We start from the raw sequence: 72,089 nt of genomic DNA, 5'->3' as shown, positions 1-72,089 counted from the left end.
CAGCAGCGAAATTCACGCCCAGTAGATGAGCTCTGACTCTCACCGTCTTCAGGAATAATTGGGACTATCGCTTGTGGCCTTCGCGTGTTATACGACCGGACCGTTCAATAGGAATTGTAGCAAACGATGCCAGATGAGTTGTTTTCCCACCTTTTATTCCCACTTTATTTGGTTCCAATGGTAGAATCCGTTCAAAATAGACAATGCCCAGAATGTAATTAGCACGGCTGAATTCTGCACCGATTGGTAAATGAAACATTAAACGTCGAAGTAGCATTTCAGAGTTATCGGACTCATTTCAAAGTATTGAACTGACATAAACAGTTATTTGTTTGCTGATGTCAATCTAGAATTCAAAAAGAAGTTCTAGAATTCAAAAAACAACCCCATGAATGAGCAGACAAAAAAAAAATGTATAGATGAAATTCAAAAAAAAATAGAAGGAAACAAAAGTGTATTTTAGGGAACGAGAGGAGAAATGGCTTCTAACAGAGGGAGTTGACCTGACCCAAAACAAGCAGGACCCCAGGCAGAGGGAGCGAGGACCATCCCAGCAGCTTCGTGAGTGAAAACCAGCCCGTGCTGCTGCATGCTGGGCGGGGAGCGGGGGCCGCTGGGCGGGCAGCGGGGGCCGTGGAGCCAGAGTGGGATGCCGCCTCGAGTCGCGGGAACGCCAGGACCAGCCCTGCCACTCCCCGTGTGACCCAAAGAGAGTCGGTCAGCTTCATTCGTCTTAGTTTCCACGTGCCTACGATGAGGACCTGGCACTTGGTTTGCACGACCGTTGTGAAAATTCCAGACAGCGACTACTGAAGGCCTAGGACGCAGGACGCCCTCCAAAAAGCACAGCCGACAGGGCCGCTTTGCCCGCAGAACAGGTTTGTCTGGCCTCTGGGCGCTGGAGCGAGGCTCACTGAGATGTGGCCTTTGCTGACTCCAGCAGGCCAAGGTGGCCGACGTGGGGGGCACACGCCCCAACAGTGTTCCTGTGGGTGCTGGCTTCACTCGCTGCAGCCCTGTGACCAAAAGCCAAAGTGGGAGGACCTTCGAGAGCAGAAGCCAGGCGGCTTCGCTCTGTCCTGTGACCACAGACTGCAGAAGCAGCTTCGAGGCAAAAATGGGGGTTAGATGGGAGTGTGGCATTATCTGAGGGCAGGCCCAGCCCACGGTCAGGGAACCCCTCAGAGCGACGGTCCAGTTGATGGCAGGTCAGTGGTACCACCCTCACCCACGAAAACGCACAGGCGTTCCATCAGGAGGCACCCTGCAGACCTTAGCGCGGTGCCTGAACGTCCCGGGTGGGCGCGGGGACCTCAGGGCTCAGTCACACGCCATGCTCACCCTCCGCGAGCGCATCGGTCTAGGAAGAAGAAGGGCGAACGGACCGGCGAGTTATGGTCCGGTGACGCCGCTCAAGTCCGCGCGGGATGCAGAGAGCATGTGAGGGAGGAGCGGCCGGTGTTCCCTGGGGCACGGGGTGAGTCTTCGGGGTGGAGGTGAGGGAGCAGCCTGCGCGAAGTCCCCTGGGAGGGCAGCGCCTGGGGCTGAGGCAGCCGTTCAGGGCTCTGCGGCCACCTGCTGCCTGGGTGGTCCTCAGAGGCCACCGCTCAGCGTCCTAGCCACGACCCGCTCCTCACCCTGTCTTCTCTGGCCCTGTTCACAGTGACACCATCCTGCAACAACCCCCCGAGCCAGGAACCCGGAAGTCCTGTCCTCACCCCTCACGTCCAAACAGCCACCACGTCCTGCTGAGTTTTTCGACCACGACATGTTTCTCAAATCACTCTTTGCCTTTAATCCCCACTATCCACCACCATTGAGACCGGAAGTGCCCGGACCTGAAGGAAAGAAGAAAGGAGGCCAATTTCCCAAAAGAAAAGAGGCGGTTGTCACCATTAAGAAGAAAGAAGGGGACACCTGAAATCCGAAATCAGCAGATGTCCACGGCACTGACAATAGTTAGAGTACTAAGTTTTAAAATGTTACTTTTTTCATACATTAGAGCCTATTAAAGGTTACCCTCGGCATAACGTCACCCTCGTTCCCACGCGAATGTGTTCTAAGGCAAGAGAGGACCTGTGGACAGCAGCTGGGAGAGGCGCCCAGCCGACGCTCCCCGAGCCCAAGGTCCGGGCACCGTGCCGGGCACCTGGGAAGAAACGGGGAGCGAGACCCCTGCTCTGCACCTGCCGGGGCCACCGCCAATGGCGGGAGTGAAAACCGCCGAACCGGGCGGGCGCCCCGGGCACCGAGGCCGCAGACCGTCCAGAAATGAGACCTCCTAACTCCATTCCGGAAAACTGCTGCTCGATTTTGCTTTCATCTTTGCTGACTTTCAGGTCAGAAAAAGACCTTTTACTCGGCTGAACTGCGGTGCGAGCGTCTGTGTCTATGGCTTTCTCGCGACTATAATAAGGACCCATCCCAAACCCGCTCCGGGGATGCTGGGATGTTCAGGTTCTGCCTGGGGCGCTCGCGAATTTTTTTCTTTTTAATTTTGTGATCTCGATGAAAAAAAAAAAAAAGGAATTAAATAAGTAAATCGGTGGCATTGCAACTGCTGTTGTTTTGAAATGTTTCGGTTTTATTTTCAGGCTTGTATTTTATGAGTATCTGTTTCTACATTTGGAGGCTCATGCAATATGCATGGCTTCTTTATGAGATGCGATATGCATTTGTGGAGACGGGATTGTCTGCCAGGCTTTGTTGAGAAGATACACTTCAGTTACACCTGACCGGAAAACCATCTGCCTCTGCCCCTGCCTCACGGACGCGTGGTCCATGCCGACCCTAGGGTGAGAAGCCCCAGCTGCTGCTCGAAGCCCTCTCAGCTAGAGGATGTCCAAATGGTAGATTGATGGCAGTCGACAAGTGCTTATCATTTGAAATAAATAATTATTCTAATGATTTTTTTTTTTTCTTGGAAAAGTGACAAGCAACTCGAGGTCTTGAGAGAGAGCACACGTAACCAGTTTCTGACCGGGAGGTCATCCTTTCCGAGTTACGTGAGCTGTAAACACAAGCGGAACTATGAGTATCCGCCCAAAGCAGAACCAAAAACACGGCACAAATGATCATCACTGTTGTTCCTCACTCATACTCTTATTGCCTGGCACACACTGGGTCCTCGAAACACGGCAGCCATGTCATTACTATCTTTGTTAACACTATATTAGCACCTGGGATACAGTAGGCGCTTAATAAATGTCCGTTGATGAATGAATACCAGACAGAGGAGGCTTTTGGCTGCTAACTCGTTGACAGATTCCGATACTCATACTCTTTCTTTTGACTCAACCGCAAAGCATGCAGGGAAGGAGAACCCCTCCCTGGAGAACGCGGGCCCTCTGACCCCGGAGGATTCCAGAACGGAGGCTAAACCCGAAGCTGTGGACGTTTCGTGTCACGCCAGCACGGGAGTAACGTTTTCCACCAAGTCCCCTCGAGCCCTTGCGTTCCCTCTCTGCCAGAGACCGGGCCAGCTCGTCAGGAGGCCGGAGGCTGCTTCTCAATGTGTATGAGACGCTGACTGAAGATCTCAGTTGAAAACACCCTTCGTTTACGCAGAGCGCATCCCTCGGCTCTAATGACTGACGGTCCAAGGGAAGGGAACTTGCTCTGCTTCGTTGCCCGGGGCCGGGTCCCACGTCCTCTGCGGGCCGGGCCGGCAGCAGAGCCAAGCTGGGGGCGGTGGAAACCCTCTGGGCAGTGGAAACGAGGAGAGAGAATCGATTCCTCTTCCCTCCCCTCTGTCCCTCTCGTCTGCTCTGTCCTGTTCCTTCGCCACCTCTCTCTTCCCCTTTCGAGGTCTGAGGTGAACGTAACTTCTGAGATAATAGCGTCCTAAGGGGGACCTAATTTGTAGACATGTCAACTACCCTTGCGAGGACCCGAAAAAGAGCGAAGGGATCTCTTTACCTTACCCCACTCGACAAGCAGTGACGCTGCAGAGTAGACTTTACCATCTCTATTTTAGATTAAAAACAAAACAAAACAAAACAAAACAAAACAGAGTCTAGAGAGGTTATAAATAGTGGAATTTCCGTTTTGAAACCGAATTTATCGGGCTCCCAAGATCGATCCTCTCTAAACTTCATTGCTTCTCCTAGGGAGGGATGAAGGCCCAGACAGTCCATGTTTTACCATCAAGAACTAGACAGGCCTCTTCCTGTAAATCGCTTGGGGATCCTTCGGGAAAAGTGTTGGTCTTCCCTGCCTTTTCACCGTTCCATCCAACAATCCACTCGCCTAACTCTGTCCAAGGGACGCCCTGACCATCCTCCCCACCCTGACCATCCTCCCTGACAGGCCCTTGGTCTCCTCTGGAAATGGGCGGACGACTCGAGCAGAAAAAGCAAAGATCGTTGGTGCAAACCCTTGCCCCAGCACTGAGGAGTGACATGGCCTCGGGAAAACAGACCACTTCCCCCATCCTCAGTTTTCCTTTCTCGTCAACCCAGAACTAAGTGGCTCTGCCACGTTGCAGAGTTTCTGTGTGAATCACATGAACTGCCCCTGCCCCTTAGAGCTCCAGGGTCTGAAGACATTGCCCGTGAGCTTAGCCCTGGCAAACTCCTAAGGAGACCCTGAGGACGAAAGCTGGTGTTCAGTGGCTAAGAGATGGAACTTTGGCATTCGTCTCTTTGCTCAAACCACAGACCACACCTTTCCCCCAAACACGGTTCAGCGTACGCTGTTCTTTTGAGCGGAGTTTACTCCAAGGCTGCTTGGGGCTGGGAGCCCTGAAAACAAGCGAGCTTCTCCAAGGTGCTGAGTCCCTGGCATCCCGATCTTTTCACGTGCCTGTCATGACGTCGATTCTGCCTTCGGGGATCTGCCCTCACACCTCAGGTCCAGCGAAGGCCGCCGGCAGCCTGACTCAAGCCCAGCTCTACTCCATCCCTCAGACACCGCGCTCCGTCCTGTCGACCCTGACTTCGGGGCCGGACGCCGAAGCCTGCTCCCTTCTCTCATCACCCCTCCTTGGCCTCGTGGCAGAAAATGAAAGAGCATGAACTTTGAGAACAGAACAACCTGGGCTGAAAGCCTGGCTCTGTGCTCCTCTCTGGCTTTGGGATTCGGGTAAATCATTCGTGATCGCTGGTTTTACACATGTGTGAAACAGCTGACACACGGTAAGTATTCGAAGGCGGCTTGTTTTTCATCATGTCCCCTCAGCTTTCCAAAATCCTCTACTTCTGAATTCATTCCCATTAAGACATTCGATAAGAAACATTACATCGGGCATCTAATAGGACCTCAATAAACGTCAATTGTTGCTACCATCATTACGTCATCATCATCGTGATCATCGGAGTCATCATCATTTTCTGTTTGTGAAGCCTCTTACGTGCGCTAAAAGCTGAACCAGGCACTTAAGAAAACACGACTTCTACTTTGTATCCAAGCAATTTTAATTCTCCTCTAAGACCCAGGCAAAAGAGAAACAGAGTAAATATAAGCAGACAGGGTGATCCTCTTTCCCATGACAGCGCTCGGAGAAACGGGGTGAAGCACATCAAATACGGGCCGTCGCGTCAAGACATTAAAACTTGAGAACTGAGCTGTACGGGAGAGTGCATGCGGGGGTTCCCAGGGCCCGTGCCAGGGTCATGGTCAGGGTCAGGGTGGGCTGGGGCTAGACATGAAGGAATAGAGAACAAGTAACGAGCGGAGGAGAACGCCCAGATGGGAACGGGCTGGGCGCATCGGGGAAATGGTCCCCCCTCACCGGGGAATATGTCTTTACCAGGACTGATGATGGAGGACGGACCAAGTCACCCTTGCCCCAAATGTGTAATGTCATTTCAGGATCTCGTCTTCTTCTCATGTGTCCGCTCAGCCTGGGAGGGCGGCTTCACGCATGGGATGGAGGTACTCACTCATTCCCAAAGCGGTCGGGTGGATCGTTAGGTAAGTTCATTCGTTCCCTCCATTAACCCATCCCCAGACCTACCGGGTGGCCGCTGTCATGCATGCTGGTAAGATCCATCACTCCAGAAACCCAGCTCTCGAAATTGCTCTCGCGCGGCTCCTGAATTCATGATAAACGCTGTGCTATCGGCCAATGAGTGCAACAAAGAGTGCAGCGAATCTTAATTATAACATGGACTAAATTCAGCTAAACTAGGCTCATTGTCTACTTCCCTCGGTTGTCCAATCCGTAACCCACTGACCAGCTATAAATACTTATAATTATTTTCTTTCATCATGCTCAAAACCACTAATTAGAGTAATTACTGCAAAGTATAGTTAACATGAATCAAGCTGGCATGAAGCAAATCATACCCTTTTCCCCCACTTTGGCTTCCCTCTGAATGCCCGAGTCTTCTCTTGGTTGGTTTCCCGCGCTAGACCCACCCCGTTTGCAGAAACGTTTGAATTCTCTGACGAGGCCACGCCCTCCCATCCTCTCTGACGTCAGCCCTGCCCTGGTAAACATGGAAGTGAGTCTTTCTGTAGATTCGTAGCTGGCCCGTTGGATCTCTGATCCTTTCCCCTGCAACAAGCTGTGCTCCTTCTGCCCTTCTAGGTCCATTCTATGGCCCGCATCCCAGGCCCGAAGGCTTCAGTGTCGGTGGTCATGAAAGTCCCATTAGCATGAAGATGTGTATTTTAAAGATGTGGCCCCTGGCACACAGAGAGGACCTGCTTCGGCGTAGTAACGGTTGCTCGGCTGAACGGTGCATCCCTGACCCTCGCTCACTGTGGAGCGAGGGCAGGCCCCCGCCCCCTGCTGGCCTGGGGCTTCCCGGGGGGCACAGGGGAATGCCAGCACCCGTCCTGTGGTGCGAACACGGGCGTCAAGCTCATTGGGGTTTGGGTGTTGCTGTTGCTGTCGTGTTGAGTGTTTTCGATGGTCTTATTCTTTCGAGAAGTCGACCTGTCTTCTCAATCATCTTTCACTTATGTTTCGGCGCTGAGCGGGTCCACCCAGTGCAGGCTCGCAGCAGCCCCTCCGCACCCTCATGCTGACCGTACTCCGTGCATGACTCTCATCTGGGGACCAGCTCCCTGTCCTGCCACCAGCTCCTTCCAAGCGGGGCCAACCTGCTTCTCCTCTGCCCCCTGCTGCACAGAGATAGTTCCCAGGGAGCTGCAAACTCAGAGGCAGGTTTGCCATGCAGCTAACGAAGCCAAAGCTTCGGGGTCCCTCACTTGCACAGGCTCCTTCCAAAGCCTTGAACCTTGTTTTGTATCCGTAAGTTTGCATTCTGTTATGGACTGGATTGTGTCCTCCCAAATTCACACGTTGAGGCTCTAACCCCAAGAGTGTCGGAATGTGACTATATGCGACTTTCAAAGAGATAATGAAGTTAAAATGAGGGCCCTAGGGTGGGCACTAATCTAACACGACCGAGGGCCTTCTAAGAAGAGAAGCTGAGGACACGGAGGAGCGGGCGCGCATACCGAAGGCCATGGGGGGACACAGGGAGAGGCCGCCGTCTGCCAGAGGAGGAGAGAGGCCTCGGAAGAGACCAGCCCTGCCGGCACCGTGGCCTCGAACTTCCAGCCTCCAGAGCTGTGAGGAGCTAAATTACTGTTGTTTCAGGCAACCAGGCCATGGTGTTTTCAGTGGCGGCCCTAGCAAACCAATGAGGATTCTTTCTCAAATGGTCACCCCGAATGTAAAAGCACCAAGCCCCACAAAACCTGCCCCGCCCCGGCCGCATTGCACACGCACGACCAGCTCGCACCTGAGTGACGAGTCAGTGCATCATCGGGATGGGACAGCGAGAGCCAGAGGAGAGCCGTGGGGACACAAAGAACAGGAGCTCCACGGAGACCGAGGGACTGGGAGAAGATTCCAGAAACCGGGGGCCACGTGTCGGTTTGACCCGGGTTCCCCCTGTGGCCGACTTTGATCTTGAGCCCTGGGTCGTGCACTTCTATTCGGGCGCCTCGCATGCGGAGCCCCTCGCATGACGGCATTTCACAGCTGCCACTCGGAGCCGCCGTGAGCTCTCCTCCCCCGAAACGCAAGGACGGGCGGAGCGAGAAATGGGCTCGCGCTGGAGTGACGACTGCGGAGACTCAAAGCCGCTTCTGGAAGACCGTCTACAACGCCCAGCTCGCGGGGCAAAGGGCGACCCAGAAAACGCTGATTCAAGGACGTTACAGGCCTTTTAGCTGCTTGAGATATCACATAATTGTTGCAATGAGAGAAAAGCCGATGGCGGTATCTATCCGTGAACTTTAAAAGGCAAAGCAGCGAGTAGGGGTTAAAAACATGAATTAGTTATCTCTCAGAAGGGAAAGTACCTTTAAAAGCCAGACAGTTAACATTGGACAGCACAGTGGGCGAAGTCGCTTCCCTCGTCTCATACGACGGTCGTGACGACCCAACGAAACGACGATCTTATTATTAAGTAGATGAGGAAACCAAGACCCTGGTTTACAAAGACAGCAGCGCCCTTTAAATCCAACCTCCTTAGCACGTTGTCGTAGCAACGCGGGTGTTTACGAGGCCCCTCCCCTGGGCGATTATGACGTGCTGTGTGCTCACTATGTTTAACGAGGAACGATGGTGTGTTCAAAAGCATGTCGAGGAGTCTGTGTAGCCTCGTGTTCAGGCCAGGGCTGACTCCTTTCGCCCACACTCAGCGCTGGGGTCCTCCCAGAGAGAGAGACTGTGTCCTCCTCCATGCCCATGCCCGCGTGGCACCAGGCCCTCCACTGCCGCCGGAACTATTCTCTGAGCCCTGCTCCCCTGGCCTGACGCTGCCCAGACCCCCCAGCCCCAGGGCCCTGCTCCTGGAAGGCCACCGCCTTCCCAGGTCTGGCGTCTGGCTTGGTCCCCAATACAAGGCTTACAGCCCTGCAGCCTCCGATCCAAGCATGCAGGCGACAGCCTCTCCCAACCTCCCTCACGCAGCATCCGACCCACCCGGTCAGGACCTGCCTTCTCTTTGTCAGCTCTGGTGGCTCTGTCACGACTAAGCTGACCAACCACCTTGGAACCTCCCAAAGCAGCTGACCACTCCCTACTAATGAGAATAAAAACAACTCACATTGACTGAGCCCCTGCTGTGAGACAGGCACTATAAAAGGAGCTTCCGGTCTGTAATCTCAGTTAACCGCCCCCACTGTATCTCTGTTATTGTAAATGTTGCTTATTTTGGCCCCTGGGTGAAGTTCTGTGCCCCTCATCTCATTAATAAATAAACTGAGGCACAGGGCAATTAAGGAACATGACTTGGGGACAGGCAGCCAGGAGCTGAAAGTCACTCTTTATGCTCCCTGCTGTTTGCGCCCCTCTGCGTTTACAGACATGCAGACAAGAGTATGCGGTCCCTTCATGCAGACCCCATGCCTGGTCTCGCGCTGGCCCAGGGCTCGGAGCCCAGGCTCTCCGGCCCCAGCGGGATGTGACACACCGCATGCTCTCTGTCAGTCTTGGGCAAAGTGAGTGTGACAAGGGTAAACCGAGTCTGGGGCTCCACTAAGACCACTCAGCAGGGTGGGGTCCATGAGGCCAGCCACAGGGACTTGTCCAGGGAGAAGTCCTGTGTCTCGGGAAGGAAGGAGGGAGAGGCGAGCTGGGGACACAGGCCTGAGCAGGGACCAGGCACAGCATGCCTCTGGTGACTTTCTCCAGGGCTCACATGTTGCTTTTGGTTTAATGACTCAGTTAGGCACGGAATGACCCTGCCTGAGCCTCATCTGAAAAAAACAGAAGTTCCAAGATTCCTTTGCCCCAAATACCTGGGATCACCTCAGGATCCGACAGACTTCACTCCCAGGTGCCGAGACGATCATCAAACCCACTTAATTGGCCATAGACCTGAATGGGAAATTTGGCTGAATATACATACATCCTCTTCCCCCGCACCTGCGCCCACTGAAACCTGGAAATGACATCGCAAAGGCCCAGCTTGGCTCCGAAGGAAAGCCTGGCCTCCACTTGCAAACATGGGCAAAATAATGATGAATCATACCTTTCTTCCCAGATGCGAACCTTGGGACTCTGCCAAGGTCTGTTTCGGTTTTTTTTTATTGATGGAGTAACATGGCCACACCCCAAGAGCTTGGCTCACTCACTCATGGAGCTAAGTCTCGGTGAATGTTTTAGGTTGGCAAACCTGTGAGCTTGATGAGCTGTGATGAAACTTGCCCATCGCAGCCCTTTCTGTGTTCTCGGGGTTCGAGTGCTGCTCACACACGGGTACTTCAGCAGATAGCATCTGCCCTGAAGGGTTCAAGGCTTTGTTATGGTTGTTAACGTGGCAAGTTGCGGTTTTCTATTGTTTTATAAAGCCCACGAAATTGCTGTGCTTTTCTGAAAACAATACTAGCAATTCGAAAATTTTGAGCTGGGATTCAGAAGGCCTGGGTACAAGACCCAGCTCTGCCTTATACCAGCTTCGAAACCAGGAGGAAGTCAAGAAACTTCTCTGAGTCTCAGTTTTCTCATCTGTAAAATGGGATAATACTCATTCCCATGGGTTGAATGAATGCCTCTCTAGGATGATATAAAGCCCAAAGTCAAAACATTCATGAGAGTACAAAGCAAATTGTTATTCTATTAATGTAGTATATACCATTTTTCTCAAATTTGAACCCAATAAGGGTGTATACAGTAAGCCAGGCGATGTGTGCCTAAGAGAAAGTGTCAGCCATGTGGATAAACTGGGTATGTCAAAGACACATCTCTAACCAGTGGGCCAACCTACAAGGCTGTAAGAACCTGAAGTATTGACCCCCCTTCTGTGCACCAGATACCTCCAAGCACCCAGAACACGCTACTAGGTAGTGTATTTCTACTCTACGGAGACACTCACGGTCCACACTTAGGCGGACAACACCCGGAATGCCAAAGTGCAGAAGCTGCCGCGGAGAAATGGGTCGCGTGCCGTGCGAAATGGGAGACGCTCCCCAAAAGAGAGGACCGCGGAGCTGGGCGTCGGAAGGGAAGGAGAGATTTGCTCACGGAGCGAGCACGTCGCTGTGGAGATGCGAAGATGGAAGACGGTCAAGGCCTTTCGGAGGAGGCGCGCGCTGTGAGACGCACGGACTCTCGCGCCCGGTGCTGGGCCGGTGGGGAGAGAGAAGAGACGAGGACGCCCGCTGGGCCGCGAGCCCTCCCGAGATGCAGAGGGGCGCAGACGGGAGGTGGCGCGGGGCGAAGGCCGAGCGCGAAACGGGGGCGTTAAGACCCGGGCAGGCCGTGAGGGGAAGAGTCGCCGCCCCTTCCACTTCCGTGTGCCCCACGTTGGCTTAACTCCTGGACAACTGGCACGTCCCTAAGCTTCTGGACGTCTATTTTCTCAAATGACGAAGGAGAAACCAACTGTCAAGAACTATTGACACATCGCCATGACCGTGACCATGACCATTACAGGTGGTAGGTCCTGAGCAGACTCGTGACCGACTGTGTGGTCGGGAGGCCTCAGTGTTCCCAACGTGACATAATCTCGAGAAAAGTTCAGGTTTCAGTGTTGCGGAGTATTTTTATCATTAAATCTTTGTGTCCTAATTGGCGGCATTAGAACCATCTCCTCCTAGTTCTCATTTTCTCCGGCTCCGAAATATACTTTGGCACGAGAAGGGGCAGTTCAGACGCAGTAACTGGGCCTCGTTCCTTCTGGTGGATCAAGTGTCTCATCCTTAAACCAGAACCATCTGTGTTAAACAACTGGGAGGCACAAAAATTGCCAGAACCGCAAAATTCCAGCCTGGGTTTTGGCTTTCTGGCAACAAAAGAATAAAAACGCAGCTCTTATCTCTCCAAGTATTTCCTTCTGCACAGTCCACTCCGGCCTGACTTCAGTTCTCGGTTAGGAAGCCCTGACGGTTTTGTGGCTCGCTCTTTCGACGGCTTTCGGAGACATGGCTGGAATGCACGGTTAAGGTCACGGTATTGGCCAGGAATAAAATGATTTCTAAAAAGACAAACTTCATGAATCCTGGCTCATTCCGACACAGGTGAATAGAAGAAACAGAAGAAATTTTGGGGGTTTACATTTTGCCAAGGCCCAAATATGAAAAGCGTTTAAGACCCAAACGTGATTTTTTTTTTCCCCACAAAGATGTCTATTAAGACCCTCGAAATGAGTCTAAGAGAGATGCAAGCCCTCGGCTGTGAAAATATCATGCCCGATATCTGCCAAGAATGACCAACGAGCTTCCTCACACAGCATCCGCCCACGTTATTAGAATCAGGGGCCACCACGAGCATCGCCTGACAAAGACCACACTTTGGACTGACTAGATGCAGTGAAACCAAGATATTTACACAGAGATGAGTGAAGGGTGTTGGAAAATTCGCTCTCCTCCACGCCACAGGAAAGCGTAAAGATCCAGCTCAAACCAGAGCTCGTCCAAGTGTCGGAAGATGAAAATAATGTGGCTTGAGAGCACAAACGCTTCTAGCTATAAATACCCCGTAGATGGTTCCAGCACGTTGAGCCAAAACCTAAAGGCTGTGAGGTTTCACCCAACTGCATGGTTCCTTAAATAAACACAATCCAAGGACAAAAATCACCAGGATGAAACCGAAAGACCTGAGGCTGGATCAAAATGGATGACCTGACTGAGGAGAGCAAACACATCCAGGCCCGTAGGAACAAGGGTAGCTGCAACCTACCGTGAGCTGGGAGGGGCCTTGGCCGAGCTCATGCAAATCCATCGACCTATTAACCTTCCGCCAGAAATCGCATGAGAAAAATGTGAGTATCCCGTACTATAAAGATGAGGAAACCAAAGCTCCAGACAGATTACAAAGCCGCCCAGGACCAGAAGTCAAGTCCATCTAATGACAAAGATCACTGTTTTCCATAGGATCCACTCTTCCCATCATGCATGTCTGTTTCTCAGCAGTGTGTGTGACCTCTCCAAGGACAGGGACACTGTCCTGTTCACCTGGGACCGCAGAACCCAGGCAGATCTGCTCCTGCTGGCTGGGAACCTGTCCTCGTGGAGTAAGAAAAGTTCTTCTCCCACCAGGAATTGCATCCCTTTGCCTCCAAAAATCCCACAGCAGGTCCTGCAACTACATGACAAAGACAGGAAGCTCTGGACGTTATTAAATAGTAAGAACGTGAATCTAAGAGCCACTTCTTGACCCACGAGTCAGAGCACCAGAAAGAATACTTATTATCACGAAAAAAAAAAAAAAAAACTAGTTTTCCCTCGTGAAATTTTTAAATGCACCCAATTACTTGTGTGTTGTTTAGTAACCAACAATACCATAAAATACCAGCTTATGCTTCTGAGTACTCTGACAATAAACTCTTTTGTTTTGTTTGAATAATTGATTTTTCAAGAATTTGGTCATATTTACAAACACATGTACATTTTATGTCTTATCTCCAGGATAGCTATAAATGATACTGTCACTATCCGAGAAGATAATATTGACAAAAATGTATAAAAAGTAGCTAACACAGCCTAAAACAATGAAACTGTAGAAAGTAACTCAGAAAATGTAAAACCGTTCAGGCAATAAGCATTTGCATACACGGTTGAATGTGATTCCCACCAGGTACATGAACACATGAGTAATGATAGATTTAAGAACGTAACTGATAACCTTTGCCCAGCATGCACACCACTTCCTCGGGTTGTATGGCAGGGCTTCGAAGAGTTAAATGCCACCTACGATGACCCGGTGGCGATATTATTATTGCTTTCACTTTTCCTCTCACAGCCGAGGCTGCACGGGAGGCAGTTACATGGGAGAGAGTGTTTTGCTCTCTGTTTTCGCTCATCTCCCTGGACATACATGGTTCGTTTAAGCTGGTGGTGCTCAAAGCACGGTCCATGGAACCCCAGAGTTCTAACACTAAAACCAAAGAATGCTCATCTTTTCCCAGTCTGCAGGGAGAAGAATGAGCAAATGAATAGGAATTTCTCAGTGTTAAGTTCTATTCTGTAAACTTCCTTGTAACTATTTGGCTCTCAGTACCTGCAGCATGTACTGAGAGCCAAATACCAGAAATGACAGTGCAAATGAGCAGACGCATCTCCGCACTGTTCTGGTGGCACCTTGCTCATCGCCAACCCCCTGCTGCTAACAGGAGGTAACGCCCATTTGCATTTGCATATCTATCCTCCCACCACACCCCATGTCTCTGACAGCTGGGGCCCTGCAGCTCTGCAACCGTGCACATTAGCCCGGGGCTTGGCCCCTGTGAGATCTGAGTTCATAGTAAATGTCTGCTGTAAGAATGAGCCAACAGAAACGCACATCCAAGCCATAGCGAGATACCACATCACACCCGCTAGGATGGCAACGATCAAAAAACAGAAAGTAACAAGCTTTGACAAGGATGTGGAGAAATTAGAACCTGCGTACTTTGCTGGTGGGAATGTAAATGGTGTGGCCACTATGGAAATAGTGTGGCACTTCCTCAAAAAAGTAAATGCGGACTGGCCATACGATCCAGAAAAGCTCTACTTCTGCATATGTGCTCAAAAGAACAGAAAGCAGAAACTCAGTCACTTGTGCATTCATGTTCATAGCAGCATTATCCACATCATTCCATCAGTGGATGAATGGGTAAAAAACGTCACACACACACACACACACACACACACACACACACACACACACACACACACACACCCCGGGCTAATACTCAAGCTTAAAAAGAAGGAAATTCTGAATCATGCTACAACATGCATGAACCTTGAGAATGTTACGTAGAGTGAAACATGTCAAACACGAAATGACAAATACTGCATGATTTCACTGACATGGTGTACCTAAAAGTAGTAAAATTCACAGAGTTAGAAAGCAGAATGGAGTTCACCGAGGCCTGAGGGAAAGGAAATGCTGTTATAATTTAATAAGTACAAAGTTTCACTCTGGAATGATGAGACGTTCTGGAGAGGGTTAGCAATAATGGTTTCACAACAGCGTGCATGTACTTCAGGCGACTGAACTGCACACTTAAAAAATAGTTAAAATAAGAGAGAGTGAAGTGGGTAAAGGGGATTAAATGTATGGTGGCCGAAGGAAACTGGACTCTGGGTGGTAACCGCACAATAGAATAGATAGATGTCAAATTATAACGTACACCTGAAAATTATATAATTTTATTAACCAATGTTGCCCCAATAAACTTAAAAATAAAAAAGTAAATAAATAAATAAATAAATAGTAAACTTCATGCTATGAATATTTTAGCACAAGTTCAAGAAGAATAAGCAGATGAATGTCAACGTTTACCAGCTTTGTCCAGTAAGCACCTGGCTCCCAGGAATCCCATCACCGAACGAACTTTAGAAACTTGAGAGCTAAGTTATGAGAGTATAACTTATAGATATTTTAAGGATGTTCAAAAAAAAAAAAAGGACTATAACTTTTTTAAACGCAGAGATATAGAGAGAGGGAAAACGTTAGCTCTTAATTTTACCGTCCAAGTAATCTCAATCGATCACATTTTTAAAAGTAAAAATGTTAACACGCAGGCTATTTAGCTGTGAATAGTGCTATAAAATGAAAGGTACGGGCATTCTTTCCTTCCTAACTCCTCTGTCAAAAGGTATTAGCAGTTGCTTACTGTATCCTTTCAAAGACAACAGCAAATGGTATGCTTAGACTTCTGTTATGCTCGCCCATATGTACGTGCATATATTTTACACTTTCACTTAGCATGTTTATATTTACATTTTATTTTTATACGTTTTATTTTATATTTACGATCTTAGTGTTTATACAACTTGGTTCATACGCCGTACACTTTTCACTGTTTCATGTTTTCCCCCTGAAAATATTCTTAGGGATTTTTCCATATCGGGATGGACGGACTGTTTAAGATTCCTGGTAAAACCTTAGAGCTGCTTCGCTTGTTTTTGGTGTTGTGACTTGTTTTGTTTTGTTTTGTTTTTGACTCTAGCGAATGTATTGATAGCAATGAAATTGGTAGGTCAAAATAAGAACAGTTTGTCATTTCATGCGCTTTGGCAACATGCGAACCCTAATAGTAGCTACGGGCTCAGCTCTCAGAATGTGTGGGAATACCTGTCCCCCACCATCACCCCAGACATTAGCAGCACCTGGCAGAAATCAGTGTGTCATGTGGCCTTTTCGATGAAGTGGCATAGTATCTCATAGCGTTTGTTTGAATTTCCTTAACTAAGAGATATATTGAGCATCTTTTAACATGTTTCTTTTCCTTTAAATTACGTGTTCATGTTCTTTAATGCCTTCTTATTACTTTGTCTCGTTTCGTATGAGCTCTTTAAAGATTTAGGGGATTCGCCTTTCATTTGCCCTATGTGTTACAGATATGTCCCCCAGGTTTGTTTGTTTTACCGTCTTTTGATTTCCTGTGCCAAACTAATTTGAACTTTTTATTTAGTCCTATGTATCAGTCTTTTCCTTACAGCTTCTGGATGTTCTATCTTACTCAGAAAGGCTTTCCCTCCTCCAAGCTTAAAAACAAACTCGTTCAAACTTTTGGATGGACTATCTTTGCTCCGTTTACGCAGTTACGTGCCGCTGCTGTTGTATTGAATGGAATAAAATATTAAAATAGTGACTGAGAATGTTAAGTCCAGCCATTAAAGTAAAGGTGAATACCATTACATGAATTGATTCCAACAAACATGCCAAAACAATGCAAAGGAAAAAAAGTATTTTAAACCAATGGAGCCGAGATAACTAGATATTCACATGTGAAAAAGTAAAGTCGGACCCCTACCTCACATCATACCTCCCAAAATTCAACTTGAAATAGATCATAGGCTACATATAATAGCTAAAACAATAACACACCTGGAGGAAAACGGAAGAGTAAACCTTGCACTAGGCAATGGTCGTTTAGGTATGACGTCAAAAGCACAAGCGACAGAGAAAAGATAGATCAGCTGGAATTCATAAAAATTTAAAACTTGTGTGTTTCAAAGAATACCACCATTAAAGTGAAAATACCACGCACGGACGGGGGTAAATTATTTGCGAGTCACATACTGATAAGGGACTTGTATCCTCACATAATGAAACAACAAAAAGACATTTAAAAAAAAAAAAGCAAAGGATCTGAATAGACATTCTTCAAAGAAGATATACAGATAGTCAGGAAGCACATGAAAGGATGCTCCTCGGTCCACGGGGAAATGCAAATGGAAAGCATGAGGCGGTGCTTCACACCGACTGGGATGGCTAAAATTAAAGAAGACAGACAGACACCAGTCCCCGAAAGCCTTCAAAAGCAAAATGAAAAATAACAGGTTCTGGCAAGGATGTGACGAAAGTGGGACCGTCGTTCATTGTCGGTGAGATTGTTAAATGGTACAGCCGCTCTGAAAAATGCCACGTGACCCAAAATTCCACACCTAGGTATCTGCCCACAATAAACGAGAAAAACATTATGTCCGCATAGAAACGCGTGCGTGAACGTGCTTCATCACGGAAAGCTGTGGCGTGGGCCGGTGATACAGCACCGTGCAGGTGTCTGATTTTGCTTCTATTATTTCCTGATGACGAGCCCAGAGCCGAGTCATTTGGCCATTGTGGGCATCTGGCTCCTTCTCTCTGAAAGGGTAGCGATATCTATCTTCACAAGCATAAAGTCGAACACTTTAAAATCTCCACATGTTATAAAATGTGAATATTATTAGCAGAAAACTGATGTATCTCTGTCGAGGTGGCATGAACCAAGGTTTCTTTTGTTAGAATTTCTACTACTTAATGAAAGTAAATATGTCCAGAGCAGAACAAAAAATTAATATCCATTTTCCCCATAAAACCTGGTTATAATTCAATCTAGTGGACGGAAGTTCCGGCCTAACCTTTGTAACTCTCGGCCAGTTATAAACGTTATCCGGGCCACCGTGTTCTCATCTGTTGAACGAAGGGGCAGAATCAGGTCAGCTCTTTGGTGCCGTCCAACTCTGCACTTGGAAGGAGTCAAAACACCGCTTACAAGTCGGAGCCGGAGCATTCTCCGAGCGGCCGGCACGTGCGTAAAGAAAGCATGAAGTCCTCGTTTTCCTGAGAGCGAAGAGCTGATTCCCAACGAAAAGGCGAACTTTTACAGAACATAAACGCGCCTATGACGCTGCGATTCTCAGAACAACTGGACCGATGCTCCTGTCCTTGCTCGTCGTGTTTTATTGTGGCTAAACATGACTTTCGGTAAGATCGTAAATACGCACCCGAAAAACGAGTGGGAGAGCAGAGCTACGGAGAAGCCTCACCTCAGCGCTGAACCAGCTTCTGAGGCCAGGGGACTGTGAGTGCGTCCTTCACGCGTTTCCCTCCTTTTTCTCAGACTTTCCTTCTTTTGGTCCTTCTACCAGCCTCTGGTCTCCGATTGTCCCCTAAATGCCACTGTTGTCAGATCTGTCCCCTCCGTCGTCAACACTCAGCGCCTGGTGCCGGCTCATCCCTGGCTCTCTCGCTGTCCTTCCTCTTACCCGTCCCCGGCGGGGGCCACGCCTTCAGGTGCGGGCCCCCCCATTACCATTAGCACCAAAAGCACAGCGTCACCAGCTAATGCGCACCGCCGCTTGCCCCCGAGCACTGCCTGCGAGGTCTGCGCTGCCTCGTGCACACTTAGGTGTGCACGACCGTTAGATAAGGAAAGTTTCAGGGCCACCCAGGCTGGGTCGTCACCCGCATCGATCCGGGCGGCACCATGGCCAGCCTCTGCGAATACAGCAACAAGAGAACTATCCATCCGAAAAAGCACCGAACGCAGAACAAACGTTCACTGCGGTCCCCAGAAGCGAGAGGTCCCTGGCGGAGCATAAAACACGCATCCGAAAGACGCCCGGACCACTTATCTTCTCAACGTCCTCCCTGAGGGAACCAGGGAAGGCTCTGGGGTAAGACAGGCTGAGACACCTGCGCCCACCTGTCTTCATCCCATTTAAGCCTGCCCGCCAGTAAACCCCGCATGGACCTTCACGAAGGGACGTGTTTCTTCTGTGACAAGGAAAGAATGATGAGGCGTCTCTAAGCCCTTCCCCTTCTGGGTGCTATCAGCCACTAGGTGTCCTGTTTGTCCTTTTTTGTCACCAGCAGAGCAATGCGAAGATGTCTCCGCGCACTGAAGCCCTGGGCGGGGGAGGGTTGTCCGCCAACGCGAGCCCCCCACCCCGAGCCGGTCCTGTGAGCACTGGGGGCAGGGCTGCCATGAAAACTCTGCTTGGAACCAGCCCTGTCAAACTAGAAGCAAAGGAAGGCTGGGGTCTCTTATTTCCAGGGGTCCCCCAACCGGGGCTCAGCCACCTATCTAACCCTGCCTCCAGGCCCTTCAAGAAGCCGCATGGATCGGCATCCCTCTGGCTGCCTGAGTCCACCCCGATGCCACAGGCGCAAGCTCGATCCGGTGGCCTGTTCTCCAAGAGCGGCCCCCACACCTTCTTTCTCCTCCTTCGCTGTGGAAAAGCAGTGCCGCTTGGGTCTCTGGGGAAATCCATTTCTTCCGGAAGCCTCGGCTCCCCACCAGTCCTGCACGAATCTGATGCAGGCTCTCCGGCTTCTCCAGCCGTCCCTCCAGTGACCTGGCGGGCGACCTGCTCTGAAAGTTTTGACTAGAGTATAGAAAGGAAATGACCTGGTCCCCTCCCCGCCAGCCAGCATGCAGCTGTGGAATGTCAGGAATCCCAACCGCTCTCGTCCACTCGCCCTAGGCTGTCCGGAGAGCGCGTCGCCCACTCAGAGGCCCTGGAGGCCTCGCTACACAGAACGCGAGCCAAGCCAGATGGCCCAGATGCTTCCAGAAGCTCTGCTGCTTCCCCATCCGTGCGGTTTGTCGTCCCGGGAGCCCACCATCACACTTCCTGACCGTGGCTGGGCGAGTCCTCACTCATCCCTGGCCGTGTCTCCCCCACACTTCCCCAGCGGCCCCCCTCACTGGCAGAGCTGCTGCGGCCAGCTCCCGGCCAGGAGCGTCGAGTGATCTCCTGTACTCCCCACGACCGACCCGACCGACCCGACCGACCGACCAACGCAGGACACGACGAGCAGAGGAGCTGACAGCCTACTTGCACTCAACGACTTCCTTCCCTGCTCTGAAAAACATTCGAATGATAACAGCACAATCCTCACAGAGTTGTCGGGGGAATTAGATGAGTTAACAAAGAGAAGGTACTTAGAACGGTACCTACCACCCACCAAGCACATGGGGATCACAACATAATGACTAATTGTTATTGTCCTAATTACGCTAAGTATATGTTATTACCTGTTACATATATTATATAACGTATGTGTATTACATGGTACATTATATATATTATTAGATAAAATTAGGATAATCAGATTAATAACATACCTGTTATATGTTATATGTAATTACATACCTGTTTATGTTATTAACCTGATTATCTTAATTATCTTATCTTCCCTGGCTCTACTTTTTACAGATAAAAAAAATGAAAGTCACGTTCCCTCAGAGCAACAGAGCTGACCCGTCCTCTGAACCCAAATTCTAATCAACACCACAGACATACGTCCTGTTAGCTTTCCAAAAACCATTCTAAGTGGGTGACTTAACCTCAATGAGCCATAATGCCATACTGAGAAAGGGATTGTTTTTTAAGGGCGAGAAAGCTCTGTGTTTGGAGTCAGATGCTGGGTCACAGAGGTCGAATTTAGGTGGCTGTGTGTGAAGTTTAGACAAAAATCCAAGGCTAGAAACGTAGACTGAGTAGTTATTGGTTTAGGGATGGATGGTTCCTAAAGCCCCAGACTGGAGTGAGAGGGACGAGGAAGACTGAGCTGAGTCGAGAGAGGAAGGCTGGAGGCCAAAGAACCCGCTCAGGACCACAGACGTGCTGGTGGAAAATGAAGATGGAGACCATGCCAAATGCACCGTGGCGTTGCTGGTCCTGAGGCGCGATGCAGAGCGGAGAAGGGGGGCTCCCGACTTCTGGAATAATTGCATCTCACACCTTCTGCACGACACAGATTTGCTCTGAGATAAGCTACCAGGACTTTGTTTCTCTGCTGGCCGAGAGCCAGTGAGATTTGGCATTCCCCGGGTGTTAACAACCGTGTCTGGATTTTGGCTCCATACTTATTAGGAGTTCTCTGAAAACTGCCTCTAGCAACTTCTGCTCTGTCTTTGCGAGTGTGAGGCTGAAAACTACTCCTGTCGCAGAATACGATTTTCAGCACTTCGTTTCTCCAGGGAAGAATCGGGGTGGGGATGCAGATCAGCTCCTTCGAACCAGAGAGGAGCATCCCCTCCGTCTGTGGACGGCCCGCCTGCAGTGGGCCAGTCAGGCAGCGATTGGCTACATGCCTGTATTTTAAAAGTTTGACATTGGTCCCGACTCACTCTCAAGTGGTAATTTAGGCCAGGTAATCAGCCAGCGGGGAGAGGGAAAGAGAGAGAGAGAGAGAGAGAGAGAGAGAGTTGTTAACATTTCACAGAAATTCAAATCCTCCTACAAATGATCTGGAAAATAGAGTGCATTGGAGAAAACCAAATGAAAATGGGGAGAAACTTATGTATGAGAAATGCATATCGAATATGGGATGACTAAATAAAATGTTTAAAAAGAAAGATGGTAACTTCACTTTTCCTGTGATCAAACAAAAGTTTTTGACGTGTTCTAGGATCCAGACACTGGGCTTTTTTTTTTTTTTTCAATTACAGTTGACATTCAATATTATATTAATTTCAAGGGTACAGCACAGTGGTCGGACCTTCTATATAACTTGCAAAGTGATACCCCTGGTCAGTGTAGCACCCGCCTGTTACCACACGTAGTTATTACAATATTATCGGCTGTATTCCCTGTGCTGTATGTACTTCACAACCCCAGACACCGGACATTTGCACACTTGCTTTCTTCAATATTTATAACACTGTGTCTTCAACAGACACAATGTGAGCGCCCACTTTGCGCCTGCTGGGCAGCACCCACGGCTTCACACAGCAAGAATCACACCGCACGGGTGGAAAACGGCTCGGAAGGCCAGCCTGGGCGTCGCTGTGCTGGGTGACAGGACGCGTGGAAAGGGCCCTCTGCGCAGTGCCTGCCCCACGGCCCACGGCGGCCACGCCGCGTGGCCTCGCTGCTGGCTGCCCCTTCTCTTCCGCAGGCTCCTCCCGCTCAGAGTCCGTCCTCCCGCCGGTTCTCCTTGTGCCAGGGAAGCTACCTGCCCAACTGCGTGGACAACTGGAAAAGCGTGCCGTTCAGTGGAGCTAAGAGTCAGGCAAGCGGCACAGATGCAGCCAGAGAAAGGACGGCAGCGGATGCGCGCACGGCCGGCCGTGGGGGGCGCGTCCCGGGCACCGCGACTCCCTGGGCGCAGCAGGGGGATGCGGACTCCCGCCCTGGGCGGGTGCACGGTGCGGGCGCCAACGTCCTTTGCAGCTGAGAGCAGACGCGGGTCCAGGGAAGGACGGGCGCCCTGCCTGGGAGCCGGGGGTCTGCCAGCATGCCGCGTGTCATTCTCCAGGGAATGAAAGCTATTGCGGGCCAGCGGACAGTTTCTTTTCCCTGATGAATGACTGGGAAAGTGAATAATATTCAGGCTCACCCACCTCGAAGGCAGCTGTTCTTAGGATTAATTGGAAGGTTGGCCTGCTTCAGCCTCCCATATTTCTTGGGTAAGAAAGAAAGATCACAAAACCGTGTGACCTTCATATTTGGTTCATGACTAGAAACAAATCTTCCCTGCCTGTAACCAAGACCGCTTCTGGGGAAACGGGGCGGTGGCCATGTTTACAGGGCACAAAGCTGCGTGATTAACGACTGCGGTCAGACAGTCGGAGTGGAAAATAGAGAGGCCCGCGTGGGTTTGCTGCCAGAATTCCACGCATTTACTCTGCTCCTCCCCTCTGCCCACCCAGGACGCAGCTTCTGGGGCCCTGAGGTGGGGGGAGGGAGACCCCAGAAGGAAGAGAAGCCTGAGGAAAACAGGATACTGGCTATGAAGTGAGAAAGGGAGTGAGGGAGAGACGCAGATGCGCAGAAGCTCAGTCCCCTGTGCAGAGGCGGAGAACCTGGGCACCGAGGAGGTGGCTTTTCCAAGATCACGCGTTGTCTGGAGTGTTAACTCTCCTACGCTTGTAGCAAGCAGTCCCGAGTGCCTCCACCCTTCTTGGTTCTTCTAACTCCCTCTCCCCAACACCAGGAGCACACGCACAGGCACACACGCTCACACCCATGCATGAGCGTGTGCGCGCACACACACACAGCAAAAGGATAACGAATGTGTGTTTGAGGAAAGGTCCACAGGACCGACCATCACCGGGCCTTGCATAACCTCGCATCTTTTGTATTTATTTATTTCTTTAAAAACAAAAAACGTCCGTGACCCGACCACCTGAGCCAGGAACGACATTTCCCGGATGTAGCATTCGGCTTGCATTCCTCCCATGTGCCATCTTCCTAGCTCCACCCCCCCCCCCCCCAGCAGAGGTACCAGTATCCTGAATGTAGCGTTCATCGTTACATTATGTTTATATGTCTGCTAACCACGTATCATTGCATTTCCTTCACTTTGAGCTCCACGGAATTATCACACTTTATGTATCAGACTTACTTTTTCCATTTGCAATTATGTTATTATTTATTCAGATTGTCATTTAAGTTCATTTCTTTTCACTGTTGTATAACATTCTCGTGTGTGATTATACCATGTTTCATTAATCTGTTCTATCAATAGACTGATGGATTATTTGAACGTTTTATTAGAAAGAAATATTCTTTCTATTACGCATATTCTCATGCACATTCCCTGTTACACTTGCACAAGACTTTCTCTTAGGTGTATACCAAGGAGAGAATTGCTAATGTACGTGCACGTTCAAATTTATGAAAAAAAAATTACAATTTGCTTTTCAAAATGGTTTTAACTATCTACATTTCCACAGCAAAGTGGCAGAAACACCACCAACCCGTGTTCCTTCCAAAGCATAGAAATGTCAGACCTTTTAAATTTTACCAAATGGACACATCACGGTGTCTCTTTTTGGTCCTGAGTTCCTGTTTCACGTGCTTTCTCATCCTACCTGCCTCCTCTCCTGTGAAACGCCTGTTTGTGCCTTTGTCCACGATCATTGGTTAGACTTTTCATGTTGATTTGAGGAGTTCTGAATACTAGGATTTTGTCGGTTATTGATGTTCCCTTTGTCATCTCCTAGTTCACAGCTTCTCTTCTCCCTTCCTTTATGGTGACTTCTGAGGATCAGGACGTCTTCGCTTTAACGTGGTGTGATTTATCAGTCTTTCATTTTATGTTGGTGTATTGGATTTGACTTCTCAAATCAATCCCGCATCCCAGTTTCTACTTTACACTTCTTAGCTTACTTGTACCTCATGAACCTGGTGAGCAAGGTGTGACAATATCTTCATTTTATAGATCAGGAATCTAATTCCTGAAGGTGAGTGATTTGCCTGCAGTCACGACGCCAAGCAGCAGCTGTGTAAGGACGAGGGTTCGAGTCTTCCGGTCACCAGCACTGCGCTGGCTCCACAGCCCCGTGCTGCCTCTCCCCACCATGCCAGAAGTCACCCACTCATCCTCACGACGGATGCTCATTTTAGGGTCTTATGTGTGTTATGCATAGTGCTAAGTCCTGTAGATGGAGAGATAAACAGGCCATCATCTCTACCCTTGAACGGCTTGTATCACAAGGACTGTGCCTAGAGAAGGCTTCGCCTGAGACACTTCAGCTTGGACTTAAAGAAGAGATGTTTTCCAAAGTGTGGGGAGATTTAGAATTCTAGGCAAAGAAAACAGCGTGAGCAAAGCTCCAGAGACATGGAGGAGTGAGGCGAGGCGGTGAACAGCAGGCTGTCCCATCAGGGGAAGTAGCGGAGCAAGAGGCTGACCCCACAGACAAAGGTCAGAGTGTGAGTGGCCTCGTGTGCTACACTCTCTGGTAGTGCTGCACTACCTAACCGGTAGGCAATTCATCTATGACTTTGAAGCTCTGAAAACTGGCCTGCAAAGCTGCTCTATCCTCTAATATTTTTTTTTAATATTTCCTTCTTAAAGATTTCTACTTGTCAGGGAGAGCATTCCCTTCTCTGGTCCTCTGGGTCCGGGAGTTTTCTCTTCATGGTAGCTCTGAGAGTTAGTCAACAAAGCTTCATTCCCACTTATCCAGTGAGGTCTCCATCCTTTCACTCTCCTATCATCATCGTCATCATCATCGTCATCATCATCATCATCGCCACCATCATCATCGCCATCATCATCATCACCATCATCATCATTATTGTCATCATCATCGTCATCGTCATCATCATCGTCATCACCATCATCATCACCATCATCACCACCACCATCATCACCACCATCATCATCACCACCATCATCATCACTATCATCATCATCATCATCATCATTGTCATCATCATCGTCATCGTCATCATCATCATCATCATCGTCATCACCATCGTCATCACCATCATTATCATCATCACCATCATCATCATCATCACCGTCATCACCTCATCATCACCATCATTATCATCATCATCATCATCACCACCACCATCAACACCATCACCATCGTCGTCATCATCAACCGTCCAATCAGCACGCACCGAGAGGGCTGACTTCAGATGACAGCCTGGCAGAGTTCATGGCGACACAGGAAGAGCATGGGCTCGGGTCTGATTTTCGATGGTGCTGCTAACCACGTGAGCGTGGGCAAGTTTCCTCATCTCTCTGAGACCCCTTCTGCTGGCTGTCATGAGTCTCCAATGACATAGCGACTGTGTCTGAGGCGAGGCAAACATCCAACAGATGTCAGCTGACTCCTCACCATCAGTCTTAGATCGTGTCCTTGAAGGACACACAATCTCGACAGAGGAAGAAATCCCCTGCGGAACCCAGCCCCAGCGACATCAAGAGTGGACTCTAAAAGAGACGCCACAGCTGAGGAGAGGTGACAGACTCGGAACACGAGTGTCATTTTCCCCGGGGATCTTTCGATCTCAGAGTCTAACTGCCTCATGCTGGCTCCCAGAGATCGCAGACAGAGGTGACTCGCACTTGGCCCTATGCCAAGGGAAAAACTTTCAGAATGAAGAGTTCTCATCTTTAAGAATCCTCCTTCACTAGAGAGCTATCCATTCTTACCATAACAACACCAAGAATTACAATAAAAATAGACCTGTTCTGGAGGACGCAGATCAGACCGCGGGCAGGTGGCAGAGGTCTTTGGTTGGATGTAGAGATACTTATCCAGTCAAAATGACCTAAAATTGCACTTTCTGCAACAATCACTTGAATCTGCTTGGAAGAATTATGACGGGGTTACTTTTTTCACAAATATTTATCGAGAATACTAGCCATGTACCAGACACCAGGTTTATCAGATATCATCTAATTCAATTTTGTCCTTTCCCTAATAATGCTACTACTGTTAGGACTTGACACCCCATTTTTACAGATGCGAAAAAAAACAGAGGCTTCCTGTGACTCACCCAAGGCTGGGGAGGTGGCAGCAGAGCTGAGTGTCCAGTACAGGTCAGCTGGACTCCCATGACATCATGCACACCTGGGACCACGTTCTTGCCTTCCTAGTACGAGGGGAATCACAAATCCTTAGCCCCTACAATGAACCTGGGACCATTCCAACAGATTCACACATTTGATATAAATTTACATATTTCATTAACAATAAAAACTCATTTAATCTGCGCACACCCTTAGAGGTGGGTACTATTATTATTCCACTCTACTGATGAAGAAATGTAAAATACAGAGGAGCCGAGTAACTCCACCAATGCCATGCTCCGCGTTCAATGATGTAAACGAACAGCATGGGGCCTTGGTGCTATCTACACCCCGCGTGGGGACAACGTGTCCTGTCGTGATCCGCGTGTGCTTTGGCTCCAGCAGAGGGGGATGACCCCAAGGGCTCCCCCAAACCCCTCCCCTTTTTGCATCTTCCTGCTCTGATTTCAGCTGATCAACAAAACAGACAAGATTAAACGTTAGAATGTCTTCAATCCGCACAGAGCTGTTCCTCTTTAACGAGAAGAAGAAGAGAGCGAAAGCCTGATTCGCTCTTCCATTCGCACAGTTTGACCTCGACCAAAAATTTTCTCCTTTTTGCATTTTTTTGCAGAGATCATCTCTGTGGTTGAGAGATCCGCCGACGGCTGCGTGTATTTGGCCGCAGAAGACTCCGCTGCAGTTTGCGGCTCTGGTGAGACCCATCTCTGTCGCGTTCATGTCCTTGTCCACGGAGCAGTCCTAGGACACGAAGAGAGAGGCCGCCATGGCCTGGCCATCTGCCACGTCATCCTGATGGAATGTGAACACAGGGTTTGCCGGGACGTTCTGCTTCAGCCTCCTTTTATTTAAGTTTCTATCTCTCTCACAGACTTAAATCTCATCCACGGTTGCTTAGAATCCAGGCTTCAGTGGGATTATTGGAGGGATGCAGCAAACTTATCCTCTTAAAAGCTGAACTCAGCAAATGGTTAAGCCAAAGCAATCCTGCCCCAAGGCGCAAAGCGACTCTCTCTGCTCATTGCATATTAAAGATAGCTAGCAGTCAGCAGCCGTTAGATTTATGTAACCGAAGTTACATGTGGTAAAAGCTTGTGCCGTTATATAACAAATGTCCACGTGAAGTGGTTAAAATAGGACAGGTAGACCAGACGTGGAGAGCCAGGACACAATGGCTCCCAACAGCCCTAAATGTATGCTGTTTACATTCATAACAGGTGCCGTCTTCTCCAGTAATGACAGACCTAACTGAGAGGCCACCAAATGCCAGGCGCTCTTGCAGCATGGCCCAGCGGACGGAGCAAAGGCTTGGGAATGAGGTCGGACAACTTGATACATGACATACGGCACGTGTCCCCGCCGAGTTTACCCATCCATCAAACAGAGCTGGCCACGCCCACTCACATTGTCAATGTGAGTCCGGTGAAAATGGTCGCCAGGTGTCTGACACAAAGCGGGTGCTCGACGCAGGACGGCTTCCTAGCCCGCCGCCCGTATCTGATTTTATTTACTCCCCCTGGCAAGCCAGGGACTTTGGTGTTTTGTTACGACACCCCCTTAACAGGCCAGGAGGCTGGGGCCCACGCCGGCCCAGCCACATCGCTCTCAGGGGTGGAGGACCGCGCCTGTGTATCTCCGGACAGGCGCAGGTCACCCCGCGCCCGGTCAGCAAGTCTTTCCACTTCCCTGCTCCTCCGTCTGGCTGCCTGCCATCTGGCACTTTCCCTGCTAATTAGCACCTCGACCACAGAGCAGCAGGAGAATCCAAAAGGGTGAGCCTCGGTTAGCTGCCGAATTGTGCGGTCGAACAGCTTTGGGAGAAAGATTAAAAAAAAATTTTTTAAAAGTTTGGTAAAGGAAGAGGTGTCGCATCCTAAGCAATGACATGAGTATTTTAAATTATATTTGGAGTTCAATTGTCTGTTATCCGGACCTCCCATTGATAGGTAATTGACAATGTATCATTACGTTTAAGGAGTTTTCTGATGCTGAGGCATGGAGAATGTGTCTCAGAATCGCGTCGAAATTCCTCCTCGTCCTGGCCATTACCGCCAAGTGGCACCGCTCTGTACTTACGACGTCTTTCACTGGCAAGAAGTTTTATGAGCTGTAGCGTTCGCTCACTGCTGAGTTAGGACACAAAGCCCGGCCTTCGGCGCCGAGCAAAGCAGAGGCCGTGGGGGAAGAGATTCGGGCACCTGCTCTAGCCTGTTCTCCCTGCGTTCCCACTCGGGCGAACCCATGTCAGCCCAGACTGAGGACCCACCAGTGGGAGAGGCACCATCTTTTTTTGAAACTGGTTTACAACGGAGATGAGAGAAATAGCTCAATTACTTATCGAAATCCAGTAAAACACCTACATTTGCTCCCAACTCAGTGCAGTCTACGCTCCTCATACACATCATCTTGAATAATGCCGCTAACTAAATTAACGAGTGCTATGAAACTGTACAGCTACCAGTGCCATGTTACTCCCCGTCGTTTGTGAGGGGGGAGGGTGGGGGACAGAGGCGCAGGTGTCCCGTGTTGGATGAGGATGGGTGGAGGGACTTTGCGAAGTTTTCTTCAGGTTGCTGAAGTAATTTGTGACAGAGCTCGCCAATAAAATACTCCATCAGCACTAAAGGCCATGTTTATAAAAAAGTTTTAGTGAGAGGAAAAAAGGGTTAGGATATAATGCCACATGAAAAGGCATCATACGTGTGTGTGTGTGTGTGTGTGTGTGTGTGCATGTGTAGATCTGAAGTGTGTGGATATGAAGTGTACTGGTGTCTTCAACTTACTGGGAAATGGATAAGAAATTAAGATAGATGGTTGACTAGATACAGGCGGATAGATATGGGCTGAAGCCAATAGAGCAAAATGTCAGACTTTTTAAGTTTTACCAAATGGACATATCACGGTGTCTCTTTTTGGTCCTGAGTTCCTGTTTCATGTGCTTTCTCATCCTACCTGCCTCCTCTCCTGTGAAACGCCTGTTTGTGCCTTTGTCCATGATCATTGTTTAGATTTTTCATATTGATTTTCCAAAATTGATGCAATTAATAGGTGTCACTTTCGGCACGAACAGTGCAGGGTGGTTGTGAACATGGCTGGTATCACCGTGAAGATGCTGCACACTTGTCCATGGTGCCCCAGAAATCAAACAGATAGGCAGCCCCAAGTCCGCAGGTGGCCACCGGCTATCCTGGTGGCATTCGAGCAACCACTTCTAAGGCTACCCTAGGACGTTCCTTCTAGGAAACAGCCATCAGAAGTTGTAGATGGTGTTTTTTCCTGAAATGTTAAAAACAATAGCAATTTGCTATTTTTATAATGTCTCCTTTTCTGAGCCTATCAAGGTCAATAATTTAAACTGGAGCAAAAATAAGAGACAACTTGTGGAAATCCTAACTTGCCAAAAATAAAAAAATTAAATAGAAAAGAACCCGTTGGATTACAGCACCAAAATGTCATTCAAACCCATAAATCCAAAGTAACCGAAGCTCTTCCAAGTTTTCCTTATTTTCCGAACAAACGAAGACATCTCTTTCCACATTGTTTCCACCAGCTTTTGAAACTTTCTCGAAGAACATGTTTCATGTATTTCCGAGTGCTGGAAATCGCCAAGGAAACCAATCCAGAAAGCAGGAAAAGGGCACGAATCTGACTAGTGGGACAGAATAAATAATGACCTTTCTACCCTCCGGCGAATGAGACACTCTCCATAATCCTTCAAGTACCAGTTAGCTACCATCAAAACTGTCTTATTCAGTTATTTCTGGAGCTCAACCTACACGTGTGAGCAAGAGTTGCATTTATCTTAGTGAACGCATGAACAATGACATTATTCGACTCCATTGGTGGCTTACTTGTCAGCAGAGACAACGTTTCAGAATAAAATTAAAGCCTGGTATGTGAGAGCTGGAAGGGCCCCAAGGGTCACTTCATCAGAGCCCAGAGAAGCGACGAGCTCACTCTAGCTCACAGAGCAGACCTGTGTCTTTGGCTGGAGTCTTTCCTGTTTAGGCTGCTCTGTCCATATAGAAAGCTTCACACTCATTAGATTTACATCGATCAGAGAAGCAAAAACAAATGAGGTGTCCCCATGACTGCTTCTCATACCGGCCACTAAAGCCTTTCTTGGGTCTTATTAGGACACCCCTGAAAACCTTCCTCAACATGTGGCCTTTGTACCCCATGTCTTATTTAGGTTTTCTTTTCCACAGGAAAAAAAAAAAAAAAGATGAGGGTTTGGGACCAAATGACCTTTCTGAGAAAGCACTTTTTCAGGGACAACAACTCTTCCAAACCGGAAGAGACCTCAGAGCCTAGATCTGCCTTCTTTCGCAGAAGACATCCCCTCTGGTCACATGAGTGTCCTTCATGGGCATGAGCCACTGACATTGCCACTCTGGCATTTGTCAAGGCAAACCATTCCGTCCCTGGACTGTTCTTGCGATTAGAAATTTTCCTCCCTCAAAAATCCCACCGATTCCTGCCCTTTGCAGTTGCACAGGTGACACAAGCCCCCTAACCCAGCTCTCTAAACATTGGAAACACCGCCAGGCTCTTCCTAGGACCTTCGCGCCCTAAACATCCCCAGTTCCTTCAGCCGCTCCTCACAGGGGAGACCTCGGTTGGACTCAGAACATCTTGAAACGGGGTCCATGCACGGCCCACCTCGGTGCAGTCACACCGTGGGACCCCAAACATAGTAGAAGGTAGACGTTCTGTGAATCCCTGTCACACACATAGAGGAGTGATTGAATGCGTCTGAAAACCTTCTCATTAATCTGTTGATTCAACAAACAGATAGAGAGCGCTGCTCATGTTCTAGTGGAGGCGACAGAGATCAAAGTCAGGTAAGAAACAGTCTGAGTCTCTGTGTTGAGACTGCAGGAGCCGTCACACCGGTCCTAAGCGTGCAGACCCCACCGAGGGCCTTGTGGGAGGAGGGGCGCTTCCCCAGGCGGCAGAGAAGCAGCCCGAGGCGGGGCGCACCCCCAGGACCGCTCTGGGTCACCGTGGCCCGCTGCCTTTTCATCCACAGCCCCGCCACTCAACACAACATCCTGGTTAGGGCCTCGACCACGCAAATCACGTGAGAAACAGCAATTCCTCTTTAAAAATTGAAATTCCTCTAACAACGCAGTTTACTTTTGAATTTGCTTTTGGGGCGGCCATGTCACATGGTTGGTTTATAGAGAGCACGCGGTCACCTCAAACCACTGCGACATTTATTTAAATAACTACCCTTTGCTAAGCTCCACACTCGCCAAGTTGCACTGGTACAAATGGACCACTTTTTCATTTTACTTAAATACAGAGGTTTGCATTTTCCACTGTTACGCTTTATTTCACACCCTCCTCCCACCCAAGGCTTATGCTCCAGCCATCACCACAAGCTCTTGGGTCGGGCTCTCCGTGAGGAACTGGGGGTGTCGTGTTTCTACACTGTGTAATCAGAAAATCAGGGAGGAAGTAAAAGTTGGAATTTTGGCGAGACCAGCCTTCCAAAAGCACGTCGTTTCTGATACCTCCATGTTGCATACACTGAAACCTAGTTAGCACAAACATTTTCTCGGTTATACGGAAGACAGCCGCAGAGGGGTGACGGCTCCATCTGGAGTGGTCTCGGTTTCTAACATTTCATCTGCTTCCTCATCTGTGTAAATAGGTAAAATGTCTCAGAAATCACAGTACCTTACTGTATATCTACTACATCTCCCAGACGGTCTCTGCATCGTAAATGTCCCCGGGCTTCTTTGTCAGATAATTCACCCTCAGTTTTCTCCGGAAAGATTATGAGAGAAGACTTGAACGATGCTCCTGTAAAGTCCTACCAAGTGCCAGCGAAGCCGAGAGCGAGACATGAACTAGGAATCTCAGCGAAGCTGTGTCTCAACCCTGTGCTCACCAGGAGTTTGCGAGATAAAATGGGCCAAGTCATCTGATAGGTTTCCTCCACTGCAAAACATGCCTGAAGCTTCTTATTCCATGTCAACATGCGTTTGTATTTGTAGGAAATATTGGAAGGAAGAGATGGGAAATAATATTTACTATCTCTTTTCTGTATCAGTATTTTATATACACGAGCCTATTTAATCCTTATAATACTGAGGCTTAAAGAATTCTAGTAACTTCTCCTAAAGTCATACGGAGCCCAGGTCTGCTGGGCTCCTTCTGGAGAGAACACACTGGATGACTCTGGATATCTAAATTTGGAAAAAATCCGGGAGGATAGCTGCGGCAAATGGCTTACTTTTCACATGAATAAATGGAGGCCCAGAGAATGCTAGAGACGCTCGCATTAATTAGAAGCAAGAACCACACACCAGAAGTCAGGGCTCTGCAAACCCCAGCTCACAGCATTTCCCCTCCACACACAAGCCTCAAACAGACAACCAACCGCTCAGCGGGAAGCATTGCTTAATAAGGTCCACCTGGACCGCAAAGCCAAGAGAAAAAAGATGCTGCTCACGTGTAGAATCATATACTGAGAGGGCAGCAAAACAGGGTGCGACACTAAAGGTTCGTGACTAACCTAATGTCAGATATAAGAAGTCAAGAAAGAAACACTGAAAACGTGGCAAATGAAAGGTGTGAGATTTAAATTAAGCACAAACGGCAAAGGTCAACTAGACAGGCAAGCCGGGAGGGTCTTTCACACGCTCCCTCTCTCCAGATTCTATCCAAATACTCCCTGAACCAAGAAGCCAGTACAGTGATTACCTGATAAGAGGGTTGAATGGACACCTTGGGGAGGGAAAAAAAAATGATGTGATCCTAAAGATTCCATCTCATGTATAATACTGTGAACCAGAGATGAATTTCTTGGGGTTTTCTTGTTTGAATGAATGATTAATCTCTTCCATATGGCAGCTGAGCAATAAAAATAGTTTCTTCTATAAAACCACCTAATGGAAAAACGGATGGAACGGGAAGAATCATTGAAAAAAAACTGAATTGTTCGAGAAACAATGTCTAAATGACATAAGCAAGTTCCTTACAAATGATGGAAAAGTTTGAACGTGGAACAGTTCCAAGAAATCCTTTTATTCTCTACGCTGAACAAAGAGGGAGACCCTGGAGGTGACGCTCTATAGAAAAGTGAGATTTTTAATTTAAATGAAGTTTTAAAGTTTGGTACGTGATGGGAATGCCTCCGATAATTAATTAGTAAATAAGAATTTAGAAAATAAGCATAATCCTGGGAGTCAGCCCACTCTGCAGGAGGGTAATTCCCTTTAATGTGATCATTGGTAGCTAAAGTCACCGGATCAAGTTTGCTCCAAATGAGCTAAGAGACATTTATAATTCTCTTCTCTCCAAAAGCAAACCACGATCAAAACTAGGTCGCAGATGCTGTTTGACAATAATGACTAACATCTGCATAGCCCAGTTATGGTTTAAAGAGTAAATGCACATCCATTATCTCATTTGATGCACATGAAAATTTGCGAAGCAGTTATTATCCCCGCCCCCATCAAGGCTCGGAGTTTGAATGCCTTAGCCAAGGATGCATATTCAGTAAGTGACAGAATCAGGACTCCTTCTGGTCCCCGGCGCTCTGCCCATCAAATTCACTATCAACCAGCACTATAACTACTCACAAAATACCTGCAAATTCAAAATCTCCTGGAACCCAATCAAGCAGGATCTACAGTGGTCTGGTTTTGTGGATTTGGTTTGGTGGGGGAAGAGTTTGGAAGAACATGCTACTTTTAAGACAGAAAAAAATGAACAGACAAATAACAGTCCAGACGTCGTGGGAACGCCTGCCTCCACTTGGTGATCAGCTGTTCCGACCTACACTTTTCTGGAAAATTTTTCATTGACGTAAGAAGATCTAAAGTCAAGATCATTATCAAATAAACAAACCAAAAATCAATTTTGTTCAGCACAGTGCTCCATTCATTTGTGAATTTGATTGCAATATTTTAATTCACCATAAAAAAACGTGAAACATGAAAGATTTTCTAGTTCACCAGAAAAGCAACCGAATGAGAAGTTTTGTTCGTGAATGACATAGCACCACCACCACGCAAAGACGGCCTTTGAGTCTGTTGGCAAATATTGGCAGGATTTTCTTTCAGCCGTTCACTGTTATTCCTCTTCTTCAGGGATAAGAACTATAGTCAGAAAATGTCATGTCAACTAGGAATTGTCAGGGTTTTTTTTTTTCCATATGTATTTGTGCTTGAATGTAGGAATCGGAGCATGCAAAACTCAGAATTAGGGAGGGGGTGGGAAGTTCCCTCTGGCAGGCAGGATTCTTTAGAATATTCATGGGGAGAAGTAGCAGAGGTCAAGAATTTTCCCAGAGGGGAGGTGCTGTAGCCCTACAATTGCTTCTGGCAGAAGACAGCTAGTTCGAGACAGGCTGGGTCCATGTCACGCCTGAACACAAACCTTCAAGTAAGACTCCTGAAGTCTACAAGAAAGTTAAAATTTAATAAGAGGAAACTGAGCTGGAATGCAACGCAGACTTTTCCTTCCAAGAGTTTCTGCACTTAAAATCACAGTATAATTTTGTTTACAAGGAAAGAAAGACATTCTGACTAAAATGAAACAGACTTGATGTATGATACCCAGAAGCCAATATTCCACAAGTCTATTAAGGCAATAGATTTGAGAGAAAATAATTTTACATTAAAAAAAAGAGAGAGAGAGATGAAGGAACCTATAATTAGGATTGGGTCTATGCAACATTGACTTCGAAATAACAAAATCAGTCAAATAACCAAGATTTATCTTCTTAATGCCAAGAAAAGGCTGTGGCTAACTCCCCACCACCACCCCTCGCTAAGTTATCTAATTGATGTTGGTGACCAGACTCATTCGCTAGGGCTGCCAAAACAAAATGCCACAGACAAGGTGGCTTAAACAACAGAAATTTGTTTTCTCGTGGTTCTGGAAGCCAGGAGTCCTCGGAGGCCTCTCTCCCTGACTCGTAGATAGTCATCTTCTCATTGTGTTCCCACATGGTCACCCCTCAGTCTATGCATCTGCGATTAATGTTTTCACTTATAAGGCCACAAGTCCTGTTGGCTTAAGCACACGGTATAACCTCATTTTTACCTTAATCATTTCTTCGAAGGCCCTGTCTACAAGGACAGCCACATTCTGAGGTACTGGGGGTTAGGACTTCGACATGTGAATTTGGATTGGACATGTTTCCACCCGAAACACCCCATCTCTGGTCCCACAAAACACATGCCCCTCTTGCATGCCAGATACATCCGCCCATCCCAACAGCCCTGAAAAGTCTTAACCCATTCCAGCGTCGACTCTGAGTTCAAACTCCCATCTAAATTCATCTAAATCGAGTATGGGTGAGACTCAGGGTACAATGCATCTGAGGTAAAATTCTCCTCCAGTTGTGAATCTGTGAAACCAGATGAGTTAATCTGCTTCTGAAATACAATGGTAGGACAGGCCATTCCAAAAAAAAAAAAAAAAAGAATCAAAAAAACTCAGGAAGAAGAGAGGGGTGACAAGTACTAAGCAAGGTTAAGACCTATCAAGACAAACCTCAATAGACATCAAGGCTTGAGAAGAACCGTGTGTAACTCCATTCTCTCCTCTGTGTCCACCTGGAAGGCAGCCCTTCCCCCGCAGCCCTGGGCAGCAGTTCCGCCCTGTAGACCCAAGGAGGGAATAGCCCCACTCCAGTCCCTCCCTCAAGCCTGTGCCCTCCAGGCCCGTGTTGGTGGTGGCCATTTTACTGACCTCTGAACCGCCTTCAGAGTCATTCTTCCCTTCCCTTGAGGGATAACACGTGTTCAGAGCTGGATGGCTCTGTCGGCCCGCCCTGTAAAATCGCAGAAGTTCGACAGTCTTCCTTCATTCTGTCCTGTCTCTGCCCCCGTCAGCCACGCTGGTGGCGTTTCCTCAGAAATGGTTAATTGGATCCAGGAGTCAGACTTGCCATTTCTTTATCGCCAAATGATCGTCCAGCCACAGTCTTGATATTCTCTCTGACCATGCTTTCTCATTTTCAATAGTCTGAGAACTTCTAAATCTTCAAGGCCTGGTTCCTTTTTGCTCAACAATTCCTTCTTCGGCTCACCTGTCCCCTCTCGCATTTTACTACAAGCAGTGCAGAGAAACCAGACAGCACCTTCGACACTTCATTCAGAGAGCTGCTCGGCTGAACATCCAAGCGAACCGCTTACTTACAAGTCCTACCGTCCGCAAAACACCGGAACGATTCGGCCAAGTTCTCTGTCCCTCTGCAGCAAGGGTCGCTTCTCCTTCGCCTTCAGACAGCACGTTCCTCGTCGCCACCTGAGACCTCGCCAGTGTCACCTTTCATGTTCACATTGCTATCAACAGATTTCCAGGAAACCCCAGCTTTGTCTGACATGCACCTCAAAAAGAGAGTAAACGTGCTCTGCTGGCAGGGTTTCCTCTTCCTAGGAGATCAGTCTTTTCCTGTTAAGGCCTTCAACTGATTGGATGAGGCCCTGCACACTGTGGAGGGGCATCTGCTTTACCCAAAGTCTACTGATTTAAGTGTTAATCTCAGCTAGACAACATCTTCACAGAAACATCTAGAATAACTTTTGACCAAATATCTGAGTACCGTAGCTTAGCCAAGTTGACACGTAACAGTAACCTTCATACCGGCATGTGATTATTTATTCCCTAATCCTGATACTGAACTTATTCAAAGGGCCGGAGGTGAGCTCAAGCATGTCAACTAGGAACAAGTACAGCATCCTGACGACAGTCCTAAATCTGAAGTCAGTAGAGGCATGTTCCCAATTGCATCTCAATAAAACTGGAACAACCAAGCAAACAAAAAAAATAGACATGCTCTTTGCCAATTGGTTGACGATATGACATATCTGCTGTCAGTTTTTTTTTGTGTGTGGCTGGGATTAAAATTAACAATCACTCCATAGTGAGTCAAATGTGATGATCAAATATGAAACACATTGCAATACTAATTATTAATGGTAATGTTAACAATCGGGAGGAAATCACTGTCTCATTCTTTAAATGAATAAATACAAAGTCTGGAACGTGAGGCAAACTTGGGCGTCTGTCTTGGCGGATCCCACATGCCTGGCACGGTGACTAGATGGCGCGTCCCTCGCTCTTAGCACACACTGAAGCCAAAACTTAAGCTATTACTGTGGACATAGAAATCCGAGGCCAGCGAGGCGTCGATGAAGCTCCCGAAAGAGCAGAGGAAAACGCCAAGCTGCCTCCCTAACGGAGTCGCTCCTCTCACAGCCCTGCGGCTGCCTCCCCTGACAGGCAGTAGGTTTGAGACGGGAGATCTCAGACTCGAAGATTCTAGAAAATGTGATCAAAGTCACGTATGTGGAAAAAGAAACCATTGCTGTTAGCAAAAAAAAAAAAAAAAAAAAAAGGTGTTTTGTTTTGTTTTGTTTTTAAGTGAGAGAAAAAGTTATCTCTGCTCTACATCTGGGGATGATTAGGGAGTGGAAATAATAGTTTGACTTTGACTTCCGAGGTCAGAGAGCTAGAGAGCTGGGTGGGCGTTTTTGCACCGTTTCAACCGTCTCGGAAAGAAAGGAGTAGAACCGAGTGACCCGCCGCCTGGCGCTGGGCTCTCGTCGCCCGCGCCGTCTCGCTGAGCCTCCCCGCAAACCCTGCAGCAGAGATACTGCGTCTACGAGGGGACACCGGCGGGGGTTGCCGACAACTGGGAAATTAGGGGAAATAAAGCTAGTAACAGCGTTAACAATAGCATCGCGGACGCTAACTCAGAGCTGGGATAGTGAAAGTTAACTGAAAAAAAAAGAATGACCTGTAAGCCAAGCGATCGATAACTTGACACATGAATATAGTTGAAGGTCAGCAGAGGGTGCTTGGTCATTCCTGGAAGCAGAGGAGGGCCAGCCACAGAGCTACATCTGAGCCCGTAACGGCCGGGCAGGAGTCCGGGCCTGAGGATTCGCCTGTTCAGTTTCTGCGGCGAACTCAGCTCTCCGACGAAAATGGATAGAAGGGGCTACTGGAGCCCAAGGCCATGGGACGCGTAAGTTACATAAGTACCTAGTTGCACTCGAATGTGTTTTCGCCAAGGAAACTTCCAATTATAATTTACTCCCTCACATAACCCACGAGAAGAAAAGGTGCCACGTGGGCCGCGGCCAGCGTTCTGCCCGGCGTGACAGCTGTGCCCCCATCCTAACTTGACACGTCAGTGGTGCGTTCTACCACAGCCTTGTGAGTTTGGTCCATGGGAGTCCAGCCTAGGAGAGAGCAAGGTCTTGGTAAACCGATCCAGTAATAAAGCTGGACGTCGCGCCTTATGGAAAATCCACCTCAACACTTAACACCTCGTAAACGTCCCGGTCTTTCCAGACACGGTTCTATTTGAAAGTTTAGCCTTATCACCTACTTTCCTTGAGCCTGCGTGTCCTTTTCTGCAAAAAAGAGGTAAGCTTGCCAGAAATGAATTAAGGTACTATCAATTAAGCAGATAGCAAAGGACACGAACATACGAACTCAATGGTAGAAACTCATGTGAACCCCGTTTTTTTCTGGTCCCCATGATGTCATGTTCCTGGAAGCTGAAATTAGGGAACATGCTAAATCAGGCCTCTGAATTCCTCTAAGTCAGAAGCTGTCCGCCTCCTAAGGAAAGCTTATTCATTCAACTGCATTCCGATCGTCAGAAACTCTGCCTCCTCTGAGTTCCCCAGAACAGAAACAGGAAATATTAGGGGACAATTCATGAGCAGTAGCACATATTGGTTTAACAAACATTCAAGAGTCGGAAGTAACGTGGGTCCCAGGACTCAGGAGGCTGTCCCCAAAGCTGGCTCATAATAACTACGTGGACGCCAAGGGACTTGCCCGTGGGGTCGCTGGGTGTGCCGGAAACCCACTGGCTGAAGGAGGAGGATGTCACACGATGGCCGTGCTGAAGGCGTGTTGTCTGGGGACCACGGCGACTGGGAGCATCGCGGGGTCAAAAAACCGGCAGCTCTCGGGGCCGCAGAAGGCATTCCTGTCCTCTGAATCACAGACGCAACAGTGAAATAGGTTATTGCCGCTCCGGACACATTCGGAGGTGGGGATGGGGACATAGCGAAAAGCAGGGACGATTTCCAAGACCGTTTCCTCCCAGAGAACATCCTTCGACATCCAAGCTGGCCAGGTCGACGGAAGGGCGATCCTTGAAGCATGCCGTCTGCGACACGGACGAATTCCTCCTTCCCTTCCTGAACGGTTCAGGATGGATCCTTATAGCCACGAACTAAAATGAAGATTAATGGGCGGAGGGAGACTCGGAGCCAGCTCTTCTCCCGACGGGAACCGCACGGTGGAGCGCGGAGCAGCCCAGGGGGTTCATCTGGGAGGGCGGCCGTGCCCACGTCACAGCGGGGACAGAACGGAGCCATCTACCCTCCAGCGCAAGGGCACAGACACCTCTGTCCAACTGGCTTTCGTTTACACACGAGGAAATCAGGGTACTGACGCGGTCCCGCTAACAACGGAGTGGGCGCAGGCCAAGTGTAAGTCTGGGCCAAGAAAGTTCTTCCAAAATCTGGTCTCAGGGTGTCGAGTTTCTCCGCTGCCTTCGTCCCTGTTCCGAATGAGGAGAGGCCTGGAGGTGGGAGAGGCAGAGACAGAGAGAGGGATGGGGCGTTCTGACGACGAGGCTCGATGCCAGCTTCGGAGTCGGATCGCACTGGCTTCGGGTCCAGGTTGAAGCGCAACGGCTGTGTGGTCTTAGGCGAGCACCTCAACCTCTCTGAGCCTCCGTCTTCTGTTTTGCGAAAAAGCGCGCCTACCGTCTGTCTCGCGGAGCTGCCGCGCAGGTCACACCAGACGACACACGCAAAGGCGCGAGGCCACGCAAAGCCGCGCGTTCACTTCCTCCCCTTCCCAGGTGCCTTTCCGGAACTCCCGAGGGCGTTCGCACGGAACAAGTGCGACCGGGAAGGGCGCCTTCAGCCACGCTTCGCACAGAAACGGGGCACGCGGGCAGGAGAGACCGGTCCCAGGCTGCCCAAGCTGTTTCCGTGGAAACGAACGCGGAGCCGCTGCGCGCCCGCGCGGTGCTGTCAGCTGCAGGTGTGTCGGCAAAGGCTCCGACATGCTGAAGCCGAAGATACTCATCACGGCGTAAAGAGGGCACGGGGAGCGGCCCCCGCCTCCCACCACGAATGGATCAACGCAATTAAAAACGCCAGACCGAGAAGAGGAGGCTTCGCCTCTGCGGTTCGGACGCCTGGTGTGAGAGAATCAACAGAAAGGCGATGGCCGGGGAAGAAGAGGATAATTCGTATTCTTTCTACGTAAGGCATTCGGGCGCCGCTGAGCAGAGCGATAGATCGTCCTCTTGATATTTGTATTTGACAGATAGTAAACGGCCCTTGTCAACGATCCATGGAGCACATCTTCGTTGAAACAGCAAGTTCCTCAGATACGCATAGGTAAAGCACGTTATGAATTTCATATCATGCGACTGCATCTGCTCAGAGGTGGGCAGCTAGTGCAGACGATGAAATCGGGATTTCAGCGCGCCGTAGGGGGCAGAGGGGGGAAATCAGCATTTATCGATTTTCCCACTACGTCCCTGGCGCCATGCTTGGCACTTAGAGACAGAACAGCCCTTGAACTCTTCGCAACATCTCCGTGAGGTCAGAATTACCATTTCATTTTACAGGTGAGGAAACTGAGCCCGGTGAAATTTAAGGAGTAAATGACAGGGGTCAGATGTGCGCACAAATGTGCCTGATGCCAAAGTCCAGGCTCCCGTGTGCCGCGCTTCCCCCCCCCCCCCCCACGGACCTCGGTGGGCCGTCTTTGCCCTCTGAAGCAGCCTGGGCATTCAGAGCACCACGTCGGGCCAAACAGTGAAGTGGACCTCCCCTGATGCCGGTACAGCTGATCTCCGTCTGTCTCGGAGCCAGAAAGGCCCTGGACGTGGGTGTCGCAAACCGGCTTCTCCCCGCGATCTGCTGCTCGGTGAACAGAACCGCCATTTGCCCCGACGGCTCAGGCTGCTGGAGTCCTCCTCAGTCACCTGCCTCTGGGCTTCGGCACCCTCTTATCTCCACCTTCGGAAAGCCAGCCACGCCCCCGCCCGCCCGTTCACCGCCACCCTGCTCCAAGCCTCTGCCACAGCTCCGCCTGGTTTCTGTGGCCTCTTCGCCGTTGCGACTCGTCATGCCGATGCTCTGTCCTCCGCGTGGCAGCTTCAAGGACATTGCCCTTCGCTCTCCCACTCGTGCATTCATTCGACAAACATCCGCGAGCACTTCTTGTGTGGCAGGCACTGTTCTAAACGGGAGCGCCGCAGTGATGAAAACAAGCTGGAAGCCCTGACCTCATGAAACTAATGCAGCCAGATAACCATGTGAAGCATACAGTAGGTCACATGATATTAAGATCCGGGAAGAGAAACGGAGCAGGAAGGAGGCTGAGATTTCAGACGGGGCCAACGACGGGGCCACTCTACGAAGGTGCTTTTACTGTGAACACCCGAAATCCTGCAGGCTAAGAAACGAGCAGGATGAGCGAGTCCCAAGAACAGCAGGGTGGCCAGAGGGCCAGCGTGGAGAAGGGGACGAGCACTAGGAGAGGCCATTCAAGGACCTTTTGGGGCCACAGGTACCGTCTGCCGAGCCCCGCGTGCACGCCGAACAGTCCACTGACCGCTCTGCAGTCACGTCTTCTTTTCACAAAAAGACAACCCGCAAAATATCCTCATTTTTTTAAAGGAGGAAATGAAAACTCGGACAGATTCGGTGACTCGCCCAAGGCCACACAGAGCAGAATCTGTCTGATCGATTTGGGCTCCGACGCTTCTTCACTGACCCGGGTTTGCATCGTGTCATGAAGTCGGACCACGGCGTAAACAAAACCTTCTCGGCTTTCGGCCCATTGTGAGCTGAACTGCGGCCTCAGTTCTGAATCATAACAAGCTGCTCAGGAAAGTGCAGGAGCTCAGATGGGAAGCTCTCCCTGGACCACGGCCAAGGTTGGGTTCTACGCCCCAATGGAGCTGAGAGAACCAAACCTCCATTTCCAGAGACCTCGCCTTCCCTGCTGGAGAATGAGATTGGACTTCCCCGACTGGCCTCTGGGCGAGAGGGGCCCCTAGAGGCCAGGCAATCCGACGTCTGCATTTAGACACGTGAGGCTGTCCCCAAGAGGGGGCACGACCACGTCACCTAGAGGGTCAGAGCCAGAGCTGGGACCCCCAGAGCGCGTGAATGACTCTGCCTTCGTTCAAGGCCATAAGGTGAGGGGAAGAGAGTGAAAGCTTAGGCGGGGGCTCCAGCCGACTCCTCGAAGGAACTTCCCAAACCGGACGCGACGCCTGGCCCCTCCTCACACCAGGCGGTGGGCCGAATGGTGACTCCCAAAATGGTACGTCGACAGCCTGATTGCCAGGCCAGTGCATAATACTTTATGTGGCAAAAGATATGGTTAAGTCTAAGACCCCTGGAGGAGGAGCTTGCCCTGGATTATCATGGCGGGTCCTGAAGGCACCCCCACACCTCTTCATGACAGAGAAGCAGAGGGGGTTTTGAGACAGACAAGGCAGAGGTCACGGGATGACGGAGGCAGAGATCAGAGTGATAGGGCCGTGAGCCAAGCAGTGCCTGGAGCCGGCAGAAGCAGGACGTCGGAAGGAATGGCTTCTGCCCTGGAACCTCCAGGCGGAACCTCCATGGCCCTCTCTACTCCGTGACTTCACGCTGGCTCAGTGAACCTGATTCCAGACTGTGGCCTCCAGAACTGTGAGGTCGCATCCCTGCTGTCCGTGAAACTTTGCTGCAGCAGCCCCAGGAAACCATCGCTGGTTAACTGCTAACTCCTTGCTGTCTTCACGACCACTTGGCTGACTCACCACGTCCTTGGCCTGATGACCTCAAACCCCTGTGTGCGTACACATGCACACATGTGTGTGCACACGTGTGCACACGCATGCACACATACACGTGCACGTGTGCACACATGTGCGTGCACACACGCACATATGCACACACGTGCACCCACATTCGTACACACCCTCCTCCTCTCCTTTCGGCTCTCCTCTCAGCCTCAAACCTCTCTCCAGCTTACGCTTCCATGTCTCCTCCTTTGTCACTCATCCTCCCCAGCTCTTCCGGTCCCCAAAACCTTCCATCTTATCAGCCGTCCCCAAGGACACCCCCTCCCCGACTGCCAGAGACGACAGTGGGCTGGAAGCCTCCTCCGGCAGCGCCACAATCTTCGCCAGGACCGTAACGACCGTTACCGCGCTGGAACCCCATGGCCTGCTAGCGCTTCGTGGAGCGGCAGCGTGATGGACCGCAGCCCGCCTGCGCCGCCGGCTGCTGGGGCCATCGCCTCACGCCGAGTTTCTGAATGAAGCCAGCGAGGGGACCGCTGGCAGCACGGCCACGGCAGGGCCCGGGTGGCATCTGCCGCTCCTGTTTTTCGAGTCTGCAGGGCTGAGCCTGGGCACCGGGAGGCGGCGCCCGCGTTAGGAAGGCCCCTCTGTCCGTGCAAACGAGGCCAGGAGGGACCCAGGCGGGTAAACGTGTATTCGTTTTTCATCTGAAATTCAGACTGGACAAGATGTCCGTCGTTTGCTCCGTCAGCGCCCCTGGAGCTGGCCTGGGTCTCCCGCTGGTACCCTGGACAGTGCCCTGGTTCGGATTCAAATCATGAGGCAAGAAGGGGCCTGACCCGCTGGAGTCGAGGCCGTGGAAACCCGGAGACTCAGAAAAGCTGCTCGGGGCGCCGGCTCGGGTCAGCCACCGCGTGCTCTGCAGGGCGCCCCAGTGCGGGGCTGAGAAAGCCGCGGCCCCCGGGCACCGAGGACGCTGCGGAGCTTCCACCCCGGTCGCGCCGGACGCGCCCTCCCTGCGCGTCCGCCCAGCGCGAAATCAGCGGCTAGCGCCCGCCGCCCCCGCTGCCGCGTCCTCCGCCCCCACCGGCCCTCTGCAGGTTTGCTGCCCCTTGCCTTCTGCCCTCGTCACCTCCGCCTTGGCCACTTACGTTCTAATTTCCTTGACCTCTCGTCCCGTCAGGGACAGAGAGAACTAACTGCCAGCGAAGGGGCGTCGACCGTGTCCCAAGCGTTTCACACGGTCATCGGAAAAGGCCTTGAGTTATGAGACCCTGCACGCGACCTTCTTATGGTCGGCGGCACAGTCTTGCATGTGGTCACAAAGATGGCAGCTGTCTTACCTCTACAGAAGTATTTCTTTGTGAAGACTGGGAGTTTGGTCCCTCTCGAACCCATCCGAAGGTATCACTCTCACTACTTGACTTGTCGTGCAATATTTGTCTGTAGTAAGAGAAATACTGAGCCCAAAAAGAGGAGACAAGAGTGTCTAGCGAAAGAGGAAGTGTGAGGTCTGAAGTCAGGCAGAACTGGAGTGTAAATCTGCTTCGGCACAGCAGCGTGATCTTTAAGGAATCTCTTAATTTCCCCAGCCCTCTATCTATCTCTCCATCTGCAAAACAAGATTAGTGATACCTAGACAGATTTAGAGTAGTCAGGGAATAGCGTTGGTCCGAGCCAAAGCATCAGCATAATAAATGTGTCCAAGGGACAGAATGGCAGACTTAATGTAATATTTACCTTGGAAATTTACTGTAAGCTAACATCTGGTCATCCGTTTTGTGACAATAATGTCATAATTTTTCAGCCCACAAAAAGTCAATGCATCCCTCAGGATGGAATCGCACTGACCCAGCTCATTAGACTGATGAAAAAGAAGAATTTCAACTTTGAAAGTGACAAGGAGGGTTAGAATTGGGATACAAACCTCAAGGTCATATAGCATGACTAATGTCACCCCCTCACCCCCCGCCACACACACACACATACTGGAAAACACAGGGGGAAACCCAGTTATAATATGAAGGTCAGCTGATGAATATGTAATTGGAACAAGAAGAATTAAGTGAAACATCTATTTCAAGGCATCAGGGACAACATGGCCATGGGCACAGAAATATCCACAACCGTCCTCCCAGGACAATGCCTGTGTGGGCACTGGTGGAGTTCGCCTCCACAGTTCCTCTGCTTCCTGGGGCCCTTTCTGATTGCTTATTCTTTTCCTTAGAAATCCTGACCTTCAATTGAGTCTCTTCAAATCTTTTAGACCCAAGGAACATTTTTTTTTTTTTTCTGATGGAGGTGACTTTGAATTGCCCTGTTCAGGAGACAATCATAGTTCCATCCATGACGTGTATCCATAGGGTTACTGGGAATAGTAAATGACATCGATTTTTATGTAGCACCTGAAACATAGTAGGTGCTGAATAAGCAATTTTGATGACAATAGTGGTGGCGCTGGCAGCGTTGGTGATAATGATGATTTTGTGCATTGGTCAAAATATGCTTGTGCTCCAAATCAGGGAATACTTCAAAAGGAACAGCAGTAAATGTAAAGAGCAGAAGGAGATAAGTCACACGTCGTGATCATTTCACTATTCCTTCTTTAAATGGCGAATCTATCTCTTAACCATGAGACTGAGCACGTGACCTAAGCTGCACTAGCCACAGAACCCCAGCCCGCTAGCGATGGACTGGCACGTGGATGCGTCATAGGACCAAAACCAGCCAAAAGGTGTCTTTTGTAAATGAGTCCTTTGTAAGGATATGGGGCTATTGTGCTCTACTGTTTCGAACCTGCTTGGAGCAGAGGACGAGATCACATCACTGTGGGGAGAGGACAGAGTACCTGCTGAAGAAAGAGGGAATTCTATCATGTTAAGAAAAAGTGAATCATCAAGCAAGAAGTAAAGACTTAGAAAGTGGAGGGATGGAACTTTATCTGTCTTCTGTGTATCACAGAGATCACACCACCAATCTCCAGGTATGTTTCTTCAAAATGATTGTTTCACTGCTTTGCATACTTGTACCCATAAGAATCTCGAAGAGATAAAATGGGGAAAACAGAGCAAGAAAGAGAAATTCTGCAGCAGCCCTCGCCAGAACGCTGCAAGCTGCTGAAGGCAGAAGGAAGAAGTGGACAGAAAAGTCCGAAGGTAAAATCTGAGCCCAGACAGCTCACTAGATTAGTCACATGGAAGTAAATAGTTGGGGAGAGACATAAGTTCTAAAAAATTTTTGTCACATCCCTCTAAACAGAGGCAGTTACTCTTTGGGGACTAGATGGCACTCATTCTGCCAGAACTGAATAGAGAAACACACAAATCCATAATTACAGTTGGAAACTTCAATACCCTTCATTCACTAATAGACAGAACAAGTGGGCAGAAAATCAGCAAGGACGCAGCACTGAACAACGGCGAGGACCAACGGGATCTAACTGGCATCTGCAGAACCACGCTGAACAATAGCAGAATGCGTATTCTTTTCAGGCGTGCATAGAACGTTCACCATGACACACCTGTTAAATGTCATCAAACAAACCTCATTAAACTTAAAAGCCTTGAAACCATAGCAAGGATGTTCTCTGAGCATATGAAATTAAACTAGAAGTCAATAACAAAGAGATAACACAAAAATCTCCGACCCCGGAAAACTAAAAACACGCTTATGAATATGATTCAAAGAGGGATTCTCCGAGAAATTAGAAAATACGTTTAACCGAACAAAGTGAAAATGTGACATATCATATGTGCAATGCCATTAAAACTGCTTAGAAAGAAATTTATAGCATTAAATGTTTATACTAAAGAAGAAAGTTCTCAAATCAATAACTTATGTGTTTCCACCTTAGGAAATTTTAAAAAGAACAAAATAAACCTAAATCAAGAAGAAAAAAGGAAATAATAATGATAACAGCAGAAATCAGTGAAATCGAAAGCAGAAAAAAAAGAAAATTAGTAAACCTGGTTCTTTGAAAAGATCAATTAAAATGATAAGCCTCTTAAAAAATGATAAACCCCTAGCGAGTCTCACAAAGAAAAGGAAGGGAGAAGATAGAAATTACCAATATCAGGAATAAACCAGAAATTTTTAAGAGACCTTGTCCATCATAAAAGGATAATAAGAACACTATGAACAGCAATATAAACAGATTCCACGACTTCTGTGAAATGCGCCATTTGCAAATAAGAAATTACTCAACTCTTACTCATGATGAAATAGATAAACTAGTCACATAACTAATAAATGAATCAAATTTGTAGTTTAAAACTTTCCATAAAAGAAAAGTCTGAGTCCCGAAGATGTCTCTTGTGAATTTCAGAAATCGTTTAAAGAAGAAACGACACAAATTCCATACAATCTCTTCCAGAAAACAAAAAGAGGAAATCCTTCACAATTCATTTTTTGAGGCCAGCATTATCCTGACACCAAAACCAGATAAAGGCATTATTATAAAAAGAAAATTACTGAACAATAACATTCTTGAAAATAGACACAAAAGTTTTTAACAAAATATTAGCAAATCAAATCTAGAAATATATAAAAAGTAAAATACATCATGACCAAGTGGAGTTTATCTCATAAATGCAAATATTTTTCCATATTCAAAAAAAGGAATGTAAACAATCATACTAACAGTCTAAAGAAGAAAAATCACACAATTATATCCATTGATGCAGAAAAAGCATTTGGTAAAACTCGACATTCATTTATGATAGAAACTGTCAACAAACCAGAAACAGAAGGAAATTTCCTCAACCTGAGAAAGAGCATCTAGAAGAAACCTACAGTTATCATCATCCTTAATGGTACAAGCTGAATACTTTTTCCCTAAGATCAGGAACAAAGCAAAGATACACACTCTTACTACCCCTATTCAACACCACACTGAAGGTGCTTGCCAGTGCAATGAGACAGGAAAACATAGAAGAAATATACATTGGAAAGAAAGAAGAAAAACTGCCTATTTTCGGATGAAAAATTTTTCTACATAGACAAACTCAACTAGTCTGCCAAAAATTAAACGAATAATAAATAAATAAATAACCTACCTAACTCGAGACCTATTGAGTTTAGCTAAGCCAAAAGATACAAAGTCGATATATAAAAATCAAACCAATTTCTACATGCTACCGACAAACAATTAGAAACAAAAAACAACAACAACAATAAAAGTTTCAATAGCTCCGCCCCAAAGTGAAACATTATGTGCCACCTAACCAGAAGCTTAGCAGGAGTGCAAACTTCCTGTAAAGGCTTGGCACGCTTTAGGTTTTGAGGGCTATTACAGTGTCTACTGCATATTCCTCTGTTTTGGCTTTGCTTTCTTTTGTTTTGCTTTTGTTTTTGTTTTACAACTTTTAAAAAAAATGTAAAAACCCTTTGCAGCTCACTGGTCTTAGAAAGTAGGCCACAGACCACATTTCACTTATACGTCATAGTTTGCTGATCCCTGACCTACAGTATTCTGTACTCCAAAAACTGTAAAATCCTAATGAAAGGCATCAGAAATAGAAAGAAATGGGGAGACGTAGTGAATTCATAGATTAAGAGTCAATATAGTAAAGACGACAGATTGATCTATAGATTTAATGTAATATCAATCAAAATTCCGGCAGCTCTTTTTTGTAGCTATAGATAAGTTGGTTCTAAAATTTATATATGGAAAGACTAAGGAAATGTAAAAGCTAAAAGTATTTTAGAAAGAAAAATATTGAATCAATTACACTACTCAATATTGAGACGTTACAAAAAGACAATAATAGAGTATGGCATTAGGAAGAGAAGGACAGGTAGATCAATGAGATAGAATAGAGAACAGAAATAGATCCATAGATATGACTACTGGATTTTAAACAAAGATGTAAAAACACACAGATGGAGAAAGAGTAGTATTTTCAGCAAACAGTGCTGAAACAATTAGATAATCCATACTCAAAAAAAAAAAAAATCATCATCTTTGACCTAAACCTGAAGCCTTATACAAAAATTAACTAAAAGATATTAACTTAAATATAAAAACCAAAAACTACAAAGCTTTTAGGTAAAATATAGCAGAAAATTTTCATGAGCCGGGATAGACAAAGACATACACCAAAAACGCAATCTGTAAAAGAAAAACGTTGATACACGAGCCTTCATCGAGATGAAAGCTTTCGCTCTAATGAGTTTTCTTCTGCATCGATTTATTAAAGTAAAGGGATGTTTACAGGGATTTAAAATAAGCATGTGCCAATGTGTTTCTGAGCACCGTGATATACTCCTCAGCGTTATTCCTGACACAGAGCCAGATCTTTCTCTTGGGTTCGATGTCGTTTATGACCATATACCAGCCTTTCTCTTGCGTGGTCTGTACCAACTTGATCATTTTCTCAAAAAAAAAAGGCAAAAATTAGAAAGTCACGTAGAGGAGAAACATTTACCTAAGAAAACGGTAAACTAGCAGTTACATTTTTACAAAGAAAGTTTAAAGTCTTCCCTCCTGGAAGTCTCTCTCACCAAAACCCATCATGTCAAATGTCAACTTAAAATATCATCAAGGCATGTTTTTGAAGAGACTTTTCAAAACCTTGGCCGATGGGCGATCTCTCTCATTCAAGACGGCTGTTGTATGTAATGAATCCCCTTGATATCGTTCCTACTAACAGACTCCTTTAAATTTTACAGGAAGCTGGGGAAAAGAAGTATACATTGGTGTATCATCTCCAAGGTGGCAAGAGCAGACTTAAAAAGGTGATACACACCTTTTCACGGGTGATTCTTCCCTCGTTTCTGAGTTCAGCTTATTTTTACTACGTCAAGCACTTTTAATGTCAAAGGTTAATGTACTTCTTAAATATTTGATTTATACCATTCACAGCATCTCAACCATCGCGCGATCTGGAACCATTCGCTCGCACGGCTGCCTCTGCCGTGGGCTCTGCTGGACCTAACTGACCTCTTTTCACTGTTCTTTCTCCTGACTTGATTAGAATGAAAAGGAGGAAAATGGGGGTGAAAGGTCTGGCAGACAGACAAGCGCGAAGTGGAAAATGGGAGGACACACGATGGTTAGAAAAAGGAGAGAATCTCTAACCCATGTGTATTTTAATTGAACAGTTCTGGAAGTTTCATCTCTATAAAGTTATGAAGTAAGGACATCTGCTCTAGAGCAGTTTTGTGGCAGTGGTCACGGCGAGAGACAGGGGAATGAATGCTGTTGCCTTGTAATGAACTTTTTATGAGTTCTCTCTGGATGCTAGGTATGTGTGAAACATTCTTTCCTTGGGTCAGAGATTTTATTGCCTTCGCAATGGTCAGATTTCACCGTAATAACTGATGGGAAACATTTGTGCTGTATCGAAAGAGCGGACTGAATAACCAGCTCATAACAGCAAGCCTCATTTGTGGGGAGAAATCGGTGCACTCATTCCAGTCCAAATAGCCTGGACCAGAGCAGTAAGGATGCTGGTCCTCGTGAAGCCAAGTCCGGATCGCCAGCCTCAAAAGCCAAACTATCCAAGAGGGAAAGTTTATCCCAGATGTGTTTGGCTCATGTGTTCACTGGGACTTGCAGCAGCAAGTAGAGACAGAATTTTCTCAGATAATGAGAGAGCCAAAGAATTTGATTTGGCCCAACTCAGGGTGTCATGGTTAGTCATAGTTGTCTGTGTGTAGAACCCGTAACTGCAGTCCAAGGGTGGAATTCACTGGATTTTAAGTTGAGAACGAAAGATCTTGATGAATTTTGCCATACTGGCAAAGGGAGGCATGAAGGAATGAGAGGTAAAAAGTAAAATGTGGTGGGAAGAAAGACAGAGAAAAGAAACAAAACCGCTGATTATTAAACACTAGTAAATATTCGTCCGTGTCCCAAGGACTTTGCTTGATGCCATCTCATGACCATGGGTCAAGATAAGGCTGTATGAATCTTGCTCTCTTGGAAGAGTGGACCATTCAAACCCAGAGGACCTTAGCAACCAAGTGCTTTTAATCTTATTTTTCAGCAGCAGCAGCAGAAATCTTTGTTTGAGTGAAATCATCAAGAAACTCACTACACAAAAGCAGATAAAAGCATAACTCTGATCCGAGAAAACACGAGTTTCCGAAACAAGAGCGTGGATGCGAGACCCAGGCAGAGCTGGGGTCTCTCTCTTGACCCATTTTCTCCCCATCGCATTACACCATCTCTTTATGGAGACCTAACGAACCTTCCTGAATTCAAGTCTCGTCTCTCCAATAAGAGCGTAAGCCTCGAAGGCCAATTTCAAGTCCTACGGGCTTCTTTTTAGCCCCCACCGCATCAGACAGAGACTGACACACACGCCAAGACTCAGTGTTTGTCTACAGATATGTAGACAAGCTCCGGGGATTTTTCAGTAATGCGTATAGGTGCAAAGCAAATCGGAAGCTCGCAAAGGAGTTGAATCAGGGGAGGGCATTTTATGTCTCTGTCTGGCTGAGCCTTTCTCTTTTGAAGTAGGTGAGTGTGGTCTTTCCCTATGTGAGCAGTGTAACCTGAACAGCCCACAGGTGCAGGCCGTGCTGGTTAGGATGCCTGGGTGGGTAGGGCCAGGCTCGGAGGCCCTGCGGTCACGTCGAGCACGTGGTATCCATGGAGGTACCAGCCAGAGTGGACAGACGAGTTTCAAGATAAAGGAAGATGATGTGTGTACGAAGCTGGGCAAACACCAGACTGGAGGACGGGCAAGGATCAGTAAGCCAAGAGGTCCAAACAGGTTATCATGCGAATTCCGAGACTGAGGAATGCATTCATGAAAAATTGAAGTATTCTAACACTGTTGTTACTGTGAATTACATAAGCACGTCTTGGAAGAGAATGGTTCATTGGTTTCTTAACTCTTCCTTCTCCCCCTTTACTGCTATATAACATGATTAGACCAGATGTAGGCTCATGAGACATGCAGGCCTCAGCTCAGCTCCGTAAACACTTACTGTATGTCAGGCACTTTGCTAAGGGGTGGGATACCAATGTCCCTGACTTTGAGAAACAGACAAATGCTCATTTTCTTTCCAAGGTAAGGAGAAACACATCCCTGTTTTCAAGAAGCAAATAGTCTCTTCAAAGAACGCTTGGGCAATTTCAGTACAGAGGGCAGTGCTAACCCCAGTGTCTGGTGCCTAATAGATGCTCAATAATGAATGAATGATAGAGGCACAGTTAGGATGGTATGGAAGGATAAAAGAGGAGAAAGGCGCTCAGTCCAAAAGGAAAAGGAATTAACATTTTATAGCACTTTGCATTTTCCAAACTACTTTTGCACGAAACACCCCATTTGTACTGTGCCACCAAACAAGGAAAGCATAATTCTCCCTCCAGCACCAGATAAGTAAATCGAGAAGTAAGAAGCTTACCGAGGTCACCCAGCTGGTAGGAGTCAGAGCTGGGGCTCAAACTCATTTTATTTTTATTCTAAAGTTCGTGTGTTTTTCAGAAGCCCCTGCTTGGCAACCAAGAGCTACCACACGTCAGTTCTCTGCTGGGACCCTGACACCGAAGAAGTCCCAGTTGGCCCCTGAGGAGTCACTTCACCCTCTAAAATGGGAGGGCAGGGAGTCCGACGCCTAAATTTGGGGGAGGCATCACCTTGAGTACAATGGCTTTTTTAATGTCCCTGGCCCCACCACATCGAAAACCAAACGGCAAAAAGGGAAACGATATTAGTAGGAAAATGATAACTTTCATAAAATAGTAGACCATACTCCTTAGCAAAAACTCATTAAATGAATGCAAAATGATCAGGAAGATGTTTTTAGCAAGACAGTATCATCATACACACACAATTTTCAGGTATAGTTTCATCAGGTTAACTGTGCGAGAGATTAAACTGGTGTTTTGCAGCCCCCGCCCCCACCCCCCGCCATGAGCCCTGAGTTCCCGCGCTTCCTTGCATGTAAATGAGGAATAATTCAGGCTGTTAAAGAGAACTCGGAACATACAGGCAGCACGGAAGCATGCTGCCGCATTGATGAAACGGCTCCTTACATTTGTTTAGTTATCTGGTTAATTACGGAGCCATAAAATCAAAATGGGCCGGGAAGTGAAAAGGACGGCAGAGAAAATAGAATCGATAATCTTCCGTTCCTTATCAAATCCAGATTCGCCTGTGCATAATTGCTCCTAGAAATTTGCTCCCCGTTGCATATCTTGTCAAATCTAAACGAATCTGCCCGACGTCCTGAAAGCCTCTAAGACCGCATTTCTCCTTGGAGGGTAAAAGCAAAGAACACTGGACTACGAGGATGCAGCTAGAATTCTGGCCTCATCTTGGAAAGTCCCCAGCCCGACCTTGCTCTCTTCCTTCTCCTGCCCCATGCCAGTCCTCCACCGGGCCCCTCACCCACAGTCTTCCAGCCGGAGACAGAGCAGTCATCCGAACATGCCTTCCGCTCCTGGACCAGTATGTACCATTGGTCACTCTATCCAGCCCACTCCACTGTCTTTATGGCCGGTCTACCCCCTTCTCCCCAGCACAGCACCTTAGCCTCTCAGCTGCCCTGTCTCCAGCCTCCACCCCCCAATTCTGCGCCTTCCTCCACGCTGCCAGGGTAATCCTCTAAATCACAAATCAGCAAGTCCCTCTCAGACCGGAAACCTTGACTGCTTCCCATCTGAAAGACAAAAATTCAAGGTCCTTTTACACACGCACCATTTACCACACCTCTTTAATTTGAAAATACTCTGTAAATAATAAAGTGACGAGCATAATATTAGCAACAACATTTTAATGTTTTTGAGGTTGGACTGCCTTATATTTAACAGGTACAGATAATGAAGTAGAAAAATTTATTCCCCCCCCCCGAAAAAAAATAATGTCATTATTAAATTGCTGGTATACTTTATAATCATGGGAAAAATTTTTGCTCCAACTATTGGGGGAATAGGAAGGATATTTTAAAAACTGAAATGTCCATGCACTGGCTTTATTATGATGTTTTGTTTTGTTTTTGTTTCTTTTGAGCATTAATTTGAAGACAGGCAGGTCTGAGTTCTGAACCAATCCTGATACGTTCAAGATCTTTGACCTTGGCCCCAGGTTAAGTTATTTAACTTTCTGAACTTCATCCTCTTCCTTCGTGAATCTGATAAACTCCCTACCCTAAAGATACCCTATTCCAATTATTTAAGGTGAGTTACACACTTAGCACATTCGAAAAAGAAAGATCTAATACTTTCATTATAATGGGGGTTAATATTATGTGTCATTTTTGCCTCCCACTATAAAAGTATTGCCTAAATATCACATCGTTCTTTTCCTTAGTTGATACTTTTTGTGTCGAGTGTAGAAACAAAATACAGTTGAATGAAACGCCAATGGAACTCTGGCTGTTTACAACGTAGAAAATAAATTTTTTAAGTTCCAATTTTAAAAGAAAATCTATGTCCTAGCCTATCGTTCCCATATCAAGTAATTTCTAGAAATTCCAAACTTCCTCGTGCAAGTGTTACATTTAGATGTTCATTGGAGACAAATATTATGGGGCTGGGTCTGTATGTAATAGTGCTTGGAATCAGAATGAAGACTAAATGTTACACATTAAATTTAATAAAAGTCAGGATGAACTTCCATCCGTAAGCCCTTTATTTTCAATCTTGTTGCCCTATTCCGCTTGCCCTATTCCGCTTCGATTAATTCGGCGAGACAGAATCGGCTGTTCAAATCATCGGCCAGTGGTAGAACGGGGTGTTATTAGCACAATCTACGGAATAAATCCTGGGGAACAGGCCGGTCAGTAGTCTTCTCAGACAGCCAATCACGGCACTTGTTCAAAAGATTTTTGTTATTTTCATTAATCAGAGCTTTCTCCACCCACACTAGCACGGCCAAATGCGAGCAGAGGCAGAAGAAGGGTGGCCTGTCCAGTGGGCTGGATGTGGCATAAATGTGACCACTGCATGGCAGTATCGGATGCTGCCCATCCCCGGGCCGGCAGGCAGAGGGGCCGGACGACGGAACTTAATTACAGCGTGTACAAGCAGCCCATGGAGCCAGCCTGGGAGGGAGACCTAATGGGTGTTAACACAATTATGGATCTTCACGCACATTTCAAAATAACCGACTGTGACACAGACACAATGGCCATGTTGTCATCCCATCTTCACGGTGACTTGACATCCCGGATATTAATACGAAATTGAGTTAGAGGAAGAGATGGCACGGTAATTTTCCAGCCCGGCTTTCCAATTTCTGTCAGCCGGGGGAGGGCGAGCCCTCCGGTCACTGTGGCAGCTCGGCGACACCCCACGGCCCACCCCGCCCGGGCTCCCGCCTCGAAACCTGACAAGGCCGGCACGATTTCACATCAGCGCCTCGGCTGCCAACAACCAAGGTGCCTGGAAGAAACGCAGACGCGGCGGACGATGGACGGCTTATCCCAAACGCGCGTCAGAGCTGCGCCCCGGGACTCCCCTGACCTGCTCTGTCACCCGGTCTTATTCTCTAATCCCTTAACACCGCCTTCTACCAGCTACACGGCCTCGGCCAGACCCCTCGCCCATCCTGAATCCCGATCTCTTTATTGCTAACATGGGGTTAGGAAAAGCAGCTAGACTAGATTAAAATTACCTGAAACATTCTTTAACAGTGTAAACCCATTTCCTCTACTGAATTGGAATCCTCCGGGGATGAAATCCAGGAACGTGTATTTTTAACACGTTTTCCCAGCTCCCAAGGCAACCAGCTCTGTACTGGTCACCAGATCACAAAGCCAGAAAAGCCCGGAGGACCCAGAAGGGGCCGTTCCAGTTCGGAAGCTTGTCAAGCTATTCTTCTGATCGTACTAATACTCATGGCTCATGCACCAGTTACGGCCGACACTGGGTATCTGTACACACGCTATCTCATAGAACCCACGCCACGGCGCCTCTGATGATGGTGTTACATACCATCGCCCACCGATCCCTTGGCTCTCGCTTCAAATTGCCACTTCGATCAGTAGCCCACGGACCCCAGACCGTCCTCGCGACTCTGCCTCCTTTCACCCCACTCGGCATCGTGGCATCCCAGAGTCTGCAGGTCCATCTTGCGTCAGGGGATTGCGGAGTTTCACACTTCCTTTTCGTGTTCCGTAAAAAGCTTTTTCTTTCGGCGATCGAGATGCGAATAAAAAAACGTATCCCAGCCCTTCAGAAATTGAAAGCCCTGAGTCAATCGTACTTGCCTCTCTTTCTACCCGGGTGTTAAAAATAGACCAGAACCTTCGGTTTTAGCAAAAGACCACTGTCTACCAAAAACGATGCCACATGTGGGCGCAGAGCAGAGGGGGAGGAACCACAGCAGAGTGAGCTGGGCCCGGGCGTGAGAATCAAATCCGAGTTCCATCTCACCTGAGCTCTGCCACCGACAAGCCATGCTCCTTAGAGTCAGTCACTCGGTTAAGGATAAGCCTAGTTCCTACCTCAAATAGGTGAGGAGGAAGGCGTGAATGAGGTCATACTCGGGAAACACGCTACCAAGTGCCTAGCGTAGAGCAAGGACTCAATCGACGGGGCTGTTGGTTTTTTACTGAGAACCCCAGGGTCTGCTCCATTCTTATCCTTCCATCACGGCTCCTGCCCAACCATCTCGCCTTCAGGGCTCGTTCTGCACGGCGGCCACCCGCGGCTAGCGTCCCCTCGGGGGGACCCCACTCTTCTGCCTCTGCTCCCTGCTTTATTTCCGTGCGGCTCGCAGTCCACAGTCATGCTATGTATTTTCCTTGGGCAATAAAGATCTAACCTCATGAAATGTACGAAGACGTCCCCGAGAAACAATTTCTTCATCCTTAGCACCTCGAAGGGACCCAGCCACCCGATCACAAGGAGAGAGAGGGCGCACCGCGGGCTCCCGCCCCCGGCGGCAACGCTCGCCGTCCGCCCCGTGCCGTCGCCCCCGCTCACGGCGCGCATGCGCACATCGTTCGCTCAGCCTTCGGGCGACGCCGCTTTGAAATTTGGTCTCGAATCTCTCTGATGCGTTTATGTTGTTTCTATCAAGACTGCGAGAGTTATGGCGGAGCCCTTTTTAGACGAGTCACTGACACTTGTGAACAGGGCCCTGAACACCCAGGTACCAACAGCAGAATATTGATAGTTTGAGAAGATGGTCAAGAACTAAAAGGGATTCATTGACTAGCCTTTCTAGTTTTCCTGTATGTTTCAAAACTTTTGCAATTAACATTTAAATGTTTTAAATTAGAAGATACCATGAGAAGAGGGAAAAAACCCTCACAAATTTGAAGATGATATTCGCAACACATAACCAAAAACGATTAGTTTTTAGAACACACAAAAACACTTAAAAATTAATTTTTGAAAGACATCTAAGACAATATAAAGAAAAATGGGAAAGAGACATTTAAAACAATTTTTCAATGGGCAAAAGGTATTTCACAGAGGAAAAACATTCATGGTCAATAAACATTAAAAGATTCTCAACCCCTAGTAATTAAGGATTCGTAAATTTAAATCACAGTAAGATCTGTTTCACACCTGCAAGACTGGCAAACACGTAACCAGTAACCATCGGATGAGAACATGGGAAATGGGAACTCTCATTCACCACTGGCCAAGCAGAGAGTGGTGCTTCCACTGCAGAAAGGAGTTTGGTATTACCTGAAACAGTTCATCACAGAGATGGACTGCAACTCAGTCATTCCCTTCCTAGTTGTACACTCCAGAGAAACTCTTGCCCATTTGTTTCCTTAAGTATATTTATAGAAGCGTTATTCATTATGTCCAGAAACTGAAAATAACTCAAATACTATACTTGAATACTATCAATCAATATTAGAGCATTAAAATGGATAAAGAAATAGAATGCAACAGGATATCAAAGAGCAGAGAAAATGAATGACCCATAGCTACATTCACCAACATGAATTAATCTACATCACGTTATTAATCTAAATAATAATGTCATCTGAAAAGAGCAGGCCACAGACTAATGCAATCAGAATTATTCAAGTTATTTAAAGTTAAAGAACAGATAAAGCAAAACAATTGTTTCTTATCTGTACCAGGTGTTCTGTTGCGTGCTGGGGATGCAGAGATGAACAGGATGGAGTGTGTGTCCTTAAACAGTCCCCAGGCATCAGGAGAGGCTGATATCTACGTAAACGTAACCTCAAGAGGGGGAACAAGCTAGAGGGCTGGTGACGATGAACCATGGAAACCGGTAGAGAAGAAAAGCCTAGCATCAGCTTGTTCCGTCCTTTGACCGACAAGCCAGGAGGAGACTGAATGGCTTGCAGCAGGCGGAGACCAGAGACGGGAAGCAGGGGTCTGTAGACACTGGAGTAAGAGCTCACAGAAGAATTGCCAAGGGCCTGAACCAGGACTGTGACATCGAGATGGAAAAGAGAAGGTGCTGATGTGCCCCTAAGTGGGGGGCAGGAGGTGTGTGTTAAGAGAGAGAAGAATCGTTGTCCTTCAACAAGATACAAAAGCCAGAGATGACTCTAGGACGAGTCTGGCCTAGAGGATGGGAGGATGGGTGGGGGGAGGATGGAGCAGGGAAGGACGGGAAAGGAGCTTAGAGAGCTCTAGGGCAGGGACACACAGAGGCTAAGGTCAGGGCAGGAGTCCCAGGGGAGAGGTCCTATGGGAAGCAGGAAAAGGTTTAAGACTTTCCCAACTCTTTTTACCCCAAGTGATTTTTCCCTCTTTCGGTCAGATGGTTCTCTGTAGTTTTATGATCTTCCTTCCATTTGCTGACCAGACTTCCTGATTCTATGAAAAAATTTCAACCAATATCAGACCAATTCAAGTTTGCCTGTCTCCCGCAGTTCAATAGGATCTGTAGTGAAATGTATACTTTTAATCAAGGCTCACCTGTGGACCACACACTGCATCTGCATGGTATAAAAGCCTCAATTCAGAATAAAAGCACTCAAAACTTGGAACCTGACAGACTTGGGTTTGAATCTCCATTTTTTTCCCAGCTCTGTGACATTGGGCAGTCTACTCAACCTCTCTGAACCTCGATTTCGCTCATCTATGTAACATCAACAATAATACCTGCCTTGATTATTTTACAAAGTCACTGAGTAGATATCACACAGGTGTCAGCTTTTATGATTTTCATAACAAGACCATTTGGTGAGAGCAGGAAATGCAAGAGATCAGAAGAACCAATCACTCTTTTGAGGAAATAAAAATCCGAAAACCAACTGCCTGAATTCCTCCCTATTTCATCTGCTGTTCTGGCCTTTTCAATAATTCCAAGACTGAGCTTTGAAAACCCATCTCAGTTTGTCGATGGAAACGATACTGCAAGAGATCCACAGACCACTATCAGATCAAAGTACCACCAATTAAAGGGAAATACCAACCATACCACACACACCTTAAAAGCAATCCCAGAAACACATCGTTTTCTCAATTTGAAGACCTACTCTATCCAAAGCTTAAAGTGGAGGAGGGGAAGAGGATGCCGCTTGTAACGTGTGTCTCCTCCGTCCTCATTGGGTCCTCACGACTGCTCTGCAGTATCGATGTCATTTCCTAATTCGATAGATGAGGAAACCGAGGCTCTTAGATGTTAAGAAAACTGCCGAAGTGCCCAAGGTTAGAGTCGTGCTGAGGTTCAGACCCTGGTCCGAGCCAAAGCCAGTGTGCTGCTATTTCACACAGTCTCCCAACTTGAACTTGAAGGAGCCATGACCAAAGGATTCTGCACTAATCATTTACAATTTCATCCTCAATTCTTCCATTTATAGGAGGAAAGTAATTAACTTAAGGGTGAGTTCTCCATAAATTATACTTCAATCTGGTTCTATATTTGAATAATTAAGTTTAAAACAGAAAGACTAATAATGAATCTAATGGTTACCAAATTACGAGATTTTAAAAATCATTGATTTCCTCATTTGCTTGCTAAAATTAATTGATTTCATTTACATATACAGATTGCATTTGCTTTAGCTTCGAGAATATTTATGTTCCAAGCTTTGCCACCAAAGTTTCAAAATCCATTTGCAAAAATGCAATTCTATTTCAATTATGCTTATTGCAGGAAAACCAAAGCTTTATTGCTCTTCTAATTAACACTATTATGAATGTTCCTTTTATTTGAATAAAATATCCTTGTAACTTAAAGAATAAAATTTTAGCCCTGCCAAGCAACTTTAAAAATACATATGGAAATGATCAGTATAATACAACTTCTGGTAAATAAGAGAAATAAAAGCAAATTCTCCTGTTACAAAACAAAACAAAACAAAACAAAAACGGTATAAAAAACATTTTTAACAATTTTTACAACAGAATTGTCTAAGCTCTTATGACCATGTGATACTAAATGTTTATATCTCATATGATAAGAAGGTATTTTCTGGAATGATTAATGGATGGGATATACCCAATAGGATTTACAAGAAATAACAGAAACCTAAGGATCGAAAGGCGCTAAAAATCTTCTAATTCACTGGTTTTCAAAATGAAGGTCACTTACAAACTTGGCAGGTTACAATTAGCATTGTTTTACAATAAAATATAAATTTAATGGAAAACATATCAGAAGAGCAATTATTGTTTCGTGAAACTTTTGTTTCAGTTTTATATTTTATATGTGAATAGTAAATATATGTGAGCAAATCTGTGTGTGTGTGTATGAGAGAGAAAGGGGAGAGAGTCTGTATGGGGTGCGTGTGTATGTGAGTGTGGCCTGGGTCATGGACATGACATAAGATATAGTCATAAAATATAGTCAATATATTCCTCACTGTGGATCAAGGTCAAAAAGTTTGAAAACCGCTCATCTAATTGATCTTCCTTGTCCAGAGAATTCTGAAGAACTGACATTTCAAAGAGAGTAAATCATGGACTTTGGCAGCCGACAGCTTGGGTTCGAATCTTGGCAGGTAACTTAATCTTCCCAAATCTCAGTCTCCTCTTTCGTCATATGGAGATAATAAAACGTTCGTTTTAAAAAGTAAAAGAGATCATGTAAGTAAAGTCTGAGCACAGAGCCTGGCATGAGCAATAAACGATGGCTGTCATTATTTCCCAGATCTTGCTGAAGATCTTTATCTCTGATTAAATGTATCCACTTTTGAGTGTATCCGTTTTCTTCGGTCACGCGAGTCTCCTCATTACTGAGTGTTCACTGTCTGTTCATTTTCGGTGGTTCCCTGCAGGTAGCTGAGGACCAGGATCAGAAATCGGCAGCAGGGGGCGAGGGGGAGGTCAGGGTCCCGGTTCGGTCCCCACCCAGAGTGACTCCCTGCTCAGGACGACGAGGAAATACGAGAGAATCGAAAGGGACGGGCATCCCTGTGCCCCAACTGTACACGGCTTTTAAGTAAAAATGCTGAAAAGCTGTGTACAACCAGGGAGATTCTGAGTCACATCAGAATTCTTCATGACTCCTCAGTCCTTTTGCTATTGTACTTGCTTTCTGTGACACGGTTTCGCCAGGCATGGAGTAGACAAAAAAAAAAAAAAAAAAAAAAAAAATGGACGTTCTAAGAAACCAACGGGCCGAAACCTGGCGAATCCTGGAATAACGGGGTGAAGCATGGAAAATAAATGGGGACTCTGCAAGAGGCGACATTGAAAATATTGTATGTTGAAAGGAACTTTTAAGGCAAGTTAAGCGTTCCGTGCAGTAATAAACACAGGCAGCAACTGCTGAGTTCTCGCCCCGCCTGACGCCCAGGGCCTTACACACGTTGTCTCCATAACCCTCCAACGCCCGCGACGCAGTTTCCCTGGTTATCCTGGGCCTTCGCGTAGGAAAGCCAAAGATTCAAGGGCTGGGAACGTTTGATTAAACTGTGAAGCCAAGGTTCACAACCAGCCATCTGTCTCTGGGGCCAATACTCCTCAGGTTCCAGGGCCTTCCGTGGGTCAGGGGGCCATCCAAGGCCTTTTAAACAGGAGAATGACATGAAGAGACCGGCAGTTTCTCTGCTTTTACTGTAAGATGAGGAGAACATGCCAAAGCAGCGAGAATTGGAGTCAGGGTCTAGACCTCCGGGAGGCAGCTAATTAAAACAATTGGAAGACAATGAAGAAGGCGGGAGCCAGGGGAGGCATTGTGATGTGCACAGGTTAGGACAGACTTGAGAGATCAGATTACTACTATGTTGGTGATGGTTTCAGTGTGAGGCCCAAAGTGACAAGCCGAGGATCTCCATGCAGGTGGGAGCCACACAACCTGAAATCCTAAAGACCATGCAGAGGCCTCCGGGAGGCAAGACGTTGAGTTCACTTTGGGGCTGTTCACTGGAGTTCCCAGGGACCCGCCAGGGAAGACAAAGCTGATTTGCATACAAAGGCTACGGAGCTCTGGAGAGAGCAGAGCCTGCCTGGCTGCGAATCTTAATTCTGACACTGGAAAGCTGTGTGACTGAGGGCAAGTTAATACATGCAAAACAACGCCTGACACAGAGAAAGAGCTTGGGAAGTGCTGGCTATCACGGCGATTATACAACCAAGTGAAATAGAAACAGGGAGGGGCAGGAGGCTCCCCCACCCCTGCTTCCTCCCCCGTACCACTTCCCTGTGCGCACCTTAGACGCGGCTTTGAGATGGTTTAGGAGGAACGAGGGTGCCAGAGGGAATCCGAGAAGAGCCCGCCGAACACAGTCCCCGTCCCATTTGTCTCTGACACTGGCCCTGTTCCCAGTCAGAGACCCCAGTGGCAGGATGGCCTCCAATTACATCCTTTGTTCTTAGTTCATTCTGCTGGGTCAGGTAGTTGTCCTGTGGTTGAATTTGAAACTGACTCCTTTAAGGGACCTTTTAGATGTAAATCAGTCGGCCCAGCCCTCTTCGGTGGGAGAACCGCACACTCCAGAGCCCCAGCCAAGGCGGAAGATTAACGTTTATGAAGAACTCACACTGTGGACCTGTTAGGTCGGCAGGAAGGTAAGGGAACTGAGGCTCTGGGAGATGAGATGAGATAACCTTCCACCTCTAAACGGCCGGCAGGTGACTAAGCGGGATTCTAAGCCAGGACGTCCTGGTCCAAGGCTCATCTCTTCCAATCACTCCCACGTCCATCTGGTCATCACACAGTTTATCATCAGTGGCGAAGCCAGACCCGGGGAGCTCACTAACTTACCCTAAAATCGTTATGTCCCATTTCCGGTACTTCCCACGGAAAGATGATGCTTACTAAAGGGTGAGAGACCCGATGGGTTAGCATGAGAGTTTCCTCGTGCTGAAAACCCCTGAGTTACGGATGTAACACAGCAACCTCAGTTACGCTCACTGAGTGCCTTCCACTGGTGCCCCCATGGTTTGCTGCGTGTCAGGCCCTAGAGTAAAGTAACGGAAAACCATCCACGAACCTAGATAAATATCTGATACAGAATAGCATGCAAGGAAATGGAACCACTAAGATACAACTATCCATCCAGTTTAAATTTTTCTTTAATTAAACGTTGACGAATTTAATCTGGTTCTCCTTAGCAAGATTCCCCTCCATTTTTCCTAGCGTCAAAGGGCTGCTGGCTCTCGTCATGTTCTGTAAGCTTTTCCAGGCTTGGTTGGGCACGGGACCAATGAAGGAAGTAGCCTGGTATCCATCCGTAATCATGTCAGGCCTTCATCTCCTGAGCTCTGTGCTCCTCACTCGGATCTTAAGAGCTTTGCGTGTGAGGTTTGCTTCTTTCCTGCTCTGTCTTATTCGGGGTGGACGAACTTAGGTCTACCAGCCTCTTGAAGAGACCTCTTATTTCCGGGCTGAATAATTCCAGATTCCCACTTCTAGCCATGGAAGATTAACTTGCTCCACGGCAACCCGACTTTCAAGACAGCTAGACAATTTTTTTTTCTTCAAAAGTCTATTTAAATGCATTAGAAGGCCACCAAGGAATCATGGATTTCAGAGGCTTAAAAGCCTTGGGGGAAAAAAGGAGAAGCCAAGAGAGGCGATTCCAAGTTTGGCTCCTTTTTGGCGTCCTAACGAGCTGTACAGGGATGCCAAGGCCTCAAGGAGAACCCCCCCCCCACCCCCCGCCCGGCCACACCCGGCCTCCCTCTGGAGCCCCAGAGGGCGACCCCACACATGAGAATGAACAAAAGCCAACCACGTGCTGGCTACAAAACACATGCCTTAAAAATAAGGCTGCAGAAAGGTCAAGAGTGAAAAAGGAAAAGGTATCCCATGCAAACACTACCCAAAAGAAAGAGGGATTCACCACACAACTGGAAAACGAAGCAACTTTGACTTTAAAGGGGGGAAAAAAGTCCCCAGAAATAAGGAGACCAATTTTATCATGATGAAAAGTGTGAATCCACTAGGAAAATAGAAAAATTCAAAGTTCACGATAACCTGCATGGGGCAGGGTTCCTACAGAAGTTACAGACCACGCCGGAAAATGGAACAGGGAAAATTTAATACACAGACTCATCAGCTGAGTGAAAGGTAGTTAACTACTGAAAGAAGGGTCAGGTGGACCCAAGGGGAGCGGGGCGCCCAGGGAGAAGTGGCCAGTGAGGACCTTGGAAGCTGCAGGAAGGCCCCGCCCTGCTGAGCGGAGCACCCGCCACCCCCCTGCAGCCACCACAGCAACACCCCAGCACCAGAGACAAGTGAACCCGCCCCTCATTTTTGAGCTTCACCAAGACGTACAGTCTGCATAATAGACCCTCCAAAAAAAAAAAAAAAATCATCGGTGATAAGAATGACGTCTTCTGGAAATTATCCAACAGTCCATCGTAGACGACAGACCATTTTTACCTTTTTAATTTTGTCCATTTCCTTGTAACATTCCTGAGAAAGATCCTTACAAAACAGAAGTGCTTTAAAAACCATTCTTCCACAAATTCATTTACTTTTCTTTTGTTACTCTTGGCCACCAAGACGCCCCTGGGCCTCCCTCATCTAACATAAAACCTCAGGGACTGTCCCTACACTTCTCAGAGAGCTGGCCCAAATGAAAGCGCCGTGCGAGGAGCCGGTGGCCAAATGAAATACGTACATAATTTCGTAAGCGGGACACCCAGCCCACAGCAGCCCCCGCTCGGGAACAACTCGGGGAGAAGGTGGCGTAAGCAAGGCGGCCTCGGCCTGGGCTCGTGTGAGAGCCAGCCCCTGCGACGGTGGCCGGAGCCCCGATGCCGACCAGCAGTCCGAATGTGACCTTAATGACAACTGTTCCCCTTCGGGGTTCCATTCCGCACTTGGCGTCCTTTGTGCAACTCTTTTCAGCTTCCCTGCGACCTTTGGAACTCTCCTTTGGCTTAAAGAATGGACGAGTCTTTCCAAGTTGGGGGGTGGCTCCCTCAGCACCCACTCGGCACCCATCCACCTGTGACCGGCCACCGCGAAAGGGAGAAAACACGAATGTTGTTGTTCCTCTCCCTCCCGCGGCCCCTTCCCACTGGGGATAACAAAACTCTAAGGAGAGAGTTCTCCCATCTGGTCCCACCCTCCCCCCACCACATCCTCCCCAGCCCCCCAACCCCCCTAAGTGGCTGTCACAGTGTCTGCGCAGAATGGCTTCCTGCCCTAAACGCCTCCCTGGGCGGCCAGGACCGAAGCCAGATCGCCGCGCTGCAAACCCTTAACTTTGACGTCGGAAAATGCTGGTTTCCAGATTCTCTGTTAAAACCCAAATATCCTGACACTTTGAGACAGTATTCCCGAAGTGTGTTCCTAAGAATGTTCTTCAAAATGTTCTTAGAAAAATAGACTAATAGTTTTAAAAAAAAAAAAGCGGTGGGGAGGGGGGCATCTGTCTTTTTGTGGGTTCGGGATGCAAATTAACGCGTCAAAGGCGTTACAGATCCCACAGTAAGTAAAGTCATTCCGTTATGCTTAAATTAGCGGTTCCCGAAAGGACCCAATCATGACTCCCTATTGTTTTGCCATCAGTAAACATCCCCAAACGCGCAAAGCTTTCTTTGGCTTGAACCGTAGTTTACAGCCACTCGGTGGAGTAGTGACCAGATCGTGGGGCCTGGAGTCAGGGAAACGTGAGCTGGGACCAGCCACGAAGCTTCCTGATCTCCCACACTGCAGCGGAGACGCGATCGCTCCCACCTCATGGGTTTCTGTTGGGAGGCGCAGGTGACATTCTGCTTAGGAACAGGGTTTGTAGGTGGTGAAGAGCTGCGCAGGTAGAATTAGCATCAGCGTAGTCATCCTTGCCTGGCCCTTTCTAACCATTATGTTCGTGCTTGTCATTCTGGCCTCCGTAGCTTCTCAGTGACCCAGAGGAGCTGGAAGGCAGGTGAGTAAAGTAAGTGGATTCGCAGAGGGTGGTACAGAGCCAGGTGCATGGACCACAACGCCAGCCCCCGGCACCAGCCCTCTGCCGGCCCCCGGCACCAGCCCACTGCCGGCCCCCGGCACCAGCCCACTGCCGGCCCCCGGCACCAGTCCACTGCCGGCCCCCGGCACCAGTCCACTGCTGGCCCGAGGACCCACCGGGACTCGGCCACACCACGCCTGTGGCTCCACCAGTGTCTTGTCTCCAGAACAGGTCGTTCGGCCTCCTGAAGGGCAAACTCGGCAGAGACCGTGAGCCGCGAGGCACATGCCGTGGGAGGGACACACGATCAGGACCAGGTCCCCAGCGCAGACCGGCTTCCAGCTCTGACTGTGAAGGGGCCTCGGGCGAGCAGACCTCGTCCCCGAGGGCAAACCAGCGAGTTCTCATTCCATTCAGCATTGAGCTTGGGGTCGACAGAGATCATGGATGAGGAAATCAAAAGCCACACACAGTGAGCCAGGGGACCAACTCAGTGGCATTGCAAAGAAGAGCCTGAGAGCCTCAGGGACGACCACCAGCCTTGCCACCCGTCGACTCCCCGCCACCCTGACTGCCTGGTCCATTTACTCGTTTCTGCTGCTGACGAGATGGGGAGCCTTTGATGCAAGGGGCACATCTCATTCACATCCGCTTCCCAGGCACCCTCTGACTCAGCAACAAATCACAGATCTGAAAGGATGAATGAATAAATACCGAGGATGCCAGAACTCGGATAAGGCCGTGGAGCTGGCAGCTCCTCGCGCCTCTCCCCTTGAGGGAAAATTTGCACTTTTATGGAACAGAGGAGGCCATGTGCTAAGAGTTCTGGACACAGGAAAAGACCCCTTCTCTTTCTGGTCTTCAATAACCCACAGCCAGGACCCACGGACTGGACAAGCGGTCTGTGCATCCATCCTCGCTCCCCCAGATGCTGAGTGAAAGTTCTCGCGGTACCACGTCGGATCTGAAAGAGGCCCCGAAGTACCTGCCGTTTTGCAGTGGGGACTGCCCCGATCCTGCCAAACCAGTAAACGCCACTCGACTGCGGATACTGCGTTTCCAAAGTCACCTCTCAAGCATTTCCTAATAAAACTCCTACTCCAAGCACGTAGTAGCCATGTCCTCCACTTGTATTCTGTTACTTTGGTATCTTGGGTTCTTGTTAATTCTGAAGAAACGCCCCCAGCCAGGGTTAGGCCGTGCCCAGAGACAGTCGACTACTCTTCAGGGAGCTCGACATTCAAAGGCAAACCGCCCCATCCAGAGCCCGCACGCCCAACCGCCTCCTTTGTTTCCGATGCAAACCAAACCAACAGAATCAGAGCCTGCATCCCCACTGCCTCCTTTACCTTTTAAATTCCAGGCCACTGTCCCCCTGCCCTAATCACCCCAGGACCAGCTACCAGGCACCTAGGGACAGCCCCCACGCCCCAGAGCCAGCTGGAACTCCTCGAACTAGCCAACCTGAAGCCCGCTCACCCTGCCTCACCCGTTTTTACCCATCGGAAAGCGCACTGAAGACTCACAATTCCCCCCTCGCCCCCTTACTCTAGACGACCTGGGTGCTTCTCCCTACGGCCCTGTGGTATGGCCGTGGTCTGGTGTGCCCTTTTTCTTGGGATATGTGAGTATGACATGGTAGTTATGTCCTGATCTGTTGTCTTTGCCATATCTAGATAATAATAAACCCATATTTTAAAACAAGGCTTTCTAGAGTCCATAATCTAATTCGACTAAAAATACTTTTAAAAATCAGAGGATAAAGGGGCCAGTGCATACTGAAGGAAAAAGACTTCCTGAAGGAGCCGGGATGGGTCCCAGGTCACATTCTTCAAGGTGGCAAGACCTCCGGCTGCCTCCAAGCATTGAAGAGGGCGCCTGGGGCCGTTTTACCTTCCTGTTTTGCAAACCTGCACAGTTAGACAACCTTTTTCACCTCCGAACATAAGTTGCCTTTCTGGTTGTCTTTATGAAGCTTCTCAATGTTATCTTGGGTTCAGTGAAAATGTAGGCAGTATTGTAAATGAGTACCACACCTTTGGGGCATAAAGGAGGCATTCGTTAGATCGATAACCATTCATTGAGCATTTTCTAGAAGCCAAGCACTGCTCTAGAGCAAAATACAAGTCTTTAGGGAGCTCGAGAGCTAAGGGGAAAGAGGAGGAGAAAGAAGTCCTAAGCCTTCTGTTCGGGTGAGCGCCAGGCACCACTCCTCGGGAGGCGCAGAATTTCACGTCTGTTGACCGAGTAAGTCTGTTTGTAGAACCTGATAATTAAGACCTAACTATGCCCACTGAATGACAACGTTTACTAATTGCGAGTAATATTTACTGGTTCAATAATTTGAACCATTAAACAAGTTATGGTACATCAATTGAGCAAAGAATTTTGCTTCTATTAAAAAATGGGACTTATAAAAAAATTTTAATACCAGGGGAACTGGTTGTATTATGTTAAATTTGTCTTTGAAAAAGTTATGCTATGCTTAAAACAGAGAAAAAAAGACTGGAAGACAATAACCACGTTATTAATGATAAATGTTTAACAAGAGAAAGAAAAGAAAGGAAAAGAGAGCCAGCCAACCGGCCCTGGCTTGTAGCATGTGCCAATTACTGTGATGCAAATACTTCAATCATGACCAATTTTGAGCTGCCGACATGATGTCACTACGTCTTTGAACATGGAATGGAGAATAAATGTGCACAATTGGCTTTCCCAAGCTGGGACCAGCCACCATTGGCGACAACGTCAAGGTGTTGACAGGAGTTGAAGTGATGTAATTATGGGCAAGGCTGTGTTTTATTGATGCTTTCTAAATTTTCTGTCATGTAAGAAGGGAAGGAACATCTTGTTTGTAAAGCATGTTTCCCCAGGGAACACCCTCTGGGCCAGTGCCACCCTGAGCCGAGGACCCTACCTGAGCAATCGTGTGTGGCTTTCCCTCTCACAGCGGACTAAATAAATTCTTGCTCTTCGGTTTCATGTTTTGCTAAGCGAATAATATCAGGAGCTACACTGAGCCAGAGATGACAGGCCATTCTTTGTCCTGATACAACTCACCCAGCAACCTCGCGATGCTACAGGCAAGGAGTACCCCAAAATCAGAGAAGAACGAGGTCGTCATGAAATTACAATGCGGCTTGACCTAAGTCTGACATGCTCAACCGAGACAAAATCTTTTTCTCGAGTTGTGTGATTTTTTTTCTCAATGACACCAGAATGCAGCATTATCCTTTAAGAAGCATGAGGTCATATAGGTGAGTCCTAGACGAGTCATTCCTTCTCTCTAATATGCTTTCTCATTTATAAAATGGGGACATTCACACAGATTGGTAACCACGTCACGGTTGGAAGAATCGAATGAGATAGCCAACCTGAAGCGTTAACAGCACCTCATAATAGACGTTAGTTCTTATTTGCCTCCCTTTGCTTACTCCACCTCCTTGGGAAGAAAAGGAAAGTTCCCAAGAAATGTCAGCCTGAAGAAAAGGAGTTAATGGTAAATGAGAATCTCAGGGTCTCACGCAGCCCCCAACACCAGCCGTCCTGTTTCCTGTTGGCCACCGCACGCCACGCACTTGCGTTCTTATATAAACCTCGAACATCTTTGCCCTAAATACACAGCTATGATGCGGCGAGAAAAAATAAATAAACAATAAGGCTTTTTGGAAAGTCAGGCTCATTTCGCATCCAGACCTGCAGCTCAGACAACTGAACACAGTTTCAGAGAAGAAAAAGCACAGGGTTTCTTCCCTGCAATCATAAACGCTGCTTCTAGCCACCCCCTTCCCACCAAGGGACAAAGAGTTTAATTGGAAGAGGCAGCAAATGGCTAAGGGCGTGCCATTCCCTGAGGCACGTACTCAACTACACGGACCTTGATCGCATTCGCAGAAACTACGCCCCGCTTTCAGAAAACGGAAGTGCCACGCTCCGGTAGCACTCGGGGCAGACACGGAGCAGGCCCGGAGCTTCCTCGAGACGGCCGGCCTCGCTGGCCGCCGCTCTCTTACCTGGAAAGGCTGCACTCATCAGCGCTCTGGTACCGAAGGAGAGAAAACGCGGCTTCCTCGGGGGCAGGTCGAGGCGCAGACACGCTCTGGCTTTCTGTAAAAGCGAGACACCGCCGTTAGGTTCTTCCCCCAGAGCCACGGCAACCAGCCTTCGACGCTCCTCCTGCCCCGAGCTCAGTTTGGACGGCAGACTGATTTCTTTTTCGGATTTCGTTTTAAACTCTTTCCTACAGATTTAGCCATTTTTGTTCTATCAAGGAATTGCAAGGCACTGGGGAAAATGATTAAAAACAAACCCGCTGTGATGGTTAATATTATGTGTCAGTTCAGTCAGATCATGGTGCCCAGCTGTATAGTCAGACACCGGTCTCGATGTTGCAGTAAAGGTATGTTTTAGATGGGATCCACATTCAAATCGGTAACCTTTGAAGATAGCAGATCACCGTCCACGACATGGCTGGGCCTCATTCCATCGGGTGAAGAACTTGATGGCAAAGACTGAAGTTTTCCAAAAAGAAAGAATTCTGCCTGGTTTCCAGCCTTCAGACTCAAGACCACAACCTCACCTTTCACCTGAATCTCCAAACCTGCCCCTTACCCTACAGATTTGGGATTTGTCAGCCCCACAATTGCATGAACCAATTTCTTAAAATCTTGATAGTTAGATATACATAGATGGATGAACAGATAGATGATTGCTAGATAGATAGATAGATAGATAGATAGATAGATAGATAGATAGATAGACAGATGATAGATAGATGATAGATAATAGATAGATAGATAGATCTAATCTATCTGTATCTTTATGTACAGATCCTCTTTGTTCTGTTATCTGAAGAACCAGTAAACACCCGTCTTTCCCCAAAGAATGAGCAGCCGGTGGGGACGAGGATGTGCCCACAGACACAGGATGGTCCACGAGCTCCATTTCCATGATCAGCTCACGTGATTAGCTCGGGCCCAGCACAGGTCCATGGCCAGGCCTGCGGAGCCGAGACGCCCCCAGGCTCTCTCCCCCACTTCCCCACGCAGTCAGGACATGATGGCTGTTGCCTTTATCCCCACAGGCGAGGGCGGGAGTGAGGGGCCAGGAACCCGCCCTGGTGGAGGGGAGCGGGGACTGTGTCCGGGGCGAGATCTGTGGGCTGCGCCCTGCCCTGTCGCAAAGCCGCCCTGGGGATCTGTGCCTGATCTCGGCGAAGCCAGCTGGAAGAGAAAGTTCAGTGAGCGGGGCGCCCGGCGCGGCAGTGCCCAGACGCGGAGTGTGGGACGCGTGGCTTCCGGAGCTCGCTAAGGAATGCGGACGCCCGTGCTCCGACGGGGCGTTGGGTTCACAAGGTGCGGGACGCGACCCAGAAAAGAACTGCCGACCACGCCCCTGGGTGATTCTGACACAGATGCCTTGTGGCCACAAGCGGAGGCCATTTTGCTGGCAAGGCCCATGACAGCCCGTCAGCACACCCCTGAGAAGGGAGCCGGAGAGGCAGAGGCGGTACCGGCCTCGGCAGCCAGAGGCGAAGCCCACCTCCCTCCCGCGAAGTCCACCTCCGGCTCCAGGCTCTTTCTGACAGCCAGGGCAGGAGATGTCTGCTGGGACCGGACAGAAGAAAGCATCCTTGCTGCCCCTCGGGGAGCCCTGGCTTAGCCTGAAACTTTGGGGAAGGAAAACCTAATT

Source organism: Rousettus aegyptiacus, unplaced genomic scaffold (assembly GCF_014176215.1).
Source record: "Rousettus aegyptiacus isolate mRouAeg1 unplaced genomic scaffold, mRouAeg1.p scaffold_m13_p_7, whole genome shotgun sequence".
Lineage (NCBI taxonomy): Eukaryota > Metazoa > Chordata > Mammalia > Chiroptera > Pteropodidae > Rousettus > Rousettus aegyptiacus.
The sequence above is the reverse complement of the archived record's forward strand: the minus strand, read 5'-3'. Positions refer to the sequence as shown.